This window comes from Musa acuminata, chromosome BXJ3-3 (genome assembly GCF_036884655.1).
Source record: "Musa acuminata AAA Group cultivar baxijiao chromosome BXJ3-3, Cavendish_Baxijiao_AAA, whole genome shotgun sequence".
Classification (NCBI taxonomy): domain Eukaryota; kingdom Viridiplantae; phylum Streptophyta; class Magnoliopsida; order Zingiberales; family Musaceae; genus Musa; species Musa acuminata.
This window is the reverse complement of record NC_088351.1, coordinates 26047398-26119486: the sequence shown is the minus strand read 5'-3', so window position 1 is coordinate 26119486 and position 72089 is coordinate 26047398. Positions and strand designations below refer to the sequence as shown.

Sequence of the window (72089 nt, the reverse complement as noted above, 5' to 3'; positions counted from 1 at the left end):
AAAATAATTTTGATGATGATCTTGATTTTGATAATTTGAATTTAAATGAACCCCCTCCTCAAAATAGCAACTTGGATGCACCTTCTTCCGAAATTTCCTTACCCAAGGAATGGAAGTATATAGATGCTCATCCAAAGGAGCTAATTATAGGAGATACATCAAAAGGGGTTCAAACTCGTTCCTCTTTCAAGAATTTTTGTGCTAACGCCGCCTTCATTTCTCAAATCGAACCTAAATGCATTGACGAGGCCATAAAAGATAATTTTTGGGTTATCGCAATGCAAGAGGAATTGAATCAATTTGAGAGGAATAAGGTATGGAAGCTTGTTCCTAGACCTAGTGACCATTTAGTCATTGGTACTAAATGGGTCTTTAGAAATAAGCAAGACGAAAATGGTATCGTAGTTAGAAACAAGGCTAGATTAGTAGCCAAAGGTTTCAACCAAGAAGAAGGTATCGATTACGAATAAACCTTTGCTCCCGTGGCTCAATTAGAAGCCATAAGGATGCTCCTTGCCTATGCTAGTAGTAATAATTTTAAACTATTTCAAATGGATGTCAAAAGTGCTTTCTTGAATGGTTTTATTTCCGAAGAAGTATATGTCGAACAACCTCCCGGATTTGAAAATTCTCTTCTTCCTAATCATGTATTCAAATTGACTAAGACTCTCTATGGCTTGAAACAAGCTCCTAGAGCTTGGTATGAAAGGCTTAGTTTCTTTCTTATTTTAAATAATTTTACCAAAGGCAAGGTTGATACTACATTGTTTATCAAACATTTTGAAAATAATTTTCTTATTGTGCAAATTTATGTTGACGATATTATTTTTGGCTCTTCGGATGAATCACTATGTGAATCATTTGCCAAATGTATGAGTCATGAATTTGAAATGAGTTTAATGGGTGAATTAACTTTCTTTTTAGGATTACAAATCAAACAACTTAGTAATGGTATATTTCTTAACCAATCTAAATATACATTAGAATTGTTAAAACGATGTAACATGGATAATTCAAAAGCAATAAACACCCCTATGAGTACCGCGACTAAGTTAGATATGGATGAAAATAGTAAAAATTTCGATCAAAAAACATATAGGGGAATGATAGGTAGTCTACTCTACCTCACCGTGACTAGACCGGATATTATGTTTAGTATAGGACTTTGCGCTAGGTTTCAATCAAATCCTAAATTATCTTATCTTAAAAGTGTTAAAAGAATATTTAGGTATCTTAAAGGAACTCCAAATCTAGGATTGTGGTATCCAAAATCTGAAAAATTTGATTTAATAGCTTATGCAGATGCCGATTTTGGCGGATGCAGGATAGATAAAAAAAGTACATCCGGAATATGCCAATTTTTAGGACATGCACTTGTTTCTTAGACTTCCAAGAAACAAAATTCAGTTGCACTATCTACGGCGGAAGCTGAATACATTGCTGCAAGTGCATACTGTGCACAAGTTGTTTGGATGAAAAATACATTAGAAGACTATGGAATTCACTTTAAAAACATTCCCATAAAATGTGATAATACTAGTGCCATATGTCTTACTAAAAATCTAATTCAGCACTCTAGAACTAAGCACATCGACGTTAGGCATCATTTCATACGCGATCATGTCCTTAACAATGATATTGTTCTAGAATTCATTGACACAAAGCATCAATTAGCAGATATATTTACAAAAGCTTTGAATGAAGACCAATTTGAATTCATTAGAAGGGAATTAGGTATGTTAAATTGTCCCTAAGAATAAACTTGTTTGAATGGATTTTTCCGTAAAGTTTTTCATCCTCTCTCCATTCCTCGATGAATCTGATTCTTCTCTTTCGATTCTAAATGACATGTTAAATTATCTCATCTTGAGTCAAACTCCGCTCCCATCTGATCAAGATTAATGATTTTATGATATTTTGTGAATCTCGAAATTGATTTTGATAACTTAATTATGAGTTTCAAGTTGACAAATTGAATTTGAATGGATTTGTATTCGAATTATGATCTTGACTTATTGGAGTTACTACTTGGAATTTTTATCACTATCTCTTCCTTGTACATCTACAATTTTTGTTATTTATAGAAAGAAGAGATTTGATAAAATGGATGAATGCTGAATTTTCCTTTAAGATAAACTCTGCGTAAATATTTTAGCATACTTAATTTTGGATGATAAAATTTTTGTATGATCAATGTTATAATCACAAATTATGTGCTTCAAGTCTCATTCCCTTTTTGTTGATGACAAAGGGGGAGAAAAGTGATGACTTGTACCATTTTGATAGCATGACTTATATGAATTGCAAAAGCTTGTATGAATGTCTTATATGCCTTGCAAAATGCCTTGTAAAATCCTTGAGAATATCATAAGATTGATTGATTATATTGAAAGCATGCCTTACATCTATATCAAGAAATTCATGTTGAAAATCTTTATCTCCTGTCGAAGTAAAAATTGTTTCTTATCATTCGACTTGAAAATGATTTTCATCGAAGTTTTGTATTTACTATTGCTTAATGAGAATAACGATAAGTTCTACGGTTAGAACTTATCGGTTTATGCTTGAATTCAATGGATGAAATTCAAGTATTTTCATCTTCTCATAATATGACATATAGATAGGGGGAGTTATGTTTAACTCCGTCATCAATTGATTGTCATCATAAAAAAGGGGGAGATTGTTGAATCTCGGATTTTGATGATAAAATCAATTAATGGGTTAATTGATCTAATCAATTAATGGGTTAATTGATCTAATCCATATTATTGAGTTAAGTGTGCAGGAGTAACTACGATAACTAGAAAACACAAAGCAAGAATACCGGAGTCAAGTTCGATGGACGTTTAAGAGTCTGAAGAATCGTCGGAGATGCTGCCGGAACAAACCGAGAAGAAATCGAGAACCTGTCGGAATTTTTGGAAGTTCGCCAAAGAGATCATCGGAGGTTCACGGAGATCACCGAGAAGGCTCGGCTACTCTTTAAGTCATCACAAGTTCGGGAGCTTGCTGGGAGTCCGTCGGAAGAAGTTCGTCGGAAAGCTCACCAGAACAAGACTCGATGTTTGCGGTTGAAAACTTGCTTAGGATGTGTTTTGTTATGTAGTTCACTTGTAATTAGGATTAGGATTAAGAGATAATCCTATATCCTGGTTAGGGGCCAACTGGGCCCAAAATTAGACTTGGTTTGGGCTAAATTTGAAGCCCAACAAGTGAACCGAATGGTTTGGTGATGGCACCGCCAGACTGGGTGGTTGCACCGCCCAGCACTGTCAATGTCTGACAGTGACAAGCGGTGGCACCGCCAGCATCGGGAACCCAAAGAGAATTCAAATTTTGGAGCCCAAATTTGAATCCTCTTGAGGCCTATAAATACCCCTCAAATCTCAACTGAGATCACAACTTTTTGAGAAGCAATTGATGGAGAGAAAAGTCTTAGAAAGTCTTAGCAAGTCTTGTTTTTCAATTTGCTAGAGAGTTCATCTCCTTCTTTCTTACTAAAAATTTGTAAGAGGTTGAACTGCTTGTAAAAGGTTGTAAGAGGGGTATTTGCCCTTCCATTTCAAGAGATTTGCTAGTGGAAGGTGGGAGCCTCATCGAAGAGGGGCCTTGCAAGTGGATGTAGGTCATTTGACCGAACCACTGTAAAATCTGCGTTATCTGGTTTGCATCCTACTCTTGCCATTTACATACTGCAATATTCTCTACTTAGTTACTATGCTTCCATACGTTTCTAAGTTATCAAGCTTCTAAAATCGGTTTCCATTGATATTGCTTTTCATCGTACGAAAGATTTATCAAAACCGAAGTTTTAATCCGCTGCACTAACTCACCCCCCCCCTCTTAGTGCCGCTCCGATCCTAACAGAACGAACGCAGTTTTTATCGTAAAAGGTTTTCCGCTACACTAATTCACCCCCCCTCCCCTGTTAGTGCTCTTGATCCTAACACAAAGCGAATAAGAAGCCCTCTTTTGAACTGCTCCCACGAAGGAACTCCGTGGAAAGTTTCATACCAATCGTACCACTGGAGTGCATCTCCCTCGAGCTGGATTGAGGCCACTTTTACCTTGGATTCTTCTAGGGTTCTATGAAAATGGAAAAAAATTTCTGCATTAGAGATCCAATTGGTCGGATCTCCATCTTTCCATCTCGGAAATTCTATCTTCATGTGTGAGTAATTTGTGTCACAATCTTGGAGCCCTTTTCCTGTATTTTCAGATCTGTGCAACGTAGAACTTGAGCCCCCATTTTGTTGAAATTTGCTAAGGCTCTCCAGTAGGATCTTTTTGAAATCATTAAGTGTTTCTTGCAGTCGGTTCTCAATTCTGATTTACAATGCTTCCATTTGTGCTTTCACCGAGTTATCAGTGCCATTGCGTAAGACTGCAAATCTGTAATCTCAACTTCTGTTTTTGGTGTCGGTAAGGACATCAACTGCTGGGAAATCATGGGGGCGACATCACATGCGTAGCAGAAGAACAAGAAAACAAAATCCCCGATTCCCAAAAAGATGTTTATCGTCGTGCGAAGATTGGTGCGCAAAAATCCGCGAAACATGAAACTGTGTATAGAGTAGATTGTGTTACCTAGGGAGATCGTATATCCCTGTTTCCTTGCAGATCCTTAGGAGAGGGTAAAGGAGGTCAAACGTCCTCCTCTCTAGCGATGATCCACACAGTAGGGTTGCGACGATGCTCCTCAAAACTCCAAGCCTGATCTGAGGTGGAGAGGAAGAGGAGAATAGGAAAGGCAAGCAAAGGCTCTAGCCTATGAGGCTCTGAATCCCTCCTATTTATAGAGGTCCCTTGTCAAACCCTAATGGGTCCTCCCCTAGTGAGTATTGGATCTGTATCCAATAAGACAAGGGCTCCGTCGGATATCTCATATCCGAACCTCTACTCATCGCAATACCTACCATATGTGTGTGACCCTCTAGGCCCAATATCGAGCTGGCCGTGAGTCATACCCGTCAGAACTCCTTCTAACTCAGTGAATTATTATCTTTGTAATAATTCACTTAACTCATCGACTACGGACGTACTAGGCCACTACGCCGTAGTCCCCAGATGATACAGGGGAATCCAATCCATTGGACATGTCTGTCCTCAGTTACCATGTACCTATAATCCCTCATCCATCTAATATCCCAGAGACCGTATATCGAGCATGGTGTTGTCAGACCCATACGGTTTCTACTCAAGTCTCGCTCTAATCGGATTCTCCCGGAGAACTCTTTCTCTCTCAACTCGAATGACCCTGGCCAGGGATTTTTTTGAGCAAGAACACATGGGATATTCCTCTCATGACGCCGAGAGTGGATGATCCTCTATCGACACTCAATAGCCCTCGTAAGGTCGACTACCACTTCCAATGACCAGCTGTACTAGATATGGGACAGCCAAACCTATAAGTCTGGTATCAAAGAGTGGAGCACTCATACAGGACATCCTTAGTGTCTCAAGTCTAAGGACCAGATACACCACTAGGACTACGGAATCGTTGTCTGACAATAAGGCATCATCAACCATCCAGCATTCCGTAAGCGGATCAATCAGTGAACTCATTCTCCAATGAGCACCTGTACTGTATCCCTAGTGTCCCTACACGAGCAGCTATGAGACCAGCTGCATCCATCATATGGACGGGTATACAGCACACCAGTCTATCTGGTTATCACGATGTCCCTTTCGAGTAACCTATGACCGGGATTATTTAGGATATGTGTTTAAAGGTGAATCGATCTCATTATCGTGATCTCATCATGATCCGATTCCCATTGCACAAATCCAAGGACATCACAATATATGTATGCATTTATGCAATAGTTATAAAGTGATATATGCCAAAATATAATAAGCAAAAAGATTTTGTATCAAGTCACACGTGTCATCACTCACGTGATTGGCTTGTTAGGCACCTATGACTAGCAATCTCCCACTTGACCTAAAGCCAATCACCTATGTGTCTGATCCCCATCAGACCCCTGTGACGCTCATAGACAATCTGAGACAACGACTTTGTCAGTGGATCTACAATCTTATCTTCGGATGGAACTCTTTCCATTGCTACATCTCCTCGGGTTACGATCTCTCTGATAAGTTGGAACCTTCTCAGAACACTTCTGATGAGACCCGGGTCCCCTTATTTGATAATCGTCCCATAATTGTCGCAATATAAGGAAGTCGAATCCTCGCTACCCGGCACGACTCCCAAATCTGTAATGAACTTCTTCAACCAGACTCCCTCCTTTGCTACATCTAATGCAGCAATGTACTCCGCCTCTATGGTCGAGTCAGTAGTGGTATCTTGCTTAGAACTCTTCCAACATACTACTCCTCCATTCAAGGTGTACACATACCTTGAATTCGACTTGCTATCATCGACATCAGACTGAAAACTTGAGTCTGTGTAGCCTTCAACCTTAAGGCTATTACCTCCATATATTAGTAAAAGATCCTTAGTCCTTCTCAAGTACTTAAGGATACACTTTACTGCTTTCCAGTGCTCCAAGCCTGGATCTGCTTGATACCTGCTCGTGACACTCAGAGCATGCACTATATCAGGCCTAGTACATAGCATGGCATACATGATAGACCCTATTGCTGAGGCATAAGGTATTATATTCATGTTTGCCCTTTCTTCCGGAGTCTTTGAGGACATACTCGTAGAAAGTGATATCCCATGTCTCATCGGTATGAGACCTCTCTTGGAATTTTCCATGCCAAACCTTTTGACAATGGTTTCTATGTACCTGGACTAGGACAAGCCAAGCATCCTCTTGGATCTATCTCTATAGATTCTAATCCCCAAGATATAGGATGCTTCCCCTAAGTCCTTTATGGAGAAGTGTCTAGATAACCAAGTCTTTACTGTGGATAGCATTCCTACGTCATTCCCAATGATGAGGATGTCATCCACATATAACACCAAAAAGGTGATAGCGCTCCCACTTACCTTTCTATATACACAAGGCTCATCTTCGTTCTTAACGAAGTCATAAGATCTAATTGCCTCATCGAATCTTATGTTCCAACTTCGGGAAGCTTGTTTTAGTCCATAAATGGATCTAAACAACCTACACACCTTATCTGGGCAGTTCTTGGACACGAATCCCTCAAGTTGCATCATATACACCTCCTCCTCGATGTTCCCGTTGAGGAATGCGGTTTTCACATCCATCTGCCAGATCTCATAATCATAGTGTGCTGCAATAGCCAATAGAATTCTGATGGATTTTAGCATTGCTACAGGTGAGAAGGTCTCGTCGTAGTCAACACCTTGCCTTTGACGATACCCCTTTGCCACTAGCCTTGCTTTATAGGTCTCTACCTTTCCATCTACTCCGATCTTTTTCTTAAAGATCCACTTGCAACCGTTGGGTACAATACCTTCTTGCCACTTCCCAGAGTCTATACTCATAATAGCCTCCTTGTAGGTCTGAGGATCAATATCCTCAACATCCTCTCCTCTAATATGTCCCACATATCTCTCAAGAGGATGAGATACTCTATCAGACCTGTGTAAAGTTGAAAATTGTGTATTAGGTACCTGAACAGACTCGGGCTGTAGAGTGGTGCTTGAGCTTGGTTCTCCAACCTCGCTCAACTCTATTATTCTCCCACTGTCTCCGCCAAGAATGTGTTCCTTCTCAAGGAACACTGCTCTCTTAGCTACAAAGACCTTTTGGTCCTCGAGATGATAGAAATAATACCCACAAGTTTCCTTGGGGTGTCCCACAAATTTACATCGCTCTGTCCTTGATTCTAACTTATCGAGGTTGTGTCTTTTAATGTGGGCAGGGCAGCCCCAAATCTTAACAACCTTAAGATCAGGCTTCTTCTCTTTCCATATCTCATATGGTATAGACACTATCGACTTAGTTGGAATTCTGTTCAGAAGGTAAGCTGCGGTTTCTAGGGTATATCCCCAGAATGAGATGGGTAGGTCAGCGAAACTCATCATGGACCGTACCATATCTAATAACGTATGATTTCTCCTTTCAGAGACACCATTGAGCTGAGGTGTGTAAGGAGGTGTCCATTGGGATAATATCCCATGGTCCTTGAGGAACTGAGTAAACTCTGTACTTAAGTACTCACCTCCTCGATCTGATCGAAGAGTTTTGATATTCTTTCCAGTCTGGTTCTCCACCTCATTCTTATACTCTCTGAATTTCTCAAAGGCCTCGGATTTTTACTTCATTAAGTACACATATCCATACCTTGAGAAATCATCAGTAAATGTAATGAAGTAGGAGTAACCTCCAATGGCATGAGTTGACATGGGTCCACATATATCACTATGTATGAGTTCCAACAACTCAGTGGCTCTCTCTCCAATTCCACTAAATGGAGAGTTGGTCAATTTTCCACGAATGCAAGGTTCACAAGTTGCATATGACACGTAGTCGAATGGATCTAGATATCCATCATTTAGTAACTTTTGAATCCTTCTTTCATGGATGTGACCTAGCCTACAATGCCACATGTATGCACTGTTCACTTCATCTCGTTTCCTCTTAGACACATTTACATTCATGATATGTGGAGTAGTGTCTAACATAAATAAACCATTATGCAATGTTCCTTTCGTGATGATCTTATCATCTAATAATATCGAACAACCATTGTTCTCAAAAACAAATTTATATCCACTAACTGTTAAACATGAAATGGAGATAATGTTTTTGATAATAGAAGGAACAAAATAACATGCATCTAATGCAATAAAAACTCCACTAGGTAGATGTAGGGAGACCTCGCTAACAGCTAATACAACAACTTTTACTCCATTACCCATCTTGAGGTCCATCTCGCCTCTCTCTAGTCTCCTAGGCCTTGTCAGAACCTGCAACGAATTGCATATATGATAAGCACTACCGGTATCCAATACCCATGTGTTATCATAAGAGTCTGACAAATGGAGACTAATCATGAATGTACCTGAAGCTTCTCCAAGCTTCTATTTCGCCCTTTCTGCAAGGTACTCTTTGCAGTTCCTCTTCCAGTGCCCATCTTTACCACAGTGGAAGCATTGGCCTTTGTCCTTTACTGGGTCTTTCTTAGCAACTTTTGCTTTACCTGGTCTGCACTTGCCCTTTCCCTTCTTAAGGGACCTTTCTGCTTTCCTTTTCTTTTTGGTCTCACCAATGTAAAGAACTGGCTTCTCATTCTTAATAGTACTCTCCGCCTCCCTCAACATATTGAGGAGCTCTAGGAGAGTCACCTCAAGCTTGTTCATATTAAAATTCATTATGAACTGTGAAAAGGAATCTGGTAGGGACTGAAGCACAATGTCCACACACAAGTTATCCTCTAGGACCATTCCTAGACCTGTGAGTTTCTCTATCCACTCAATCATCTTTAGGACATGGTTCTGAACCGGTGTCCCCTCAGTCATCCTAGCGCGGAAGAGGCTCTTAGATATCTCATATCGCTGAGTCCTTCCCTGTTCCTCAAACAATTTATGGACAAGTAAGAGAATGGATCTGGCATCCATCTTTTTATGTTGTCTCTGTAACTCAAGAGTCATAGAGCCCAACATATAGCACCGAGCAAGAGTGGAGTCATCAATGTACTTCACGTAGTGAGCGATCTCATCCTCGCTTGTCCCTTCTTCGGGCGTAGGCATCACTGTATCAAGGACGTACACGATTTTCTCCGTTGTGAGAACAATTCTCAAGTTACGGAGCCAATCCGTATAATTTGGACCAATGAGGCAGTTGACATCAAGTATGTCACGTAAGGGATTTGAAAGCGACATTTTCTGAAAATAAAGATGCAGCAGAAATGAATAACATGCAGATTTTGCAAGAAATAAACTATCAAGATATGGACTTCTATCTTAATATGCCCCAACTATTTTACTAACGAGTCACGCGACACCCTCAGCACGTGAAACGGAAGTCTCCGGCAGACTTCTAGTGGGGATCAGGATCCAATCAGCGTCTTAGTGTAACCTCGAGGGACTCGACCAATCACACTAAGCCTAAAAGGTAGGCAACTCTTGCCGATCACAACTCCTTGTGATTCCCGTCTTGTTCGGCCTACGAATCACCATGGCCTCGAGGGACTCGACCAACCATGATGCTCGGTTAAGTCAACACCTTCGTTACAAGATGAGTCTGATTTGATGATATACCCTCGAGGGACTCGACCAAGTATACCATGCCCTCAGGTCACCGGTGACATCTCTATGTCGTAAGCAAGATAGCGAATCGCGATATAGGTGAGTCTCGAGGGACTTGACCAACTCAACTTACACCGGGAATCGGTTCCTACTTATAACGATGGAAGGCCACGTGGGTCAATCTAATTGCCTCACTTTTACCGACTTAATATTATCGAGAGATGTTTCTAAGATTTGGTCTCCTAATATGACATGTCACATATATACATATTTAATATATATATATACATCGCATGCAAATATATATACTTATCTAGTATGTGTATAATCAATTACAATAGATGATCATGGACCACAACCTAATGTGATTAGGCCCGAGCCAGTAGGCCTAATCACTCACATCAAGATCTATGTGTGCAACGATGCATCTCCATGCCCTGTGATCGTCCATCTCGTCCTCATCGGTTCCGTCGACATCTTGATGCATCTTCATGCATCGCGATCGTCCGTCTCGTGGGTCTCGTTATCGCATCCACGCTCCCGCTGCGCCTCCTCATGTGATTACAACTTAATCATAGGCACGCAGGCCCGACAATAAATGAGAAATATAATGGAGGCTCGTAGACCTCAATAATAATAATCACAAGTACACACATCACACGGTCCATGATCCTCCGTCCACATATCATACATCATATGTATAAATAATCATCATCATGTAGGACTACTAGATAATAATAAAAATAATAATCAACTAAACCTTTTAATTAATTAATATTTTCTGAAATCAGGGACATGTAGGGAATTTTTGAATTTATAGGGATATTTTCGGAATTTGGACAAAAGATAGAAACTGGAATTTCTCAAATTCGAAGGGGCAAAACTGTCTTTTTCCCAGAAAACCCTAATGCCCTTTCCCCCTTTCGCTGGTGCCGCCGCCGCCACCCTGCCGGCGGTGGCCTGTGCGGCGAATGAGGGCACTGCCCTCGCCTGCAGGCGGCACGCCCGCTGGCGGCGCTACCGCTGCGGGTGGGCGCCCCCTTCGGGCGCCGCTGCCTCCGCAGGGGGTGTTGTCCCGCCGGGCGGCCGCCCCTGTGGGGGGATGGGTTTCGCCCGAGGGAGCAGCGGCGACAAGCGCCGCTGCCTTGCGGCGCCTCAGCCCGCGGGCTGCCAGCCCCGCCGGACGCAAGCCCGCTGCAAGCAAGCCGCCGGCCGGCTGCTGCAGGCACAGCACTTGTGCATGCGCCGGCGCTGTGCTGCCTGCCTTCGGCTGCGCTGCACACACGCAGATCGAGGGCAGCAACTGTTGCTGCCCTTCCTTGTTTTTGCGTCAACGATTTTGACGTCAAAATTCTTCCTAAACACAACACACGCAGTTCAAAACCAATCAATCGCACAAACAACCTGGCTCTGATACCATTGTTGGGAAATCATGGGGGCGACATCACATGCGCAGCAGAAGAACAAGAAAAAAAAATCCCCGATTCCCAAAAAGATGTTCGTCGTCATGCGAAGATTGGTGCGCAAAAATCCGCGAAACATGAAACTGCGTATAGAGTAGATTGTGTTACCTAGGGAGATCGTATATCCCTATTTCCTTGCAGATCCTTAGGAGAGGGTAAAGGAGATCAAACGTCTTCCTCTCTAGCGGTGATCCACACAGCAGGGTTGCGACGACGCTTCTCAAAACTCCAGGCCTGATCTGAGGTGGAGAGGAAGAGGAGAATAGGAAAGGCAAGCAAAGGCTCTAGCCTATGAGGCTCTGAATCCCTCCTATTTATAGAGGTCCCCTATCAAACCCTAATGGGTCCTCCCCTAGTGGGGATTGGATCTGCATCCAATAAGATAAGGGCTCCGTCGGATATCTCATATCTGAACCTCTACTCATTGCAATACCTACCATATGTGTGTGACCCTCTAGGCCCAATATCGAGCTGGCCGTGAGTCATACCCGTCAGAACTCCTTCTAACTCAGTGAATTATTATCTCTGTAATAATTCACTTGACTCATCGACTACGGATGTACTAGGCCACTACGCCGTAGTCCCCAGACGATACAGGGTAATCCAATCCATTGGACCTGTCTGTCCTTGGTTACTGTGTACCTATAATCCCTCATCCATCTAATATCCCAGAGACCGTATATCGAGCATGGTGTTGTCAGACCCATACGGTTTCTACTCGAGTCTCGCTCTAATCGAATTCTCCTGGAGAACTCTTTCTCTCTCAACTCGAATGACCCTAGCCAGGGATTTGTCTGAGCAAGAACACATGGGATATTCCTCTCATGACGCCGAGAGTGGATGATCCTCTATCGACACTCAATAGCCCTCGTAAGGTCGACTACCACTCCCAATGACTAGTTGTACTAGATATGGGACAGCCAAACCTATAAGTCTGGTATCAAAGAGTGGAGCACTCATATAGGACATCCTTGGTGTCTCAAGTCTAAGGACCAAATACACCACTAGGACTACGGAATCGTTGTCTGACAATAAGGCATCATCAACCATCCAACATTCCGTAAGCAGATCAATCAGTGAACTCATTCTCCACTGAGCACCTGTACTGTATCCCTAGTGTCCCTACACGAGCAGCTATGAGACCAGCTGCATCCATCATATGGACGGGTATACAGCACACCAGTCTATCCGGTTATCATGATGTCCCTCTCGAGTAACCTATGACCGGGATTATTTAGGATATGTGTTTAAAGGTGAATCGATCTCATTATCGTGATCTCATCACGATCCGATTCCCATTGCACAAATCCAAGGACATCACAATATATGTATGCATTTATGCAATAGTTATAAAGTGATATATGCCAAAATATAATAAGCAAAAAGATTCTGTATCAAGTCACACGTGCCATCACTCACGTGATTGGCTTGCTGGGCACCTATGACTAGCATCAACACTATCGATGCGAAGTTGCCGAGGAGGTGGATGCCAAGGGCAGTGCTGCGGTCACTGCATTGGAGGAAGAGTAGCTGCCCTATTTTTATCGTTGTGTGGGGTGAGAGCGCCGGGGTTGGAAGGCGATTGCATTGATGTGGTTGCAACTGGGGGCAGCGTCGCCAAGGGCCTATCACTGTGGTGGTTACAACGATGAGGATGGAAGGCAGCGTTGCTCTGTCTCTACTGCACTACGGAAGGAGGTATTGGTGACGCCGAGGGATCGCGTGCGGTTGAGGACACGACGGTGTCGTTGAAGCGGCCGAGGTTGAGAAGAGGAGTCGGTGCGTGCGTTGCCGAGGTTGAAGCGGCTGCACAAGAGCTTGCTGCGTGTGCTGTTGGAGGGTGGCTGCGGTGGCGTTGCCGAGGTTGAGGCTACAGTGGAAAATAGGAATCGATGGTGGCAGGCTGGGCAGCGAGCGGCATCGTCGCTGGCTGGGCAGCAGCGGCGACGGTGGTGGCAACCAATGTTCACAGCAGTAAGAGGATTGCCCTGTTTCGGTAACAAGGAGGCAGAGCAAGGGGGAGTGGCGGTGGTCGTTCTCGCCCGAGCCAGGGGGAGCAGCGGTTGGGAGGCGAGCAGCGGTCGCCGCACGGTGGCTGACAGTGGTGGTGGGTCGGCTAGAAGGCGACGGCGCTCGAGGCGTGGCTGCGATCAATGAGGGGCTGTGGCAACAGAGGAAGCTCTGTTTTTGCAACCGCTGCAAGGAGGGGCTGCGGCAACCGGCGGCTGCGGCTGATGTGCCGGCGGTCCTTCTCGCTCGAGCGAGATGGGGACACGAGGAGAACAGGTCGTTGGCCGAGGAAACAACGACAACAGTAAGGCTACAACGGGTTACGCCAAGGATCGTTGCTCTGATACCAAATGATAAGACCCTAAAGTCTTATCGTAAAATAAATGAAAGAAATGATAAGGCTCTGATACTAAATGATAAGACTATAAAGTCTTATCGTTGCTCTGATACCAAATGATAAGACCCTAAAGTCTTATTGTAAAAAAGAAAAAGAGAAAGGGGATTATCACTTCGAGGGGATCGACCTCCTTGATCGTTTCGAGGGGATCGGCCCTCCTTGATCACTTCGAGGAGATCGGCCCTCCTTGATCGCTTCAAGGGGATCGGCCTCCTAGGGTTTGTCCAAAGATAGAATAGTATTTTTCATAGATAACTGAAAAGAAGCAATTACATCCCTATTTATAGAGTTCCACCTAGAGTCCATCAGGACTTGAACTCTAATAATAAATAAATATTAAATAAACTTTTACTTGACTGTAACTGAACCAAACCGACTCAATAAACAATTGGACTAAATAGACTCAATAAACATTATTCAAAAGCTCAGAAAAAGGGTCCTAACAAAATGTTTCTCAGATTTTGAACTCGTTAATAAAGTTTTAAGATCCCTTCTAAAGAGTTGGGACCCTAAAGTCACGGTCATTCAAGATGCCAAAGATTTAAATAATTTTCCTCTTGAAGAATTAAATGGGTCACTAATGACCTATGAAATGACATGTAAAGCTCATGACGAGCTTGAAGACACCCTTCCAAAGAATATGAAGGATATGGCACTAAGAACACAAGAAGACCACTTGAAAGAAAACTCAAGTAATGAGGACTTTGATGATGATGTGGCATTCATAACAAATAAGTTCAAAAGATTTATAAAAAGAAATAAATTTAAAAATGATACTAAAAATAAATTTGAACCTAAGAAAGAATAAGTGATATATTATGAATGCAAGAAGCTGGGACACTTCAAGAGTGAATGTCCCTAAGCAAAGAGGAGGCAACCAAAGAAGAAGGCTCTCAAAGTAACATGGGACGTTCAAACTCGTTCTTCTGTTAAGAATTTTTGTGCCAATGTCACTTTTCTCTCCCAAATTGAACCAAAATGCATTAACGAAGCCTTGAAAGATGATTCATGGGTTATCGCAATGCAAGAAGAGTTGAATCAATTTGAGAGAAATGAGGTGTAGAAGCTTGTTCCTAGACCAAATGACCATTAGTTATTGGTAGTAAATGGGTCTTTAGAAACAAGCAAGATAAACTTGATATCATGGTTAGAAACAAGGCTAGATTAGTGGCCAAAGGTTTCAACTAAGAAGAAGATATCGATTATGAAGAGACCTTCGCTCCTATGGCACGATTAGAAGTCATAGGGATGCTCCTTGCCTATGCTAGTAGTAATAATTTTAAGTTGTTTCAAATAATGTTAAAAGTGCTTTTCTTAATGGCTTTATTTTCGAAGAAGTTTACGTTGAACAACCTCCCAGATTTAAGAATTATAATCTCTCTAATTATGTGTTTAAATTAACTAAAGCTCTCTATGGTTTAAAACAAGCCCCAAGGGCTTGGGATGAGAGACTTAGCTCTTTTCTTATTCTAAATAATATCTCTAAAGGCAAGGTTGATACTACATTATTTATCAAAAAATTTAAAAATAATTTTCTTATTATTCAAATTTATGTTGATAATATTATTTTCGGTTCCATGAATGAATCTCTATATGAGTCATTTGCTAAAAGTATGAGTCTTGAATTTAAAGTGAGTTTGATGGGGGAATTAACTTTCTTTATAGGCTTACAAATCAAACAACTAAGTAATGGTATTTTTCTTAGTCAAACAAAGTATGCTTTAGATTTGCTAAAAATGTTTAAAATTGATAGCTCAAAGGCTATCAACACTCCTATGAGCACCTCCACTAAGTTAGACATTGATGAAAGTGGAGAAAGCTTTGATCAAAAAGCTTATAGGGTATGATAGGAAGTTTACTATACCTCACCGTAACTAGACCGGATATCATATTTAGTATAGGACTTTGTGCTAGGTTTCAATCTAATCCTAAGATATCTCATCTTAAAGCAGTTAAGAGAATATTTAGATATCTTAAAGGAACCACAAATCTAGGATTATGGTATCCAAAATCCGAGAACTTTGAACTAATTGCTTATGCTGATTCGAATTTTGCTGGATGTAGATTGGATAGAAAAAGTACATATGGAACATGTCAATTTTTAGGACACGCACTTGTTTCTTGGTCTTCCAAGAAACAAAACTCGGTTGTACTATCTACAACCGAAGCTGAGTACATTGCAGCTAGTGCATGTTGTACACAAGTTGTGTGGATGAAAAACACTTTAGAGGATTATAAGATCCATCTTAAAAACATTCCCATAAAATGTGATAACACAAGTGTAATATGTTTAACAAAAAATCACATTCAACACTCTAGAACTAAACATATTGATATTAGGCATCACTTTATACGAGATCATATCAATAATCATGATGTAATCTTAGAGTTTATTGATACGAAAAATCAATTACCTGACACTTTTACAAAACCTTTAAGCGAAGAATAATTTGATTTCATTAGAAGAGAAATAGGCATGTTAAAATGTCCGAATGCATGAGTTGTTATATTTTTTTTTCAGACTATCTTTATGTACTTCATGTATGGAGCTTTCATGGATTTATGATGTTTATTCGATACCCTTGCTCCATCATGTAATGATGTTTGATACACTTAGTCCGTTCACCCATTGAACATATTGACAAATGCATCTCTCATGGGTTTATCTCTTATGAATTTTTAATGAGAAATGGATTTGACTAATGAATTTCTTTTTCATATGACACTCCTCTCCTTATTCTTCTCATGCAAAATGAATTTTATAAATTCATATCTTGATCTCATTGGAGCAACATTTCTCTTCGTTTCGGAGACCACCATCCCCTTGGACTACTCCGATCTGCTGAACAAACTGTGCATTGTTCTGCCTCCTGCAAACGCACTTGCTATATTACAACTCCACGTCAATACAGCCCCCGCTGCACCACTCAAGGCCTAGCAACATGTTGAACTCATTACACACTTCAGCCTCCTACGGACGTATCCTTCACATGCCGAAGAGAAAGTTTCAATGCTCTATGGCGCCGAGTTTCGGTCCCCTTGGGATGACCGCGAACATTCCATCGTCCGCATACAAGCCCATGCATGAGTACCGAATTCTTTGAGTTAGCAATTCCCCTCACCTCTGTGAGCTTTGCACAACTCTTTCGATCGCTGAGCAACTCATTCCACCTTGCATTGTCTCATCCTGTACCAAGTGCCTTGCTTGTCTTGAGCACCATCAAGTATAGTTTTCAACGTTGAGCCGTAGCTCAAACTCAGCCATCCCAACCTTTGTGCGCTCTGCATTCTTCCAAGCTCGCTTGTTCTCGTGGTGCCTTTTGCGCGAAGGGTTGGCCATTCCTCTGAATGCCAATGTCAGATGCCCGCTCCTCCAAGCGACTCCTTTTCCCTACATCTCCATGCCTGTTTTTCCCCCAAACGATCGTGCGTGTGCCGACTGCCCTCAACGCAGCCCCGCTAGGTCCCCCACGTTTGTTTTAGTATATGATAATCACTTGCAAAAATGGGGATTTGATTGTGTATGATCCTTTTCATGAATACCTTCTCTTTGATTAAAGCATATTTTAACGAAAAATTTTTCAAGTCATTTCACAAATATGGTTCTTGATGGATTCCTTCCTTACTTTCCTTCTTCATGCAAAGTTTTGATAACAAAAGGGAAAAGTCGATGGAATCTCGCTTTAATGTTGATAACATTTAACGATGAGAACTTTTTATTATGAAACTAGTTTGAATTATTTTACCACACTTGCATTGTAAAATTATTCTACCTTTTGTTGATGACAAAGGGGGAGAAATAATACCAAAATATAGTAAATTGATGACAAATGAATGTAATATATTTCATCATATATACTTGAAATGTTTGCTTGATAAATTTCTTTCTTTATAATAAGATATATAAAACTTAACTTACTATTTTGAAATTGATATCTTGCTATAGAATGATGAATAGCTAGCTATCTTTGTCATACTTCATATTTGAAATATCAAAACTTGAAAATGGATGTCATGTTTTGACATCATTTTGAGATTATTAGATCATGATAGGAATCATGATGTGCATGTTGATAAGTTTAATTAACTTATCGGGTTGATACTTGAATTCAAAGGCCTTGAATTCAAAAATATCTTTTCTCAAGTATGACATATAGATAGGGAGAGTTAATGTTAACTCCGTCATCAATTGATTGTCATCTTAAAAAAGGGAGAGATTGTTGAATCTCGAATTTTGATAATGAAGTCAATTGTGTATCATTTGATCTAATCTATATGTTGATAAAAGTGTGTAGGATTAACTACGATAGTAGTAAGACATAAAGTAAGTATTATGCCAGAGTCATGATCGAGATCTCGTTGGAGTTCAAGAGTTCGTTGGAAGTCCGGATGTTCGTCAAAAGTTCTGTCGGAACCAACCGAGAAGTCCAGAAGCTTGCCAAAGAAGCTCGCCAGAACTCGCCAAGAAGAACGCCATTGTTGAATCTCGGATTTTGATGATGAAATCAATCAATATATGTTTATATTTTAATCTGCATTTTGAGTGATGCAGGATGCTTCGATTAGGATGAGATAATTAAAGCAGGAAAAATTATGTTGTGCTAGAGGAAAACATGTCAAAAGATTGAACATCGGGTCGGAGGAACGGTCGACGTATCGACAAAAGGCTTCGGGCCGATGATTCGGGCATCAGGCCAAGAAGAGTGGATATTGTGCTAAGGATATCAGAGTTGAAGAGTCAACTGGCTGATTGGGCAATAGGCCGCAAGAGAGGACGATGCGCTGAAGAATCGGACGAAGCGTCGAGGGACCAATGACATGCTAGATAACTTGATAAATGCTTAGTATTAATTATCTAGATTGAAGTATATTTTACATATGCAGGATTAACTATGATAGCAAGGCATGAGGAAAAATGAAGTCCCGGAGTCAAGGACGTGATTACGTTGGGAGTTCAAGAGTTCAACAGAAGTTCGGACATTCGTCGGAAGTTCTAGAGGAACCAACCGAGAAGTTTCAAAGCTTGCCAGAGAAGCTCATCGGAACTCGCCAAGAAGATCATCATAAAGTCTAGGAGTTTGTCGGGAGTCCGTCGCAACATTGTCGAGAGATCGTCGGAAGATCATCAGAAGCTCACCGAAAGAATAGACATAAGGAATTATTTAGCTTAGCAAATGTCTTTGGATTTCGTAGTTAGCACGTAATTAGGCTTAGATTTGGGCCAACCCAATTAGGGGCCAGCTAGTCCCATGTAAGAACTGTGTTGGGCCTAATAAGAGGCCCAAACAGTGCCACAAGAAGTCTCACCGTCGTGGCACAGTCTTCGAGATTGTGTCAAGCGGTGGTACCGCCAGTCTGGGCGGTTGTACCGCCCCTAGCAGGGTGCCAGGCAATGGTACCGCTAGTCTAGGCGATGGTACTGCCCACCACTACCCCCCGGCGGTGGTACCGCCAAACCTGGGCAGTGGTACTGCCAAGGGCAGTGTCAGCCAGACTAACACTGGACGGTAGTACCGCCCAACGCAAGCGGTGGTACTGCCCATGCCCGAGGAACCTGGGATAGGAAAGTTTTAGGCTCCAAGTTTGAATCAATTTGAAGCCTATAAATACCCCTCATCCTTAGTTAAAACATATAAGCACAGAGTATTCAAAAGTGAGAAAACGCTATTGCAATCTCTCTAGAAATTCCCTCCTCCACTCTAAGTTTAAAATTCTGTAAGAGGAGTGTGAGTGCTTGTAAAGGTTGTCTCCTAAACCCGTGAAAAGGAGAAGAGGGGTGTAAAAAGTGGTTGGTCTTCGCCTATTGAAGGAAGACCTCTAGTGGGCGTCAGTGACCTCGTTGGAGGAGGAAGCCGAAAGTGGATGTAGGTCACGTTGACTGAACCACTCTAAAATCTGGTTTGTATTTTACTTTAAGCAATTTATCTTTACTGCAAACCTCTTTAATAGCTTACTACCTTCAATTTATTTACGAACGTGTTTCAAGTTAAGATATTTCCGAGATCGATTTTTAACGTAAATGATTTTATCAAAACGAAACGTTTTTTAAGACGTAATTTTACCACTGCACTAATTCACCCCCCCTCTTAGTGCCGACCTCTTGATCCTAACAATTAGTATCAGAGTCTCGTTTTCTAATTTAGTTTAACACCCAAATAGAAATGGCTCTTTTCGGCTTTCAAGAGGGTCACTCTTTTATTCGTCCTCCCTTTTTCAATTGGACGGACTACACTTATTGGAAAACTCGAATGCGAGTTTTCTTGGTTTTATTGAATCTCGATTTATGACATAGTCGAATTTGGTTTTAAAAGGTCTTCTCTTCTAATGAAAGATTGGAATGATTTGGAGAAGAAGACTTTTTCTTTAAATGCTAGAGCTATAAATGCTCTATTTTGCGCCTTAGATAAAACGGAGTTTAATCGGGTTTATGTGAAACGACCTTCGATATTTGGCATATTCTCGAAATCACACACAAAGGCACAAGTAGTGTAAAAGATTCTAAAGTAAATTTTTTGATGCACGATTTTGAGATATTTTGTATGGAACCAAGAGAGACTATTGGAGACATGTACACCCGTTTTATGGATGTCTTCAATAGTTTAAAAGCACTTGGTAAAAGCTTTTGGAATGTTGTGTTGAATCTCGTATTTTGATGATACAACTACTTGATATATGTTTATGATTTAATCTGCGTTTTGAGTGACGCAGGATGCTTCGATCAGGATGAGACAATTAAAGCAAGAAAATCATGTTATGCCGGAGGAACATGTTAGAAGATTGGACGTCGGGCCGGTAGATCGGTCGACATATCGATAGAAGGCTTCGGGCCGTGGACTCGGGCATCGGGCCAAGAAGAGTGGGTATTATGCCAAGGATATTGGAGTTGCTGAGTCAACTGGCCGATTGGGCAATAGGCTGCAGGAGAGGACGATGCGCCGAAGAATCGGACGAAGCGTCGAGGGACCAATGACATGCCGGACAACTTGGTTAATTACTTAGGATTAATTGTCTCGATCGAAGTTTTATTTTACATGTGCAGGATTAACTATGATGGAAGTAAGATATGCAACAAGAGTTGCACCGGAGTCAAGACTTTGATCACGTTGGTAGTTCGAGAGTTCGACGGAATTCTGGACGGTCATCGGAGGTTTTGCAGGAACAAATCCGAGAAGTCCATGAGCTTGCCAAAGAAGCTCATCGGAACTCGCCAAGTGGATCGTCGCAAGTCCAGGAGTTTGCCGGAAGTCCGTAGGAGCATCACCGAGGGTTCATTGGATGATTGACGGAAGTTCGCCGGAAGCTCACCGGAAGAAGCGATTGACGCACCGGAGCAAGTTGCAGTAAATGTCTTAGGAAATATCGTAGTTAGTACAATGATTAAGTTGAAAATAGGAGGTGATCCCATTAACTTAATCTTGGGGCAATTGGGCCCCTGAAAAAACCCAAATTGGGCCGAATGGATCAACTCATTCGGACCCTGATTTCTGCCTGGTGGTTGAATCGCCCAAGGCAGGAGGTTGCACCACTTGGGCTCAATCTCCGAGCGAGACTGGGCGGTGCAACCTCCCTTGATAGGAGGTGGCACCGCTTGAGCTCGGTCTTCGAGCTCTGGCAGGAGGTGCAACCGCCTCAGTCAGGCGGTGGCATCGCTTGAGCTCGTTCTTCGAGCTTTAGCAGGAGGTGCAACCGCCCCTGATAGGAGGTGGCGCCGCCTAGAGGTGTTAGGATCGGAACGGCACTAAGAGGGGGGGGTGAATTAGTGCAGCGGTGAAGTGCGATAAACTTTTCACGATTTAAACACTTTTCAGAAACTTCGTTCGATAAAAGCAACGTTTTCGTTTAAAACCGTTTCGATTGCGTTTTAACTTGAAGAGATACGTAAGACGGAGACAAAGCAATATAGCATTAAAGTGCAAATGGTTTGCAGTAATATAAATGACAATAAGTAAATGCAAACAAGAGATTACGCCGATTTTACAGTGGTTCGGTCAAATGACCTACATCCACTTGCGAGGCCCCTCTTAGTTGAGGCTCCCACCTTCCACTAGCAAATCTCTTGAAATGGAAGGGTAAATACCCCTCTTACAACCTTTTACAAGCAGTTCAATCTCTTACAAAATTTCAATAAGAAAGGAGGAGAACTCTCTAGCAAATTGAAAACAAGACTTGCTAGGACTTTCTAAGACTTTTCTCTCAATCAAATGCTTCTCAAAAGTTGTAATCTCAGCTGAGATTTGAGGGGTATTTATAGGCCTCAAGAGGATTCAAATTTGGGCTCCAAATTTTAATTCTCGTGGAGTTCCCGATGTTGGCGGTGCCACCGCCTGTCAGTGGCGGTGCCACCGCCTGTAACTGTCAAATGTTGACAGTGTTGGGCGGTGCCACCGCCCAGCCCAAGTGGTGCTACCGCCCAGCTCTCGGGCACTAGGCGGTGCCACCGCCCTGCCTAGGCGGTGCTACCGCCCATCTCTCGGGCACTGGGCGGTGCCACCGCCCAGCTCAGGCGGTGCTACCGCCTACAGTGTTTTCAGCCTAACTACAGTGTTTTCAGCCCACTAGTTGGGCTTCAATCTTGGCCCAAACTAGTCCGAACTCGAGCCCAATTGGCCCCTGCTTGGGTTATAGGATTAATACCTAATCCTAACCCTAATTAACATGCTAACTACGAATTTAAAAATATTTTATAAGCTATTACAAAATCCAAAAGTCAAGACTTCTTCCGGCGAGCTTCCGACGAACTTTCGGCGGTCTTCCAATAAACTCTCGGAAACCATTCTACGGACTCCCGGCAAGCTCATAAACTTCACGATTTGATCTTGGCGAGTTCCAACGAGCTTCTTCGGCAAGCTCCGATCTCTCTCGGCGAGTTCCAGCAGCGTTCCCGACGAACCTTCGGACTTCCGTCAAACTCTTGAACTCCCAACGAATCCTTCGCGCTTGACTCCGCGCTTTGTTTCGCTTTATGTCTTCATTGTTATCGTAGTTAATCCTACACACACAATCCAAAACTCTACTCCGATCTAGACAATTGTTACAACGCGAATCGACATTTCGTTGCCCGACACGTCATTGGTTGGCACTTCATATGATTCTTCAGTGCATCATCCTCTCTTGCGGCTTGTTGCCCGATCGGTGGTTGACCTCCGCAACCTCGATATCCTTGGCATAGTTCCGCTCTCCTTGGCCCGATGCCCGACGTCCGAAGCCTTCTGCCGTCCAATATCCTGACGTGATCTCCTCCGGCGCAACGTCAATTCCTCCTACGTCAACTGTCTAATCCTGATCGAGTAGACCTGCATCACTCAAAATGCAGTTAAACATCTAAACACAATCAATTAGTTTCATCATCAAAATCCGAGATTCAACAATCTCCCCCTTTTTGATAATGACAACTAATTGATGACTAACGGAGTTAACCTAAACTCCCCGGAGTTTAACCAAACTCTCCCTATCAATATGCCATATTGATAGAATCTTGAATTCAAACTGAATTCAAGTCATTGCAATATTCATCATGAATACTTGCAACACATCATCATGAACATATGCATAAACTTATGCATATCATGTCATCAACATACTTCTCCCCCTTTGTCATCAACAAAAAGGAGAAGTACCACAATCAAGTGTTTGTTATATGGGTTCAACTCATTGCATGAAAAACATAATATCAAGTTTTATCATCATGCAGTTTTGAAGCTAGAAAACTTTAGCAATTATTATATCGAACATTCAAGCTATCAAGTTTTAGATATGCAAGTTTTACAGCATACAAGATAGCACTTTTGGTCATGTTCAAGATAGCAAGTTCTAGCAATATTATAACATTTTAGAACATGCAAGCTAGTAGTTTTGAGATGTTCAAGAAAGCAACTCTTGCTTCTTGAAATATGCAAATTTGTCAAGTTTTGCTAGATGTGCAAGTTAGCATTTTTGCCTCTTAAGATAGGCAAGATAGCACATTTGCTCTTTTTGAGATAGCAACTTTTTGCTCTCCTTAGACTACAAGCTAGCAATTTTTACGATATGTAAGTTTCACAATATACAAGCTAGCAAAAATACCAAACTAACAAGAGATAATATTTTACATGAGGCAAGCAAACAATTTGGCAAATGTTACATTTGCATCTTCTCTTTTGAGAAGTGCAATTTTTGCTTTCATCTTGAATTGTGCAAGCTAGTTAGTTTGCCTCTTTTCATGATGTCCACGTAGAAATTCTTGCTCCCCCTTTGTTATTGTCAAAAAGATGGGAAGACCCTTATATTAATTTTCATATTATGACAAAGGTAAGTATCATTCTTATTTGTGCATCATTATATATTCAAATTAAAACATACACAATTTCAAAAACCTTATTTTTTATGCACGATACCGAAAAACAAATCAATCATCATTAATAGGCATATCATACATGATACTCAAACATTAAAATTTTTAAGCATTTATCAACACGTTGATCATGATACCAATCATTCATCATTTAAAGCATTTATGATACACATCATATGCAATAAATACATCATGTACATCATTATCATAAGTATTACATACATCATTTTAACTTTATGAATATTTCATCATTGCATGCATCATGCCAAAAACATTTCAAGCCAAGCAAGCCATAAATACAAAGAAATCATATCTTAAAGGAATTCAATATGAAAATTCAGCAAGAATCACATGATACAATCGCAAAGCATGATATCATTGTGTGATATATGATGAAATGATAATTTATCATATCAATGAAAGATATCAATCATGAAACATGAAATGATAATAGTCTCAAAATTTTCAATTTGCGATACATGTGATACATTGCAATACTAAAAAACTTTAATGCGATGCTTTTAAGGATATCAACCTATTTTTGATACAAAGCATAGCAAGAGCAATTACATTGCAAGTTTCAAGCAAGCAAATTTTTGCTTCCTTTGCAATGTTTGAGCTAGCAATTTTGCTTCCATTGCAAAGTGCAAGTTAGCATGTTTTGCATCTTGAGATAGACAAGATTGCATTTTTGGTATGCAAATTTATAGTATACAAGCTATCAACTTTTGCACATAAAAAGTTAGCAAAATTTTACATTTTTTGAGATGTGCAAGATGGACTATTTTGCCTCTTTTTGAAATGTGTAACTTGGCAACCATTGCTTCTCTTGAGATTTGCAAGATAGGACTTCCCGCTTCCTTTTTGAGATTAGCAAGCTAGCAAGTTTGCCTCTTTTCGAATTGTGCAAGCTAGCAAATTTACTATCTAGCAAATTTTGCTCCCCCTTTTTTATTGTCAAATAGAAGGGAATAACAATACAATCATGTAATTCATTTCTCTTTACTATAATCTTCAAATCATGATAAGGGTAAATAATAAGGATGAAAAATGAATGTCAAAAGACATATATCATTTTTGACAAATTTCTTCTTTTGTAGATAGAAAGCATGATAGGAAACAATCTTAATTAACAAAGAAAACTCATGTTATAAATTATCAAGATGTCATGTGGCATATCATGGTTTACAAAAAATAAGTTTCTTGCTAGTTAATAGCAAAAAGAATCGTAGGAGAACAAAATCTTAATTCATGCATATAAAATCTTATGATTCACATAGAATATCTCATCTTTTATAAAACGAGAGAATCATGATGAAGAATCTTGATTTACAAAAAGTTTCAAAATATAATTATCAATATCATGAATACTAAAAGACCATGAAATATTTTGACAAATCTCCTTTTAAATAGAAAACAATCTTGATTCATTCAATAGAAAATTACGAGAAATCAAGATCATGATTTCAATAAAACCCATTAAATTCAAATCGTCTAAATCATCAAAATCTCAACATTTCTTTTAAGAGATTCAAAATGGCATAAATAATTTTATTGGTCTCTTAGGTATAAATCAATAAGATAGAGAAAAAGAAATTTTTCAATAAAAAATCTTTCCTCCTTTTGTTCCAACTTATTGATTGATTCCATGCATGCATGTCCTTTTCTTTCAAATCCATGCATCATCGTTTTAAAACAAAAAAATCAAAAATCATCAAGATAAAAAAGTGCAACACATAATTCCAAAAAAAATATTGATTTCAACTCATTACTTCAAGTTAAACATGATTTCATTTAATTAGAATTGAATAACTTCAAGACCAATAAATCATCATGTATAATAATTATCAAGTATGATACCATGATAACATCCTTTTAATATCTTGATATTCATAAAAAAAAAATATGTTTAAGAGAAATCATGATACACTCATTTATTTTTAAAATATTCATCATGTTTATTTTCATCAGATTCACAAGATTGGTAAACTAAATTTATTAATCTCAATAGGATATAAAATTTATTTCTATTTCATATAATTGATTTCATGTGAGGGTGTTCAAATCTATTTGTGAAAACATGTATCATCATTTGAAATCAAAACAAAAGTTTCGTCATAAAACCGTCAAGACCAAACACATCAAAAATAAAACATCATGATATCACATCTATCATCAAAATACACATGCATGAATTAATCCTAAGCATTATATATAACTATCATCCATAATGTTACATACATCATTCAACATTTCAAAACATAACATGTATGAAAACTTTAGCAATATACTTTTCATTGATCAAATTTTTAATTTTTTTTAAAGATGCTAAAAAGAAAAACATGATATAATTTTTGAAAAACCAATTTTTTATTTCCTATTCTAAATTAAGCACTCATGAAACACTTCAAGTAATTTCAAAATAATTCAAGAGAGTTGAGTTACTAACCTTGTTGTCGAAGCCCGTCAAAGCTCAATTCGCCGTTTCATTTTTGGAAGTTCTTGATTCATCCTTGGGTGCCTTCCTTTTCTTTGGCCTCTTCCTCCATTCAAGTTCATTGTGTATTTTAGATTTTTGTTTAATGACCTTATTAAGAGTTAGTGTTCGAAGTTCAAGTTCATCATTGTCCTCATCACTTGAGTCATCACTCAAGTGGTATTCATTTGTCCGGCGTTCCAAATCCTTCCTATTCTTTGGAAGGTGGTTCAAGTGTTCATTGTGTTCATCATATGCATTGCGCACCATTTCATATGTCATCAATGAGCCGATAAGTTCTTCAATTGGAAAAATATTTAAATCTTTTGTTTCTTGTATTACCGTTACTTTTGATTCCCAAGCTTTAGAAAGTGATCGTAAAACTTTACTAACAAGTTCAAAATTCAAGAAACATTTGCCAAGAGCTTGTAAACCATTGATGACATCCGTGAAACGGGTGTACAGGTCAACAATGGTTTCGCTCGGCTTCATTTAAAAAAGCTCGAAATCATGCATTAAAATGTTGATTTTCGAATCTTGAATTCTAGAAGTGCCTTCGTGTGTGATTTCAAGAGTGTGCCATATGTCGAAAGTCGTTTCGCATAAAGAAATCCGATTGAACTCATTTTTGTCCAAAGCGTAAAATAAGGCATTCATAGCCTTTGCGTTTAAAGAAAACATCTTCTTCTCCAAATCATTCCATTGGTTCATTGGAAGAGAAGACATTTCAAATCCATTTTCGATTATGTGCCATAAATTCAAATCCAAAGAAAGTAAGAAAACTCTCATTCGAGTTTTCCAATAAGTGTAGTCCGTCCCAATGAAAAAGGGAGGACAAATGAGAGAGTGGCCCTCTTGAAAGCCGTAAAGAGCCATTTCTATTTGGGTGTTAAACCAAGGTAGAAAAACGTGGCTCTGATACCAATTGTTAGGATCGGAGTGGCACTAAGAGGGGGGGGTGAATTAGTGCAGCGGTGAAGTGCGATAAACTTTTCACGATTTAAACACTTTTCGGAAACTTCGTTCGATAAAAGCAACGTTTTCGTTTAAAACCGTTTCGATTGCGTTTTAACTTGAAGAGATACGTAAGACGGAGACAAAGCAGTATAGCATTAAAGTGCAAATGGTTTGCAGTAATATAAATGACAATAAGTAAATGCAAACAAGAGATTACGCCGATTTTACAGTGGTTCGGTCAAATGACCTACATCCACTTGCGAGGCCCCTCTTAGTTGAGGCTCCCACCTTCCACTAGCAAATCTCTTGAAATGGAAGGGTAAATACCCCTCTTATAACCTTTTACAAGCAGTTCAACCTCTTACAAAATTTCAATAAGAAAGGAGGAGAACTCTCTAGCAAATTGAAAACAAGACTTGCTAAGACTTTCTAAGACTTTTCTCTCAATCAAATGCTTCTCAAAAGTTGTAATCTCAGCTAATATTTGAGGGGTATTTATAGGCCTCAAGAGGATTCAAATTTGGGCTCCAAATTTGAATTCTCGTGGAGTTCCTGATGCTGGCGGTGCCACCGCCTGTAATTGTCAAATGTTGACAGTGTTGGGCGGTGCCACCGCCCAGCCCAAGCGGTGCTACCGCCCAGCTCTCAGGCACTGGGCGGTGCCACCGCCCTGCCCAGGCGGTGCTACCACCCAGCTCAGGCGGTGCTACCCCCTACAGTGTTTTCAACCTAACTACAGTGTTTTCAGCCCACTAGTTGGGCTTCAATCTTGGCCCAAACTAGTCCGAACTCGAGCCCAATTGGCCCCTACTTGGGTTATAGGATTAATACCTAATCCTAACCCTAATTAACATGCTAACTACGAATTTAAAAACATTTTATAAGCTATTACAAAATCCAAAAGTCAAGACTTCTTCCGGCGAGCTTCCGACGAACTTTCGGCGGTCTTCCGATAAACTCTCGGAAACCATTCTACGGACTCCCAGCAAGCTCTTAAACTTCATGATTTGAACTTGGCGAGTTCCAACGAGCTTCTTCGGCAAGCTCCGATCTCTCTCGGCGAGTTTCGGCAGCGTTCCCGACGAACCTTCGGACTTCCGTCAAACTCGTGAACTCCCAACGAATCCTTCGCGCTTGACTCCGCACTTTGTTTCGCTTTATGTCTTCATCGTTATCGTAGTTAATCCTACACACACAATCCAAAACTCTACTCCGATCTAGACAATTGTTACAACACGAATCGGCATTCCGTTGCCCGGCACGTCATTGGTTGGCACTTCGTCCGATTCTTCAGCGCATCATCCTCTCTTGCGGCTTGTTGCCCAATCGGTGGTTGACCTCCGCAACCCCGATATCCTTGGCACAGTTCCGCTCTCCTTGGCCCGATGAAAAGGTGAATCACAATAACTAACTCAACGCAAGGAGTGCAAACACTTCAAGTGCTTCCGAAGTGTGAGCAAAGAGCAGGCGAAGGCTAGTAACCAGCTCGATGTATGGAGTATAATCTCGAGGAGGTGGGCGAAGTTAAGTAACCTTTTCCTTCTCAACCCTTAAGAGAATGGGTGAAACTGAGTACCCCAATTCTTTTATCTATCCAGCAGAGGAGCTCTGCATAAGTTCAAAGACCCTTCGAAGATAATGAAAGATAATAGTTGTCAAATCCTCACCAACGGTGATCAGTGCTACTAAGAGTAGATTGTCCGCTTTATTTCCTAACGAAATGCCAATCGAAAGCGGAAGTGATGCGAACCTACTTGGATGTGACAACTAAGTAAAAGAAGAGTCAATGAGCAAATTTTATGGAGGAAGGGCCCAAAACTTCAAAAGTTTGCGAGATGATACTCGTTAAAGCTCCAACAAGCATCCACCCAGTTCAAACAGCATGAGGCATTTGAGAGATTGGCACAATAAGGATGGTCTTTTCCTTTATCTGGAGGATCCGCAAGAACCAACAGGGATCAACACAACTCAGCCAACCCCACACTAGAGTCAGAGTCATTGGCGAGTTGAAGCAGCATGGCGGATTAAAGGTTCGACTACTCAAAAACAGTAGCAGAGAGCAGTTGGGAGCCAAGAGGCACATTATAACTGGAGTAGAAGATTGAAGACTCAGCAAAGGCGAGGAGTTACAGTGTCGACAAAGGCTTTGATGAGGACGTCGAAGGAATAAGTGGGGGAGAATGTCACGGACAAACTTCTAAACAGGATGTTTGATGTAATACTTATGTATGTCCGTGTCTTTTGGTATGTTCATGCTTTGTACAGCATGTAGAGGGATGGTCGAAGGCTTAATAGTCACATTTTAGTTCGGTTGGTGGCCGCTTTAGACTTGTAAATAATGTTAGGATCGAGAGCACTAAGAGGGGGGGGGTGAATTAGTGCAGCGGAAATCTTACAGCGATTAAAAACCAAAGGCTGCGTTCGTTCAAAAACTGTTATGATGCAAAAGCAAATTCTCAGTTTGTATCTAAGTGCAGTTTGCGTCTAAGCGCAGATTGCGTCTAAGCGCAGTTTACGTCTAAACTCAGATTTACGTCTAAACGCTGTTTTACGTCTAAACGCAGATTTACGTCTAAACGCAGATTTACGTCTAAACACAGTTTTACGTCTAAACGCAAATTTGCGTCTAAACTCAGATTTACGTCTTAAACTCAGATTTACGTCTAAACGCAGATTTACGTCTAAACGCAGTTTTACGTCTAGACGCAGATTTACGTCTAAACTTTGAAACTTGTTTGTATACTCGCAGAAGGCAGTATGCAGTTGAAATCAAGACGTAAACGTGAACTGAGATCTGATGATTGAGCGAGGAAAGCCGATTTACGTCTGAATGCAGTTTTACGTCTAAATGCTGAAACTCGTTCGTAAAATCGTAGAGGAAAGTTTGCAGTTATCAATAGGATCAAAATGTAAGTGTAAACTGCAAAGAAGCTCGTTCGTAAAAGCACGGAAGACAGTTCTGCAGAATCAAACGTAAACGTAAACAGTAATGTATGAAAATACGAATTTACGTCTGAATGCAGATTCGGAAGAACAGCACTTAAAACTTGTTCGTGGAAGCGCAGAGAGCAGTAGTGATGAGGGAGGTTTGCAGTAATGATAAAGTGCTCGAAAATAAACGCAAACCAGAGATTTAGAGTGGTTCGGTCAGCCTTGACCTACTCCACTTTTGGCTTCCTCCACCGATGAGGTTGCCGACGTCAACTAGGTGCCTTCCTTCAATGGGCGAAGGCCAAACTTCCCTCTTACAGTTTCTCTCCTTTTGACAGGCTTAGGAGACAACCTTTACAGACCTTTCTCTCCTTACTTTACAATTGAAAACTTGAAGAACAGAAGGAGGAGACTTAAAGGCTTTACAACACTTTTGAGCTCTTAGAATCACAGAAAAGATCAAGATTTCGGTGTAGGTCTGTATCTTTTCAGTGCTGAATGGGTGGGGTATTTATAGGCCCCAACCCAATTCAAAATTCGAGCTCAAAACGATCAAATCGATCAAATCCCAGAATTCTGGGATCAGGCGGTTGCACCTCTCGACTGGAGAGGTGGCACCGCCTGGCAGAGCTCGAAGACTGAGCTCTGCCGATTGCTTCTCTCTGCCAGAGCTCGAAGACTGAGCTCGATGGTTGCATCACCTGGCAGAGCTCGAAGACTGAGCTTGGTGATTGCATCACCTGGCAGAGCTCGAAACTGAGCTCGGTGGTTGCATCACCTGGCAGAGCTCCAAGCTGAGCTCAGGCTGATCCACCTCTCTGCCAGAGCTCGAAGACTGAGCTCGGTGATTGCATCACCTGGCAGAGCTCGAGAATGAGCTCAGGCTGATGCACCTCTCTGCCAGAGCTCGAAGACTGAGCTCGGTGGTTGCATCGCCTGGCAGAGCTCGAAACTTGAGCTCTGGCGGTGCTACCTCTTGGCAGAGGAGGTTGCACCGCCCAGTCTAGCTCGAAGACTGAGCTCTGGGCGGTTGCACCTCTCGGCTGGGGCGGTTGCACCTCCCAGCCTCGCAGCCCTGGCGGTTGCACCTCCTGGCTGGGGCGGTTGCACCTCCCAACCCCACAGCCCAGGCGGTTGCACCTCCTGGCTGGGGCGGTTGCACCTCCTGGTGCAATCAGGGTCCGAATGGTTCACTCCATTTGGCCCACTTTGAATCTTTTCAGGGGCCAAATTGCCCCAAGATTAAGCTAATGGGATCACCTCCCATTTTCATGCTTAATCATCATGCTAACTACGATTAACTCTAAGACAACTTCTGTAGCTATGCTCCGATGCGTCAATCGCTTCTTCCGGCGAGTTTCCGGCCAACTTCTGTCGATCAACCGATAACCCTCGGTGATCCTTCTGCGGACATCCGGCATACTCCTGGACTTTGCGACGATCCACTTGGTGAGTTCCGACGAGCTTCGCTTGGCAAGCTTCTGGACTTCTCGGATCTGTTCTTTGCTGAACCTCCGACGACCGTCCGAACTTCCGTTGAACTCTCGAACTCCCAACGTGATCATGATCTTGACTCCGGCGCAACACCTGCTGCTTGTCTTACTCTCATCGTAGTTAATCCTGCACAACAAATCAAAACTTCGATCGAGACAAATAATCCTAAGCAATTAACCAAGTTGTCCGACATGTCATTGGTCCCTCGACGCTTCGTCCGATTCTTCGGCGCATCGTCCTCTCCTGCAGCCTATTGCCCAATCGGCCAGTTGACTCCGCAACTCCGATATCCTTGGCACAATACCCGCTCTTCTTGGCCCGATGCCCGAGTTCACGGCCCGAAGCCTTCTGTCGATACGTCGACCGATCCACCGGCCCGACGTCCAATCTTCTGACATGATCCTTCGGCACAACATGATTTTCCTGCTTTAATTGTCTCATCCTGATCGAAGCATCCTGCGTCACTCAAAACGCAGATTAAATCATAAACATATATCAAGTAGTTTCATCATCAAAATACGAGATTCAACAATCTCCCCCTTTTTTATGATGACAATCACTTGATGACGGAGTTAAACTTAACTCCCGGAGTTTAAACAAACTCCCCCTATCAATATGCCATATTGATAGAACCTTGAATTCAAACTGAATTCAAGTCATTGCAATATTCATCATGAATACTTGCAACACGTCAACATGAACTTATGCATAAACTTATGCATCACATGTCATGTCATCAACATACTTCTCCCCCTTTGTCATCAACAAAAAGGAGAAGTACTACAATCAAGTGTGTGTGATATTGGTTCAACTCATTGCATGAAAATCATAATATCAAGTTTTATCATCATGCAAGTTTGCTAATATCAAATACCAACATGAAAAATTGCGATGTAGGCTTTTGATATCATAATGCAAACATTTCAAGTGTTTATCAATTATAGCATTTCATCACATGGTAGGATATCAACGCGTAAAATTACGATACAAGTTCTTGATATCTTAACGCATGATGAAAACATGGCATAATACAAGTTTGGCAATCATAGCATCAATTCATATATCTCTTAATGATGCAAGTATTGCAAATATGGCAATCATATCAATTCATATATCTCTTGATGATGCAAGCCTAGCATCAGTGTTCATAGCATCAATTCATATATTTCTCCCCCTTTGTCATCAACAAAACGGAGAACGATATAAGCAAATTTTAAGCATAAGTGCTTGTTGTTATGTATGTGAAATAAATCCTTGCAAGTAAAAACACTTTCATCCATATTCATCAAATCCATTTCTCAAAAAATATTTTTCACATGATGTGTGTATGAGAAATGTATTTGCTAGTTAATTACATATGTCAAAAATCAATGATATGAACTAAACTTGATATGACATATGCTTGTTAAGTTTGGAAGAGAGTGAACTTGATATGTTAGATTCAAGAGAATCCGAAAATGAAATTTGACTCTTTCTTCCATTCGGACAAGGTTTTGCTATAGATATTCAATTACAATCATGAAGGTAAAGCATGCTTGTTATCATGAAAGTTTTGTATTCAAGCACATAATTTTCAACATGTAATTGTGTAAAATCATTATGCCAATCAAGTGATTCGATCATTCAATCAAGAAGGTTCGAAAAATAATTTTAACACGTTCAATCATTAGGACGTATTTTTGCCATAGTTTTTCAAATACAATCATAAAGATAAGACATACTCATCATCATGATAGTATGATAGCAGGTTTACCATATACAAGCTAGCAAAAAATTTCTACATTTTAAGGCCCGCAAGCTAGCAATTTTGAGATGTTCAAGAAAGCAACTCTTGCTTCTTGATATATGCAAATTTGTCAAGTTTTGCTAGATGTGCAAGTTAGCATTTTTGCCTCTTGAGATAGGCAAGCTAGCAATCAAGTTTTTTCATCTTCTTGACTTGTACAAGCTAGCTATCTCCCCCTTTGTCATTGTCAACAAGGGAAAAACCCTTTACATCAATTTCTAAATCATGACAAAGGTAAGTAATCATTCTTATTTGTGCATCATTATAGTTTCAATGCACAAATTCATTAACATTACATTTCAAAAAATTTATGCATGATACCGAAAAATCAATCATCATGAGCATATCAAACATGATATTCAAGCATTCGTGATATATCATTTTGGCAGCATGATCATAGATATTCAAATGATGGTATCTAGAATTCATTACATCCTATTATGCATGATCATTAACTCCTCATTTGTATTTCATGCATTATTTCATTTCATCTCATAAGGAATATCAAGAAGAGTTATTGGATGATGAGATAAATATTTTATGAATACACAGAATATCATAAGTGTTTCATGTATTCATATTATCACATGAAGCATATTATCATTTTTAAGATTCATAACATGAATAACGTTATTACTATTTCATCAAAATTAGTTTCGAGATTCACATAATATCATGAAATCATTAATCTCGATAAAATGGGAAAAACATTTTCTTTTTAAGTGATTCTTTTAACACATCATGAAAAAGAAAAACTCATTCATAATTCAAGTGATTTACAAGATATCATAAATGAATTTATCACTTGTATTTCACTAAAATCGAGAACTCTAGAGTTAGAAAATGATTGAAGCATTTAATCTGATTGAAGAATGATTCATATTTAAAGTGTAGCATTTGTCAAATCTGAAATCATCAAGTATAACTTTAATATTTTCATTGCAACATTAAGCAAGGTTTCATTGAAGATAATTTTGAATGATTCTTATAAATGCCTAAAACTTCTTTAATTTATGATTGACTTTATAATAGCATGCTCAAATCTTTATTCTTATGTCAAAACCATACATTATATTTAATAAACAAAGACAATGAAAAATATCAAGCCTTCCAGACAAAAGCCATGTATCGTCATTAAAAAGCAATATGAAAATCATCAAAATATACATTCTTGCTTCTCAAGCACATAAGATTAATCTCACTAGGTGTAAAATCATTAGATTTCTATCTTGCATTAACATAAGACATGCAATTTTCATTATCATTTTCAAGATTACAAGCATGATCATATTTTTGCATTTTCATGGTTAAATTATTAAAAATATAATTTTCAACAAAATTTAAAGAAAAAGAAAAGTGCATCATGAAAAGCATCATGTAATTTCGAAGTAATTTAGGGGGATTTCGATTACCTCATCATTGTAGGCTGTTAAGGCGTAGTTTGCCGCCTTGCTTTTGTTGACTTTCTCTTCTTCGGAGGAGCTCGATTCATCCCAATTTTTGTTCTTCTTCTTGCGTTTAAAGCAAGTAGTTCCATTCTTTTTGCTTTTTAATTTTCATTTCATTTTAAGTTCACCATCACTTGAGCTTATGCTCGAGTGGTCTTCAAATGTTCTATGTCCCAAATCCTTCCTGTTCTTTGGAAGGTTGGTTTGTTCATCATTGTCCTCATCACTTGAGTCATCGCTCAAGTGGCATTCATTTGTCCAGAGTTCCAAATCCTTCCTGTTCTTTGGAAGGTGGTTCTCAAGTTCTTCACGTGCATTGCACGTCATTTCATATGTGATCAATGAACCAATTAGTTCTTCAAGTGGAAAATGGTTCAAGTTTTTCGATTCTTGAATAGCAGTTACTTTTGAATCCCAAGTTTTAGAAAGTGAGCGCAAAACTTTGTTAACGAGTTCAAAATCCGAAAAGCTTTTACCAAGTGATTTTAAACCATTGACGACATCCGTAAAACGGGTGTACATGTCAACAACGGTTTCGCTTGGTTTCATATGAAAAAGCTCGAAATCAAGCAGTAGAATATTAACTTTCGAGTCTTTGACTCTACTAGTTCCCTCGTGCGAGATTTCAAGAGTGCGCCAAATATCGAAAGCCGTTTCACACGTAGAAATTGTTGAATCTCGTATTTTGATGATGAAACTACTTGATATATGTTTATGATTTAATCCGCGTTTTGAGTGACGCAGGATGCTTCGATCAGGATGAGACAATTAAAGCAGGAAAATCATATTGTGCCGAAGGAACATGTCAGAAGATTGGACGTCGGGCCAGTGGATCGGTCGACGTATCGACAGAAGGCTTCGGGCCGTGGACTCGGGCATCGGGCCAAGAAGAGCGGGTATTGTGCCAAGGATATCGGAGTTGCGGAGTCAACTGGCCGATTGGGCAATAGGCTGCACGAGAGGACGATGCGCCGAAGAATCGGACGAAGCGTCGAGGGACCAATGACATGTCGGACAACTTGGTTAATTGCTTAGGATTAATTGTCTCGATTGAAGTTTTGTTTTTGTTGTGCAGGATTAACTATGATAACGATGAAGACATAAAGCGAAACAAAGTGTCGGAGTCAAGCGCGAAGGATTTGTTGCGAGTTCGAGAGTTCGACGGAAGTCCGAAGATTCGTTGGGAGTTCGCGGAGCTCGCCGAAAAAGATCGGAGCTTGCCGAAGAAGCTCGTTGGAACTCGCTAAGAACAAATCGTGAAGTCTAGGAGCTTGCCGGGAGTCCGCAGAATGGTTTCCGAGAGTTCATCGGAAGACCGCCGGAAGTTTGCCGGAAGCTCGCTAGAAGAAGTCTTGACTTGCGGACTTTGTAATAGCTTAGAAAATGTCTTTAAATTCATAGTTAGCACGTTAATTAGGGTTAGGATTAGGTGTTAATCCTATAACCCAAGTAGGGGCCAATTAGGCCCAAGTTCGGACTGGTTTGGACCAAGTTTGGAGCCAAACCAAGTGAGCTGGAATAGTGAAGAGGTGCCACCTCTCCAGCTTGGAGGTGCCACCGCCAGGGCTGCGAGGTTGGGAGGTGCAACCGCCCCAGCCAGGAGGTGCAACCGCCTGGGCTGTGGGGTTGGGAGGTGCAACCGCCCCAGCCAGGAGGTGCAACCGCCAGGGCTGCGAGGCTGGGAGGTGCAACCGCCCCAGCCAAGAGGTTGCACCGCCAGAGCTCAAGTTCCGAGCTCTGCCAGGCGATGCAACCACCGAGCTCAGTCTTCGAGCTCTGGCAGAGAGGTGCATCAGCCTGAGCTCAGTCTCGAGCTCTGCCAGGTGATGGAATCACCGAGCTCAGTCTTCGAGCTCTGGCAGAGAGGTGGATCAGCCTGAGCTCAGCTTGGAGCTCTGCCAGGTGATGCAACCACCGAGCTCAGTTTCGAGCTCTGCCAGGTGATGCAATCACCAAGCTCAGTCTTCGAGCTCTGCCAGGTGATGCAACCAACGAGCTCAGTCTTCGAGCTCTGGCAGAGAGAAGCAATCGGCAGAGCTCAGTCTTCGAGCTCTGCCAGGCGGTGCCACCTCTCCAGTCGAGAGGTGCAACCGCCTGATCCCAGAATTCTGGGATTTGATCGTTTTGAGCTCGAATTTTGAATTGGGTTGGGGCCTATAAATACCCCACCCATTCAGCACTGAAAAGAGCAAGAACTGACCCGAAATCTTGATCTTTTCAGTGGTTCTTAGAGCTCAAAACTGCTAGTTTTCCTCCTCCTTCTGTTCTTCAAGTTTGAGTTGTAAAGAGAGGAGAGAAAACATCTGTAAAGGTTGTCTCCTAAGCCTGCCAAAAGGAGAGAAATTGTAAGAGGGAAGTTTGGCCTTCGCCCATTGAAGGAAGGCACCTAGTTGACGTCGGCAACCTCATCGGTGGAGGAAGCCAAAAGTGGAGTAGGTCAAGGCTGACCGAACCACTCTAAATCTCTGGTTTGCGTTTACTTTCGAGCACTTTATCATTACTGCAAACCTCCCTCATCACTACTGCTCTCTGCGCTTTCACGAACAAGTTCTAAGTGCTGTTCTTCCAAATCTGCATTCAGACGTAAACTCGTATTTTCATACATTACAGTTTACGTTTACGTTTGATTCTGCAGAACTGTTTTCCGTGCTTTTACGAACGAGCTTCCTTGCAGTTTACGCTTACATTTTAATCCTATTAATAACTGCAATCTGTCCTCTACGATTTTACGAACGAGTTTCAACATTTAGACGTAAAACTGCATTCAGACGTAAATCGGCTTTCTTCGCTCAATCATCAGATTTCAGTTCACGTTTACGTCTTGGTTTCAACTGCATACTACCTTCTGCGAGTATACAAACGAGTTTCAAAGTTTAGACGTAAATCTGCGTAAAACTGCGTTTAGACGTAAATCTGCGTTTAGACGTAAATCTGCGTTTAGACGTAAAACTACGTTTAGACGTAAAACTGCGTTTAGACGTAAATCTGCGTTTAGACGTAAATCTGCATTTAGACGTAAATCTGAGTTTAGACGCAAAACTGCGCTTAGACGCAAAACTGCGCTTAGACGCAATCTGCGCTTAAACGCAAAACTGCGCTTAGACGCAAACTGCACTTAGATACAAACTGAGAATTTGCTTTTGCATCATAATAGTTTTTGAACAAACGCAGCTTTTGGTTTTTAATCGCTCTAAGATTTCCGCTGCACTAATTCACCCCCCCCCCCTCTTAGTGCTCTCGATCCTAACAGAAATCCGATTGAACTCATTTTTGTCCAATGCGCAAAATAAGGCATTCATAGCCTTTGCGTTTAAAGAAAAATTCTTCTTCTCCAAAACCGACCATTCGTTCATCGGTTTGGAGGGAAGTTGAAAACCGTTTTCAATGATATTCCATAAATCCAGATTTAGAGAAATTAAGAAAACTCTCATTCGAGTTTTCCAATAAGTGTAGTCCAATCCGTTAAAGAACGGTGGACGAAAGACCGAACAGCCCTCTTGAAAAGTCATTTCTCTCGGGTGTAAATCCGAAATGAGAAAAACCCCGCTCTGATACCAATTGTTAGGATCGAGAGCACTAAGAGGGGGGGGGTGAATTAGTGCAGCGGAAATCTTACAGCGATTAAAAACCAAAGGTTGCGTTCGTTCAAAAACTGTTATGATGCAAAAGCAAATTCTCAGTTTGTATCTAAGTGCAGTTTGCGTCTAAGCGCAGATTGCGTCTAAGCGCAGTTTTGCGTCTAAGCGCAGTTTACGTCTAAACTCAGATTTATGTCTAAACGCTGTTTTACGTCTAAACGCAGATTTACGTCTAAACGCAGATTTACGTCTAAACGCAGATTTGCGTCTAAACTCAGATTTACGTCTTAAACTCAGATTTACGTCTAAACGCAGATTTACGTCTAAACGCAGTTTTACGTCTAGACGCAGATTTACGTCTAAACTTTGAAACTTGTTTGTATACTCGCAGAAGGCAGTATGCAGTTGAAATCAAGACGTAAACGTGAACTGAGATCTGATGATTGAGCGAGGAAAGCCGATTTACGTCTGAATGCAGTTTTACGTCTAAATGCTGAAACTCGTTCGTAAAATCGTAGAGGAAAGTTTGCAGTTATCAATAGGATCAAAATGTAAGTGTAAACTGCAAAGAAGCTCGTTCGTAAAAGCACGGAAGACAGTTCTGCAGAATCAAACGTAAACGTAAACAGTAATGTATGAAAATACGAATTTACGTCTGAATGCAGATTCGGAAGAACAGCACTTAGAACTTGTTCGTGGAAGCGCAGAGAGCAGTAGTGATGAGGGAGGTTTGCAGTAATGATAAAGTGCTCGAAAATAAACGCAAACCAGAGATTTAGAGTGGTTCGGTCAGCCTTGACCTACTCCACTTTTGGCTTCCTCCACCGATGAGGTTGCCGACGTCAACTAGGTGCCTTCCTTCAATGGGCAAAGGCCAAACTTCCCTCTTACAGTTTCTCTCCTTTTGACAGGCTTAGGAGACAACCTTTACAGACCTTTCTCTCCTTACTTTACAATTGAAAACTTGAAGAACAGAAGGAGACTTAAAGGCTTTACAACACTTTTGAGCTCTTAGAATCACAGAAAAGATCAAGATTTCGGTGTAGGTCTGTATCTTTTCAGTGCTGAATGGGTGGGGTATTTATAGGCCCCAACCCAATTCAAAATTCGAGCTCAAAACGATCAAATCGATCAAATCCCAGAATTCTGGGATCAGGCGATTGCACCTCTCGACTGGAGAGGTGGCACCGCCTGGCAGAGCTCGAAGACTGAGCTCTGCCGATTGCTTCTCTCTGCCAGAGCTCGAAGACTGAGCTCGATGGTTGCATCACCTGGCAGAGCTTGAAGACTGAGCTTGGTGATTGCATCACCTGGCAGAGCTCGAAACTGAGCTCGGTGGTTGCATCACCTGGCAGAGCTCCAAGCTGAGCTCAGGCTGATCCACCTCTCTGCCAGAGCTCGAAGACTGAGCTCGGTGATTGCATCACCTGGCAGAGCTCGAGACTGAGCTCAGGCTGATGCACCTCTCTGCCAGAGCTCGAAGACTGAGCTCGGTGGTTGCATCGCCTGGCAGAGCTCGAAACTTGAGCTCTGGCGGTGCTACCTCTTGGCAGAGGAGGTTGCACCGCCCAGTCTAGCTCGAAGACTGAGCTCTGGGCGGTTGCACCTCTCGGCTGGAGCGGTTGCACCTCCCAGCCTCGCAGCCCTGGCGGTTGCACCTCCTGGCTGGGGCGGTTGCACCTCCCAACCCCACAGCCCAGGCGGTTGCACCTCCTGGCTGGGGCGGTTGCACCTCCTGGTGCAATCATGGTCCGAATGGTTCACTCCATTCGGCCCACTTTGAATCTTTTCAGGGGCCAAATTGCCCCAAGATTAAGCTAATGGGATCACCTCCCATTTTCATGCTTAATCATCATGCTAACTACGATTAACTCTAAGACAACTTCTGCAGCTATGCTCCGATGCGTCAATCGCTTCTTCCGGCGAGTTTCCGGCCAACTTCCGTCGATCAACCGATAACCCTCGGTGATCCTTCTGCGGACATCCGGCATACTCCTGGACTTTGCGACGATCCACTTGGCGAGTTCCGACGAGCTTCGCTTGGCAAGCTTCTGGACTTCTCGGATCTGTTCTTTGCTGAACCTCCGACGACCGTCCGAACTTCCGTTGAACTCTCGAACTCCCAACGTGATCATGATCTTGACTCCGGCGCAACACCTGCTGCTTGTCTTACTCTCATCGTAGTTAATCCTGCACAACAAATCAAAACTTCGATCGAGACAAATAATCCTAAGCAATTAACCAAGTTGTCCGACATGTCATTGGTCCCTCGACGCTTCGTCCGATTCTTCGGCGCATCGTCCTCTCCTGCAGCCTATTGCCCAATCGGCCAGTTGACTCCGCAACTCCGATATCCTTGGCACAATACCCGCTCTTCTTGGCCCGATGCCCGAGTTCACGGCCCGAAGCCTTCTGTCGATACGTCGACCGATCCACCGGCCCGACGTCCAATCTTCTGACATGATCCTTCGGCACAACATGATTTTCCTGCTTTAATTGTCTCATCCTGATCGAAGCATCCTGCGTCACTCAAAACGCAGATTAAATCATAAACATATATCAAGTAGTTTCATCATCAAAATACAAGATTCAACAAATAAAGGTTGTATCGTATGAACACGTGTGAGAGATTTTTGGTCTATAATGGACCATTTTAACCCTTTGTTGTAGTTGTTCAGAGCTTGTAAAGTCTGTTTATAATTTGCATTGTCTATGAAGTGTTTTCGGAGATGTTTGCTTATGGATCCCGAGTGAGGCGTTTTCTTTATCCCCTTCTCTCTTTTGTGGGTCCTAAGAGACCATGAGAGGCTTCGGGGAGGCTGACCTTTGTAGACGGACACGCAAGGGTGCCACACGACTTAGGCAAAACCAGCTAAGTTTGTGACAGTGTGGCACCCTTACATGTTCGTCCTCAAAGGTCAACCTTCTCAAAACATCTTATGGTTCATTAAGACCTACAAAAGAGAAAATGGGTTAGAAAAAACGCCTCACTCGGGATCGACAAGCAATCATTTTAGTAAACTGTTAGGACTCTAGCTTGGAGAGTCCTAATTGAGAGGGATATTCATGTAAAACTGTTAGGACTCTAGCTAGGAGAGTCCTAATTGAGAGGGACATTCTGTTAGGACTCTAGCTAAGAGAGTCCTAATTGAGAGGGGCATTCAAGTAGGAGGTGTTTTCTTAGAGAAGAATTAGGAGTTGTAAGGGAATAGGAGTCTTGACTATGAGTCCTACTAGGAGTTGGTTAAAAGTAAGAGTCTTAAGTAGGAGTCATATTAGGAGTTAGGGTTTAGAAGTCCTATAAATAGCCATGTATTCCTTCTCTTTTCATAAGCAATAGATGAATCTTTTCTGCAGCCTTTGAGCAGCAACTTGGAGGGAGGAACCCCTATAGAGTTCCAAGGAGGCCGATCTCCTAAAGAGATCAACCCCAAGTTTAGAATCTGTAAGGGTTCTAACACCTGGTATCAGAGCAGCATTCTTGGCATCTCTCTACCCTTCCACAGCCATCAATCAACCCTCCACAACCATCCAAAGCAATTCCCACAATTGCTTAAAAGATCATCGCCGAATTCCGCCATCATCTCCACCACCACGGATCATCCCTTGATCTCCCCGTGAATTGCAACAGGTTCTGGTTTTCTACCTTACTGCTGCTGCAATTTAGTTATCCTTATTTGAAAATCCCAAAAAAATTATTCCTATATTGCTACATAAACTTTTCGTCATAAAGTTTTCATCTCTACGACGAAAGATACATTGCAGAATTCCAACCGTATATCACTGTCTGTTTGATCTTGCTACTATGTTTTTTCTATCCAAATCTCCACGAAATTTTATGACATCTTTGACACTTCCTAACAGCAGATTTCCCTTTGGTTTCGTCAAAAAATTCTCAATATAAACCATTGATATTTTACATCTAATCTGCTATACTTGAAAATCTGCACCATAAAATTTCAACCGCATAGCATTGATTGTTTGATCTTGATACTACGTTGTTTCTATCCAAATCTCTACAAATTTTTTATGATAGCTTTGATACTTCCTAATAGTAGATTTTCCTTTGGTTTCATCAAAAAATTCTCAATATAAACTTCTGATCTTTTACGTCCAATCTGTCATACTTAAAAATCTGTGCTGCAGAAAATTTCAACCGCATATTGTTGCCTTAACCCATCTATTTGCAATCTTTTTTGAATGAAATTTCTTATACACTTTATAGATCATCTTGGCTTCCATCTAAGATTAATCTATTGAGGAATTCATCTCTAAAACCAATTTTTGTGTTGCTATAAATTTTCATCGTAAACTGTTGAAATTTTTCGACGAGAATTCTGCTATCGCAACTTGCACCAATTTCCTTACTATTATACTGCCGAAATTTTCTTGATTAAATTAGTCATCCTTGCTGTCATATAAACTGTGATTTTGCTATCAATTCCCTCCTCAATTCTCTCAAGTTTTTGGTGGAAATTACGTCGAGAAACCGCTGTTTCTTCGACGACAATTCTGCTCTTACAAGACAGCACATACTTGCTGCAACTTCCACTGATTTCTCTCAAACCTTTGCTGCCATCTACCATAGATCCAAAACTTTCATCCACAGCCCTAAAACTCCACCAAACCACACCCTCAAACTACACCCAAAATAGCCACAAAACAAGCCTAAATCGTAGCCTACATCCACCGATCCACCAACCCTTTCGACCATCACTTCTCTCAACCTATACATGCCTTTAACCTGACAACAAAAGAGAGATCTTAACATCATAGATTTGGAGGCATATACTATGGCATTTAAGGAGGCAATCGATGCTAAATTCAAAGCCTTGGAGGCGCGAATGGAGGATAAGATTCGGACGCTCTTTACTGAACTCAGATTGGGCCGACTACTAAGCCCGAAAAAATCATATCACGGAGAGAGCTTTGCCCAATCGCACCAGGCCTGAAGAGATGAGTTCCAAGAGAGGGGAGGCTCTATGATCGATCCCAACTATCCATGCATAAGGGTGGACTTCCCTAGATGGGAAGAAGGAGACCCGATTGGTTGGATCTTGCACGCGAAGCGATATTTTCGGTACCACAAAACCGCGGATACATCTATGGTGAAAATTGCAGCTATACATCTTGAAGGGGATGCTATACAGTGGTTTGACTGGTTTGTACATACTTATGGAGTCCTTTCATGGTAACAATTCAAAGAAGGACTGTTGATCCGCTTCAAACCAACCGATTACGAGAATATTGACGGACAACTAGCAAAGATCCGACAAACCTCCACCATTCAGGAGTACCAAACCAGGTTTGAAAGGTTATCTAATCAAACTCTTAATTGGTCTCAAAAACAGCTATTGAGGACATTTATTGAGGGCTTGAAGTCGGAGATCCGAGGAGAAGTTAAAGCACGACAACCGTACACGCTTATGGCAGCCATCTCTTTCGCACGACATCAAGAGGAGCAATTGAACCATGAAGCTCGAAGGACTAGGGTCACTCCTCAACTAGTAATATTGAAGCCCTTAGCCCCCCCTACTGTTGACTGAGTCCCTGCACCAAAAAGGTTGACAAGAGAAGAGCTTCAGGAGCGATCTGCGAAGGGGTTATGTTGGCATTGCGATGAGCCGTGGAGCCATGAGCATCGCTGTAGTAAAGGGAGACTTTTTATCATTGAACCAGTAGAAGAAGAGGTCATTGAACATCCAGAAGAGAGCATTGAACATAGAGAAGAAGATGCAGAAGAAGAGCCACAACCGACCGAAGTTACGGTACATGCACTAGCCGGCTACTCAAACCCGCAAATGATGAAAGTTGGAGGCCTTCTCAAACAACAACTGATCACTGTTTTTATCGACACGGGCAGCACTAATAATATCCTAAACAGTAAGGTTGCTATCCAAATGGCATTACCTATCGAGAATCGTTGCAGGTTTGATGTTAAGGTCACCGACAGACGGATTTTGAAGTGTGATCGTAGGCGCCCGCAGGAGAAACTATTGCTGCAGGACCAAGAGATAATTGCAGATTTATTCCTTCTCCCTCTTGATGATGATGAGGCCATGCTCAGAATTAAATGGTTGACAACATTAGGTGATTTTTCTTGGAATTTTATGAAACTAATTATGAAATTTTACAGTAAGGAGAAACAGGTGATACTGCATGGGAAACGTGGGGGCGACGTAACGATGATTTGCACACAACAAATGAAGAAGGTTTTGCATAAAGCATGCAATGGCTTTTTGGTACAACTTGAGCAGTAAACTAAGGGAGAGCCAACAAAATTGGAAGATCCAAATCTACTTCCTTTGCTTGCTGAATTTTCAGATATATTTGATGAACTACACAACCTACCTCTTACCCGTCAGCATGATCATTATATAACGATTCTTCCAGGCCAATCTCCAGCAAATGCTCAGCTATATCAGTATCTACATCTCCAGAAGGATGAAATAGAAAGGATTGTAAAAGAGATGCTCAAAACAGGAGTTATTCGGCCATGTTGTAGCCCCTACTCTTCACTAGTGCTCCTCATACGAAAGAAGGATGGAATATGGCGATTATGTGTTGATTACCGAACTCTCAATGGCATAACCATCAAGGATAAATACCCTATTCCAGTAGTAGATGAGTTGCAAGATGAAAGGGAGCACAAATCTTCACAAAGCTGCACCTTCGATCCGGGTATCATCAAATACGAGTATGCGAAGAAGACATACCGAAAACCACCTTTTGAACACACAATAACCACTATAAATTTTTGCTTTCTTCAAAAGAAGGTGGAATATCTTGGGCATATCATATCAGAGGAAGGTGTGGCAGTAGACCCCTTCAAAATTGGAGCAATGGAAAATTGGCTGACCCCGAGGAACATAAAATTGCTACATGGCTTTCTGGGTTTAACAGGCTACTACTGCAAGTTCGTGAAAAAGTATGGAGAGATCAGTGCACCACTTACTTCCTTTCTGAAAAAAGATGTCTTCCAATGGTCGGACAGAGCCTCCGTTGCCTTTGACAAACTTAAGGCAGCCATGACGACGACGCCGGTGCTAACACTACCAGATTTCAACCGACCCTTCATTATTGAGGCCGACGCATCTGGAGTCGGAATTGGAGCAATTCTCATGCAAGATGGTCGACCACTCGCATACACTAGCAAGGCATTATCTCCCTCCCATCAAAATAAGTCAACATATGATAAGGAGATGCTCGCCATTGTGCGTGCAGCAACGAGGTGGAGACCCTACTTGATTGGTCGACGATTTCAAAATAAAACCGACCATAAAAGCCTCAAGTACTTTTTGGAGCGAAAGATACCATCCCTTGAGCAGCAAAAATGGGTAACAAAACTTCTTAGATTTGATTTTGAAATAACTTACAAAAAGGGGAAAGAGAATGTTCTTGCAGATGCGCTTTCGCAGCTACTCGAGCAAGTTGAAGTTTCGACCGTTTCACTTCCGACCAGCAACTTCCTTAAGGATATTAAGATGGAATGGCAGGAAGATTCAGATACTAGTAAGATTATAAAAAAATTGGAGGAAGCACTAAGCCCCATGGCTCATTACAATCGGGACTCAAAAGAATTATGCTATAAGGGACGCATTGTGCTTGTGACAAATTATACTTGCATCTTCAAGAGCAGATTTTGGACAAAGTTATTCCATATACAGGGTACTAAATTGAAAAGGAGTACGACATATCACCCACAAACTAACAGCCAGACGAAATTTTTAAATAGGTGCTTGGAGACAGCCCAAAGGCACCCACCAAATATGACTACCCAAAGAGAACTCCAGACCCAGCCAAGTGCCATTATTGATCGACGGATCGTGACTCGACGACGACGACCCATTAAAGGAGTGCTAATAAAGTGGGCGAATCTACCAATAGAAGATGTCACTTGGGAGAACTATGATGACTTGAAGATCAAATTCCCAGAATTCACGAATCATCAGCCTCGAGGACAAGGCTGATTTGAAGAGGGTCTGTTAGGACTCTAGCTTGGAGAGTCCTAATTGAGAGGGACATTCATGTAAAACTGTTAGGACTCTAGCTAGGAGAGTCCTAATTGAGAGGGACATTCTGTTAGGACTCTAGCTAGGAGAGTCCTAATTGAGAGGGGCATTCAAGTATGAGGTGTTTTCTTAGAGAAGAATTAGGAGTTGTAAGGGAATAGGAGTCTTGACTATGAGTCCTACTAGGAGTTGGTTAGAAGTAAGAGTCTTAAGTAGGAGTCCTATTAGGAGTTAGGGTTTAGAAGCCCTATAAATAGCCATGTATTCCTTCTCTTTTCATAAGCAATAGATGAATCTTTTCTACAGCCTTTGAGCAGCAACTTGGAGGGAGGAACCCCTATAGAGTTCTAAGGAGGCCGATCCCCTAAAGAGATCAACCCCAAGTTTAGAATCTGTAAGGGTTCTAACATAAACACTTCATAACTAATGTAAATTACAAACAGACTTCATAAGCTCTGAACAATCGCATATCCAATTATCCAACCAAAATCCCACAAGTGCCCATATGACATAACTTTTGTTTGAAAGCCTAAGACGACCATTAAAACTAAAGAAAATGGGGTTATTAAGTCTACTGTCAGTCATTTACATGCTGTGTATTACATGAGCATTAAGCAGCATTCTTCTATTTATAGTTTTATCCATGAGTATACATTAGCATTACATTAAACATTTTATTTACAATTTTGTCCATGACGAACAGCAAAAACTTAAGCAACATTTCCCTTTGGAGAAATGAGCTGTGAATGTCTCGTAGAACTTGCTCGGCAATTCAGCAAACAAGTCGACGGCATTCATCACAAAGCAAATGTATCTGATCAACGTGGTCGGGGAGAGAGATCAGACTCCGTTGGTCTACCTGAAGAACCTTTCGAGGAGAAAGGGGGCTTAGGAGCCGTAGCGGTCCCATTGGCCAACGGTGTTGCCGAAGACCTCTATCGAGATCTGAGTCAGATCAGGTCCAAGGAGCTCGACGGGCGCGTACGAAAGGATTCGACCTGAGGGTTGCGGGCGCACTTGTCGCCGATGAAGGAGCTTCGAACGATGCCCCACACGGCCACAGGTTGCACGGCTACCACGGGGAGGGACGTGCGCGTCGGTCGATAAAGCGCAGTCATGGCGGGTAATGTCGGATGTCGAAAATTCCACTGTGGAGACAACATGCTATCGGTCCACATGGGCTTTATCCTGGTCATCCAACCAGGATCCGAATCCGAATTGAATCGACCCGAAATGAGGATCCGAAATTTCAGGATCTTGTTGGAGAAGGCAGAATAAGCTTTCGGATTGGTTTAGAGCCCTATTGGATCCCACGTGGGTCGAGCAATCCCTATTCGTTTGCACTCGGCGCTTCGTGAGCATGGCGTGGAGGACGAGGTCGAGCTATCTTGTCGATGGCGACGAGGTGAAAGACGCTGGAGGTCGTTGGCATTCAAGCCTTCGCTGAATCCTAATCCAACGGACGGCGGTGTCGCGGTGGACGACGGGGTGGCGCACGTTTTCACGACCGCAGCATTGGTAGAGGGCGGTGAATAGGGTGTAAGCTCGCCTGGAATTGCAGCGGACAGAGCGTCTCTTGGGCCATACGTTGAGTTTTCAACGGGAATTTTGGGCCTTGAACCTTCCTCCTGCCTTTCTCTTTGGCGTCAGGTAAATCTCCATCTAACCGCTGTAAGAAGAGAGTGCTTTTCGTTCCACTTCACCCTTGAGTTGAAATTTGCTACGCCTTTTCCTTTGGACAACTTGAATGATGCTTTACTTTCTGAGATCGTTCATCACAGCGAGACGATGTAGATCCATGTGGCCAATATATTGTACGAAAGGATCCTTTAAAGATAGCAAATCTCTTCTTAAATTAGTTCTGCCTTAATTTGCGAGAGTAACCATGATGTACAAACTCGACTATGATTCAGTGCCCATAATTGAATCTTACGGACGATGATGCCTACCAGGTATTTGGTCTTGGCAAGGCTTTCAGTCGGATCAGGTGCCTGTTTTATCAGTCTTCCTTTCTACCTTTGTAAAGGAACTACTTTTAGTTGCCTGTTCTTGGTCTCTTCCACCTCCCTTTCAGAGGATTGATTGATGGGAGGGAGAAAAGCCAACTTTAGTGCCATCCTTACCATCAGCGAAGCCTCAAACTCTTGCGGTTAAATACATCTCATTAGGTTATGAGTTCAATAATTGTAGAACTCATTAGCTTATATCAATATCATGTGACACGGTCCCCTCCAAAAGGCCAAAAGAAATGCTTTGTGAAGACTCACTGGCATTGGAAGAACTTGGTACATGTTACATTCTTTTATACCTTCTGCACAGGCCCGCTTTTCAACCTAGATCATCTGATCTGAATTCTTCCAGTGCAAGCTTTCTGACTATGTTGTTAATTCTTACCGATCTATATTGATTTCTATATTTTACTTACTCTTCCCGTGTTTGTGCATGTCTGATTCCTCCAATTAGTGATTTGAATCTGTTTCCATCATCTTCACAAATTTGCTTAGGCCACATGAGTTACCCATCTTCACAGCCCAGTGCTTTCTTGATATTCTGCAGTGTGCATGAAACAAGTGTGTTCACAGTTTCCACTGATTCCATTGTTAGCTTCGCCATGGGTGAGGAATTGGCAAGAATTTGGAATGCTATTGTAAGCAAAGATCCTCCTTCCAGTGTCCTCTCCTCTGGCCTAGATGTGATCACGAGAGGCCTGGTCTCAAGCCCATCAGGAAGTATAGAAAATCCTGATGGCAATATAGCCAAGCTACTAGAATCGCACCCAGTCATCACTGATCGCATGCCATCAATGTCCACAGGAGCAAAAACCACCATTGACTCATAAGCGTTAGTGCTGCTATCTTGAAGAACCCAAATGTTAGTCCTCTCTGATGAAGTTGTTGTCTGTGTATGCACATCAAATATTAAACATCTCAACTTTTACATCTTTAAAAAGAAATGTTGTATGTCAATTTGATCACTGGCCTAGTATGTTTTGAATTTTATTTTGTATTTCTATTTTTGTTAATTTAGTATTCTACTGGAAACTTAGGGATTAAAGTTCTTTGGTTTTTCGACTGCTAATTATGAATCATATCAACAGATTGTTGAATACTTATACTTACATGCATCGTAACAGAGTTTCCACGATCTTGGCCCTTTGCTAAATTCACCGTTGTTTGAGTAGGGCCTGGTGTAAGCATGATGTCCCACTGAACAACAAAAAGGAGGTTTGTTTACTATCTAGCAGAGCAAATATGACAAAAAAGGAGTGATGAAGAATATCTTACTTCAGCTCTTCTTGATTCATCTCTCAAGAAATCAAATAGAGTCATTGTAGGAACAGGCAGCCATGTCGACAGAACTGCACAGATGATCAGTCCTGGAGGCTCACCAGGATCATTCATATTCTTCCTTGATGTGAATCGAATTTCATCTCCACTCTTTGTCGATACCTTGGTCCATGTGCGGTGTCCTGATGCACCGATGTTCTGGCAAAAGATTGAAGTCATTCTTTGTCCAAGCTTCAGGATGCTCTTTCTTCCAGCCAGTGTGGAGACTCCTGAGAATCTCATGCGAGGTAAGTAATAAGTTCATTTTCCTAACAGGTAAAAGAATTGCTACGTACCATTACAGTCTCTTGTGGGAACATTAGTGGCCATGAAGAAAACTGATCTTTCACATTGCAGTCGTAGTGTTGCCATCCAGTGTCTAGCCCCAAAAGCCAGGCCATTGGTAACAATCGAGCGAAATAGTGTTGGAATTACACTTTTTTGGCATTCCATGTGTTCTACCCAAATCACCTAGATTCAGAGAATGAAATATGATGACTTGCAGATGATGCAGTTGTGTATAGCCAAATGATCTCACAATTTCATCTTAAGATAATGAGCATCTCAATCTTGAGAGGAAGGTTGCAGAACTGCTGCATATAAGAGGGAAACAACTATAAGATTTTGAAATACCTTGCAGTGACCATTGTCTTGGTCCTCTATTATACAGCCTGATGGGCGCTTCCTACACTTCATGAGTGATGCATCTATGTTTTCTTCAAGTTTGTCAATGGATATGTCTAAAATTGCCCACCTACTAGGGCTTAGTTTCTTGCAGTACCTCACAAAGTAGATTTCTCTTGTTGGCACCAAAGGTGTAAGCATCTGAATTTCTGCAAACATCTGAGAAAATTTAATGAGTTACTATGAGAACTACTACCTGTATTATGTACATTGAATAGTCACAGATACTCTAGTCAGCAAGAACTTAGTTGAATAGGACATCTATGGGATACTGATGACCCCTGTGATTAGATAAACTTGATTGGTCAGAGTTCATGATGAAAACAATGTCGAAGTGAAGAGGTCTTCCTTACTGATTCAGTCATGCTGGTTAAGGGAGCTTACCAGTTGTAAGGTACCATCTTTACTGTCAGCCTGTCCATTGAAAATGACATCAACTATGGCAGCCTTGGAGATCATACAAGGAAATAAGTCCTTCCATTGGTTCTACAACAAGAAAGAAACAAACAGAGATTACAAGGTTATGTACCCGTATCTAAATAGTCATCATTAAGATTTATTGTTAATTTGGTCAGAAGTAAAAGGCTAAATATGCCAATGTCAAGGAACCCATGCAAATGCCAATTTAGGAGTGCAATTCTGTTCTAATTTGCTAATTAGCTTCTGTTTGATGTTTGATATTTTCATGGGTGACTGGCAGCGAGAAAGTGCTATAAGAATGGACAATAAAAATTCAAAGTTTATAATGACTTAGTTATGTTTGATATCCAGCTATCTGTAAATATATGCAAACAAGAAAGTTACAGGAATTTCAATAGGATAGAAACTGATATGCATGTAGACATATGAACTTTACCACATCCATGAAGGCTTGTACGAGCCTTGTCATGTCAAAGAAGACAACACCAGTCTCTCGGGAAGCCTCAATATTCCTGAGACATCCATTCCTTGAATTATCGGGTGAGAATTCTTTAACATACTCATCATAGTTAAGTATCTCCCTTCCGGTCTCAACACTTCGAACCCACAAGGGTCCCTGGGCAGTAGCCATCTTGATCAGCTCATCCAGGGCAACGTTGACGATCTCTAAAATTTTAGATTTCTCAAGACCCAAGAATCCACTATAGCAATCTAATGAGCTCTTGTTTTGATCGGCGCCTGCAGAGCATGATGAACTTGGTGAAGTGTTTCCATCTGGGATGCTTCCTTGCATTCGACGTAGTTTTTCTATCTAGGAGTTGGATTGAAGATCAAAGTTATTGCAGTAGAAATAGCAATAGTTGAAATGTTCAATAGGTATAAAAGTACGGGGAAATCTGTAGCAAAAGTCAAAATGTTATTTCTAGCAAGAGTCCAGATTAGCTAGTCAGATAATGAGCCATTGGGTCATAAGCCATACCTCTGCTTTTAGCCTGGCATTTTCGATACGAAGTTGTTGTTCCTCTGTGGTCATGGTGGTGTCCTTGCTTAAGGTTGCAATACCACAATTGGGACAGCACGCTTTCTTTATCGTCTCTCTCATGGCACGGTTTTCCTCCTGCAGTTTCTCTATCTCAGATTTCAGTAGAGAGTTCTCGTGCCGCTCCTGCACCGCCTGTGGGGAACTTACGGTTTCATGATAGTTGAATGTTCAAAAGATGCGAGAGCAAATGAAACTGGTATGTGATTGCAAAACTAGTCTTGTTAAAATTATTTGTGCTCTAATCTCATTTCTTTAAGCAACTGATCCATTTGGCATATAATTTTCGAGACAGGCTAGTTCTTTGAATGGGTACCTTGATCTGGGTTCGTCGATTTTGAAACCAGAACTTGACCTGCCTGGCAGAAAGGCCTAGCTGCTTGCTCAACTGCTGCCTCTGCTTCTCGTCTGGATGGGGTGACTCCTTGAACAACCTGTGTTGCCCATTCCTTATATTAGATTTGATTGGTTAACTACACTTAATGGTAGTTGGTACATGTTCCTGTTTACCCAGTATGATTTATCACAGAAAGGAACAGATCAGTTCCTAGATAATGGTTTTTCTTGAACTGCACAAAGCTCCTGCTACCTGGTATCCTTTTGATGATCGACTACACTCTATGGTTATGTGCTTTATTCTGATTTAGAGTTTAAGGAACATAGAGTGGGTCGTGGTCTGGGCAATTCTTTTTCTGAAATCAAATGACCGGTTTTACACTACTTAGAATAATATCTTTAAAATTCACAATATGAAGCCTTTAGACATGGCAAAAAGCAATATACCATTATGACCTGGCAGAAACCGAGACATGCATGAGTATGTAGAAACTCCTAGTATGTCACAAAGACAGGAGGGAGGATCAAGTCGAGCAAACCAACTCACGCCTCCATTTCTCTGATCTGTTCAGCTGTGTGCCTATGATACTTCTTCCTCTTCCTCTTGTTTCCGACCTCTCTGTTGTCATCCTGTGATTCATTGGACTCTCTGTCTTCCTCGGATCGACCCGCTGCCCCAGAGTTCTCGCCGCTGATCCCTGCCTGCTCCCCTTGACCCCCTCCACCACTCCCCTCGTCCCCTTCCTCCACCTCGGCTGCTGCCGCCGCTGCATTGTTCCTGAATACACCTGCCTATCATATTTTCAGGAAGGAAAAATGTTAAATTCATGATCGAACAGAGGGAGAGCGGTAAGGATGCAAAGAAATAACTAGTTACTAGAGAGAGGGAGAGCGCTGGGGATGCAAAGAAGTCTTTGACAGGAGGAATGTTGTTGTTGTTCATGCTGCTTAGGTGTTTTCTCACTCATGCATGCAAAGCCCCCAGATTAAGTTGGAGGGGAATGGAGATATGGAATGGTGTTAAGAGGGAAAGTTGAGGAGGGAGGTAGCTGAAATATGGAATGAGGAATAAATGATACAAAACAAAGGGAGAGACTCTGCAATGGAAAGATGTAATGGAGGACTGTTAGGATTGAATGACAGTTATGTATGCAATGTGTGTCGTAGGAAACACCACTATCTTTACATGGCTGGCAACTGTGCCTTTAAAGAGAGTCATCCATGCAGGCCTTCGGTAGCCATGCTACCATATGATCCATCCTTCACTTTTACCAATCTGGAATGTAAATTTGCAGAAACTATTGTCCCTTACCTGTGAAGTGAAGACTCCCATTTCCCTATGATTCTATCCGTCCATGCTGCGTCTTCAAAGCAAACAATTGTTATTATCTATTTGATACTTCTCCGTGTGCTCTTTTTTCTTGATGAGTAAACTTTCCTGTTAAATAGTTAGATGGGTGAATCCTCGATGTTCCAAATCGGTCTCGAATCGAGTCAAAGCGAGCATGGAGATAAAGAATGTTTGGTGGCCGAACTTTAGACGTAAAGAAGGCCTTGGAGAAACATGAATCCCTGGAGACTAGTACATCTGGAATTTTGAGGAAGATGGTGGATGCAGGCATCGTTTCGAAGGATTAAGGGTGTCATGAGCTTGAATGGTGGTTGTCTAGGGGTGAGAATATGAATTCATCTGAGTCACAATGGTGTTTCTGCGCATGTCTGTTCCACCTGCATAAGAACAGGAAGCTTTTTCTTGAAACAGGGACATGTTTCTGTCCGGTCCAGGTGGTCAAGTGCAGGGTTGATTCAAATGCATCGCCCTCATCAACAACCAGTAATCAGTCTCCGCGGCCACTTCCATGGCAGCACTCGTGCTTAAACCAAATCACTTGTGCATTGTTTTGAAAGAGAAGAAAATTTAATAGCAAAAGCTTTTTACTAGGACTCGTTCCTTTTCCATGTCTTTCTCATCATTGTTAGTGTTGGAATAGTGAACATCTGAGTTTAATGATATATTTCTTTTATATATCAAAGAATTTGGAATTACTTGGACCAAAATAATGCATCCATGATCTCCATATCTCCTTTTTTTTGTGCCTCTGTGGCTTTGTTTCTTAATAACGATGGCTCTAATGACTCAGCCACCAAGAAACCCTTATTTTTTGCTAGTCAGAATTTAGAAACCCATGGAACTTTTATTAAAGAAATTAAGAATATGCGTGCATGTGCATCTTTTAATTGGATTATTTACATAATGTTCTCATGCTCCTGCTTTCTCAGGATATTTTGCTGGTGATCACAATTCCTCACAATAATGTTTTTTTTTTTTCTTTTTTTTTTGTGGAGATAACATCTGCAATGTTTTGCCTTCAGGTGTCTCTTTCTTTTCCTGCAACAACTGGTAGGATGTTGTATTTGAATCTGAATCAAAATGGGATAACACGAAGTAAAAGCTCTCATAATATATCCCAACATTTACTACTGCTGTCTGTCAAATCTTGGTTGATGAATGAGAGCATTTTGAATGAACCACATGATGGTTTTGAGTAGTTGTGGAATGGTAGATAGGGCAAATGATCTGTAGCCATGTACTTTTATTTTCTTTAGATCATGGAACCAACCCCACACGTCTACTGTTGTCCTCTTTCTCTTTTTTCCTGTGGTCTCATCAAGGAAGACCAAGGGTTGGTTTAGAACTCATATAAGAGATTCGTTCTTGTTCTAGGCTATGTATATTTCACCCCAAATTCTCATTCAAAAATAGTGAAAAGGCAGAGAAAGAAAATGAGAGATTTGAATTGAACAAGCACTCAAGGATGTGTTTTTTTAGTGACAATCTTAAGTTAGCTTAACTAATAAAGGCTATCAAATCATCTCAAGACATCAAAATTTAGATAATTTTTAAAAATCAAAGTATTTTTAAAATCTAACGTCGTTTTCACGACGAAGAAAGTAGGGATTTTAAGATAATTTGACATTGGAAAAAAGAAAAAGGAATTTGTATGAAGTAATACTAAAAACTTGAATTTGCAAAGTTAATTGAGTGGGTTGATCACTTGAGCATTTTCTAACACCTACTACTGTTGTTAGTTCTTTCTTACAGAAAAGCTCTATTTTCCAACATCTCTTCTCTGTATGTCTTTGTTAAGATGAACATATCAAAGGCTGCTGGTGTGGGAATTTGTCTTCTTCTTTTAGGAGAAAAGCTGGTGGATGGAGCAGTTTGATACAGCAAGGCTTTCTTATCTTCTTGCATGAGATCGGTAGCTCTGCATGGTAGTTGTGGAGAAACTTGTTTTTGTAGCCATCATCATGAGTTCCTTGCTGTCCTTATTGTTCCCGTAATAAACCTTAGAAACATGTGCATAACCTGAACCTAAATTGGATATTAATTTTCATGCACCTCAATCCATTTGATGGTTACTCTCTCATAAATTGGAGTGAATAATTTTATCATGTGTGAGAGCGACCCATCCATCTTACATTAGAGTGAGCAGCAGCTTTGGGCAATAAAATAGTGCATTCCCTGACCAACCTACTACTCATAATTAATCTATGGGTCTTATTGGATGTCATGTTTATATAATCTATGTTTTTTTTATTATACCTATATATATATATATATACAAATAAAAATTTTATAGTTAGAAAAAACAAAATACATGAATAAGAGGGGAAAAAAAAAACAATCAAATTCTGATGATTTATAAGACAGAAACATACATAGGAAATAACATGGGGATGTAAAAGGGGAGGATGGAAAATAATGATGAAAGAAGAAGAGAAGGAGATAGTAAAAGAGATTGATGGAAATTAGCTGAGAAAATGATGATGATAATAAGATAATGATAAACCTTAACATTAGATTGCCTTGGTGCTTATTCTCATCTTTGTTAGTCCCCACTAATAAGATATGTTAGTCCCCACTAACTTAACTTCAATCTATATTACATGTTAAAATTTTCTCCTTCTGATCTTTGATTTAAGAGAGTGAGTTTTTGTCCCCACTAATAAGAGAGTGAGTTTTTGTCAGAACCCTTGCATATTCTAAACTTGGGATTGATCTCTTTAGGGGATCGGTCTCCTTGGAACTCAATAGGAGTTCCTCTCTCCAAGTTGTTGCTCAAAATAAAAGATTCATCTATTGCTTATGAAAAGAGGAGGAATACATGGCTATTTATAAGGCTTCTAAACCCTAACTCCTAATATGACTCCTAATATGACTCCTACTCAAGACTTCTACTTCTAACCAACTCCTAATATGACTCCTACTCAAGACTCCTATTCCTTTACAATTCCTAATTCTTCTCTAAGAAACAACCTTCTAACCCTAGCTGACCTCTTCACCTCTTTAATATGGGTCGGCTTAGGTAGGTTTTACATGAATGTCCCTCTCAATTAGGACTCTCCTAGTTAGAGTCCTAATTGACCCGCCCTCTTCAAATCAGCCTTGTCCTCGAGGCTGACGATTCATGAATTCTGAGAATTTGATCTTCAAGTCATCATAATTCTCCTAAGTGACATCTTCTGTTGGTAGGTTCGTTCACTATATTAGCACTTTAGTAGTGGGTCGTCGTCGTCGAGTCACGATCCGTCGATCAATAATGGCACTTGGCTGGGTCTGGAGTTCTCTTTGAGTAGTCATATTTGGTGGGTGTCTTTGGGCTGTCTCCAAGCACCTATTTACAACTTCCATCTGGCCGTCGGTTTGTGGGTGATATGTCATACTCCTTTTCAATTTAGTACCATGTATATGGAATAACTTTGTTCAAAATCTGCTTGTGAAGATGCAAGTAAAATTTGTCATAAGCACAGTACGTCCCTTATAGTATAATTCTTTTGAGTCCCAATTGTAATGAGTCACGGAGCTTGGTGCTTCCTCCAATTTTTTTATGATCTTACTGGTCTTCGAATCTTCCTGCCATTCTATCTTAATATCCTCAAGGAAGTCGTTGGTCGAAAGTGAAACGGCCGAAAATTCAGCTTGCTCGGGTAGTTGCAAAAGCGCATCTGCAACAACATTCTCTTTCTCCTTTTTTAAGTTATTTCATAATCAAATCTAAGAAGTTTTGTTATTTTTTCTGCTAGGGGATGATATCTTTTGCTCCAAAAAGTACTTGAGGCTTTTATAGTCGGTTTTAATTTGAAATCGTCAACTGATCTAAGGTCCCCGTCTCGTTGCTGCGTGCACAATAGCGAGCATCTCCTTATTATATATTGACATATTTTGATGGGAGGGAGACAATGCCTTGCTAGTGTATGTGAGTGGTCGATTATCTTGCATGAGAATGGCTCCAATTCCGACTCCAGATGTGTCGACCTCAATAAAAAAATGTTGGTTGAAATCTGGTAGTGCTAGCATCGGCGTTGTCGTCATGACTGCCTTAAGTTTGTCGAAGGCAGTGGAGGCTTTGTCCAACCATTGGAAGACATCTTTTTTCAGTAAGAAAGTAAGTGGTGCACTAATCTTTCCATAGTTTTTCACGAACTTGTGGTAGTAGCCTATTAAACCCAGAAAGCCATGTAGTAATTTTATGTTCCTCGGGGTCGGCTAGTTCTGCATTGCTTCTATATTGGAGGGGTCCCTATCACACCTTCCTCTGATATGATATGCCCAAGATATTTCACCTTTTGTTGAAGAAAGCAAAAATTCATAGTGGTCGTTGTGTGTTCGAAAGGCGGTTTTCGGTATGTCTTTTTCGCACACTCGTATTTGATGATACTCGCATCGAAGGTCCAACTTTGTGAAGATTTGTGTTCCCTTTCATCTAGCAATTCATCTACTACTAGAATAGGGTATTTATCCTTGATGGTTATGCCATTGAGAGTTCGATAATCAACGTATATTCGCCATGTTTCGTCCTTCTTGCGTACAAGTAGCACTGGTGAAGAGTAGAGACTATAACTTGGCTGAATAACTCCTGTTTCGAGCATCTCTTTTACAATCCTTTCTATTTCATCCTTCTGGAGATGTATATACTGATATGGCTGAGTATTTACTGGAGGTTTGCTTAGAAGAATCGTTATATAATGAGCATGCCGACGGGTAAGAAGTAGGTTATACGGTTCATCAAATATATCTGAAAATTCAGCAAGCAAAGGAAGTAAGTTTGGATCTTCAAATTCTATTGGCTCTTCCTTAGTTTGCTGCTCAAGTTGTACTAAAAAGTCGCTGTATGCTTTATGCAAAACCTTCTCCATTTGTTGTATGCAAATTGTCGTTACGTCGCCCCCACGTTTCCCGTGCAGTATCACTTGTTTCTCCTTACTATAAAATTTCATAATTAGTTGCATAAAATTTCAAGAAATATCTGCTAGTCATAAGTGCCCAGCAAGCCAATCACGTGAGTGATGGCACGTGTGACTTGATACAGAATCTTTTTGCTTATTATATTTTGGCGTATATCACTTTATAACTATTGCATAAATGCATATATATTGTGATGTCCTTGGATTTGTGCAATGGGAATCGGATCGTGATGAGATCACGATAATGAGATCGATTCACCTTTAAACACATATCCTAAATAATCCCGGTCATAGGTTACTCGAGAGGGACATCGTGATAACCGGATAGACTGGTGTGCTGTATACCCGTCCATATGATGGATGCAGCTGGTCTCATAGCTGCTCGTGTAGGGACACTAGGGATACAGTACAGGTGCTCATTGGAGAATGAGTTCACTGATTGATCCGCTTACGGAATGCTGGATGGTTGATGATGCCTTATTGTCAGACAACGATTCCGTAGTCCTAGTGGTGTATCTGGTTCTTAGACTTGAGACACCAAGGATGTCCTGTATGAGTGCTCCACTCTTTGATACCAGACTTATAGGTTTGGCTGTTCCCAGATCTAGTACAGCTGGTCATTGGGAGTGGTAGTCGACCTTACGAGGGCTATTGAGTGTCGATAGAGGATCATCCACTCTCGGTATCATGAGAGGAATATCCCATGTGTTCTTGCTCAGACAAATCCCTGGCCAGGGTCATTCGGGTTGAGAGAGAAAGAGTTTTCTGGGAGAATCCGATTAGAGCGAGACTCGAGTAGAAACCGTATGGGTCTGACAGCACCATGCTCGATATACGGTCTCTGGGATATTAGATGGATGAGGGACTATAGGTACATGGTAACTGAGGACAGACAGGTCCAATGGATTGGATTCCCCTGTATCGTCTGGGGACTACGGCGTAGTGGCCTAGTACTTCCGTAGTCGATGAGTCGAGTGAATTATTACAGAGATAATAATTCACTGAGTTAGAAGGAGTTCTGACAGGTATGACTCACGACCAGCTCGATATTGGGCCTAGAGGGTCACACACATATGGTAGGCATTGCGATGAGTAGAGGTTCGGATATGAGATATCCGACGGAGCCCTTGTCTTATTGGATGCAGATCCAATACCCACTAGGGAAAGGACCCATTAGGGTTTTGACACGGGATCTCTATAAATAGGAGGGATTCACAGCCTCATAGGCTAGAGTCTTTGCTTGCCCTTCCTATTCTCCTCTCCCTCTCCCCCTCAGAGAAGGCCTGGAGTTTTGAGGAGCGTCGTCGCAACCCTGCTGTGTGGATCACCGCTAGAGAGGAGGACGCTTGACCTCCTTCACCCTCTCCTAAGGATCTGCAAGGAAACAGGGATATACGATCTCCCTAGGTAACACAATCTCTATACGCAGTTTTGTGTTTTTGCAGATTTTGCGCACCAATCTTCGCACGACGATGAACATCTTTTTGGGAATCGGGGATTTTTGTTTTCTTGTTCTTCCGCTGCGCATATGATGTCGCCCCCCCCTATGATTTCCCAACAGTGGTATTAGAGCCAGGTTGTTCGTGCGAATGATTGGTTTTTTGAACTGCGTGTGTTGTGTTTAGGAAGAATATTGACGTCAAAATCGTTGACGCAAAAGCAAGGAAGGGCAGCAACAGTTGCTGCCCTCGATCTGCATGCCTGCAGCCAGCCGCAGCCGCAGCCAGGCAGCACAGCGCCGGCGCATGCGCAAGCGCTGTGCCTGCAGCAGCCGGCCGGCGGTCTGCTTGCAGCAGGCTTGCGGCCGGCGGGGCTGGCAGCCCGCTCGGTAGAAGCGCCTGCGGCCACTGAGCCCGCGGGCAGAGGCGCCGCGAGGCAGCAGCGCGGGCTGAGACACCGCAGGGCAGCGGCGCCTGTGGCCGCTGCTCCCACGGGCAAAAACCCCGCAGGGGCGGCCGCAAGCGAGACAGCACCACCTGCGGGCGCTGACTCGCGGGCAGAACCGCCCGCGGAGGCGGCGGCGCCCGCGGGGGCGCCCACCTGCAGCGGCAGCGACCCCAGCGGGCGTGCCACCTGCAGGCGAGGGCAGTGCCCTCGCCCTCGCCGCACAGGTCGCCGCCAGCAGGGTGGCGGCGGCGGCGGCGCAGCAGCAAGGGGGAGAAGGGCATTAGGGTTTTCTGGGCAAAAAGACAGTTTTGCCCCCTCGGAATTTGAGAAATTCCAGTTTCTGTCTTTTGTCCAAATTACGAAAATACCCTTAGGAATTGAGAAATTCCCTATATATCCCTGATTTCAGAAAATATTAATTAATTAAAAGGTTTAGTTGATTATTATTTTTATTATTATCTAGTAGTCCTACATGATGATGATTATTTATACATGTGATGTATGATGAGTGGACGGATGATCATGGACCGTGTGATGTGTGTACTTGTGATTATTATTATTGAGGTCTGCGAACCTCCATTATATTTCTCGTTTATTATCGGGCCTGCGTGCCTATGATTAAGTTGTAATCACATGAGGAGGCGCAGCGGGAGCGTGGATGCCATAGCGGGACCCACGAGACGGACGATCGTGATGCATGGAGATGCATCAAGATGTCGACGGAACCGACGAGGACGAGATGGACGATCACAAGGCATGGAGATGCACCGTTGCACACATAGATCTTGATGTGAGTGATTAGGCCTACTGGCTCGGGCCTAATCATATTAGGTTGTGGTCCATGATCATCTGGTGTGATTGCTTATACATATACTAGATATGTATATATATTTGCATGCGATGTAGATATATATTAAATATGCATATGTGTGACATGTCATATTAGGAGACCAAATCATAGAAACATCTCTCGATAATATTAAGTCGGTAAACGTGAGGCAATTAGATTGACCCACGTGGCCTTCCATCGTTATGAGTAGGAACCGAATCCCGGTGTAGGTTGAGTTGGTCGAGTCCCTCGAGACTCACCTATATCGCGATTCGCTATCTTGCTTATGACATAGAGATGTCACCGGTGACCTGAGGGCATGATATGCTTGGTCGAGTCCCTCGAGGGTATATCATCAAATCAGACTCATCTTGTAACGAAGGTGTTGACTTAACCGAGCATCATGGTTGGTCGAGTCCCTCGAGGCCATGGTGATTCGGAGGCCGAATAGGACGGGAATCACAAGGAGTTGTGATCGGCAAGAGTTGTCTACCTTTTAGGCTTAGTGTGATTGGTCGAGTCCCTCGAGGTTACACTAAGACGCTGATTGGATCCTGATCCCCACTAGAAGTCTGCCGGAGACTTCCGTTTCACGTGCTGAGGGTGTCGCGTGACTCGTTAGTAAAATAGTGGGAGCATATTAAGATAGAAGTCCATATCTTGATAGTTTATTTCTTGCAAAATCTGCATGTTATTCATTTTTGCTACATCTTTATTTTCAGAAAATGTCGCTTTCAAATCCCTTACGTGGCATACTTGATGTCAACCGCCTCACTGGTCCAAATTATACGGATTGGCTTCGTAACTTGAGAATTGTTCTCACAGCGGAGAAAATCGTGTACGTCCTTGATACAGTGATGCCTACGCCCGAAGAAGGGGCAAGCGAGGATGAGATCGCTCGCTACGTGAAGTACATTGATGACTCCACTCTTGCTCAGTGCTATATGTTGGGCTCTATGACTCCAGAGTTACAGAGACAACATGAAAAGATGGATGCCAGATCCATTCTCCTACATGTCCGTAAATTGTTTGAGGAACAGGGAAGGACTCAACGATATGAGATATCCAAGAGCCTTTTCCGCACTAGGATGACTGAGGGGACACCGGTTCAGAACCATGTCCTAAAGATGATTGAGTGGATAGAGAAACTCACAGGTCTAGGAATGGTCCTAGAGGATAACTTGTGTGTGGACATTGTGCTTCAGTCCCTACCAGATTCCTTTTCACAGTTCATAATGAACTTTAATATGAACAAGCTTGAGGTGACTCTCCCAGAGCTCCTCAATATGTTGAGGGAGGCAGAGAGTACTATTAAGAAAGAGAAGCCAGTTCTCTACACTGGTGAGACCAGAAAGAAAAGGAAAGTAGAAAGGTCCCTTAAGAAGGGAAAGGGCAAGGGCAAACAAGGTAAAGCAAAGGTTGCTAAGAAAGACCCAACAAAGGACAAAGGCCAGTGCTTCCACTGTGGTAAAGATGGGCACTGGAAGAGAAACTGCAAAGAGTACCTTGCAGAAAGGGCGAAACAAAAGCTTGATGAAGCTTCAGGTACATTCATGATCAGTCTCCATTTGTCAGACTCTTATGATAACACATGGGTATTAGATACCGGTAGTGCTTATCATATATGTAATTCGTTGCAGGTTCTGGCAAAGCCTAGGAGACTAGAGAGAGGCGAGATGGACCTCAAGATGGGTAATGGAGCAAAAGTTGCTGTATTAGCTGTTGGCGAGGTCGCCCTACATCTGCCTAGTGGAGCTTTTATTGCATTAGATGCATGTTATTTTGTTCCTTCTATTATCAAAAACATTATCTCCATTTCATGTTTAACAGTTAGTGGATATAAATTTGTTTTTGAGAACAATGGTTGTTCGATATTATTAGATGATAAGATCATCACGAAAGGAACATTGCATAATGGTTTATTTATGTTAGACACCACTCCACATATCATGAATATAAATGTGTCCAAAAGGAAACGAGATGAGTTGAACAGTGCATACCTGTGGCATTGTAGGCTAGGTCACATCCATGAAAGAAGGATTCAAAAGTTGCTAAATGATGGATATCTAGATCCATTCGACTATGTGTCATATGCAACTTGTGAGCCTTGCATTCGTGGAAAACTGACCAACTCTCCATTTAGTGGAACTGGAGAGAGAGCCACTGAGTTGTTGGAACTCATACATAGTGATGTATGTGGACCCATGTCAACTCATGCCATTGGAGGTTACTCCTACTTCATTACATTTACTGATGATTTCTCAAGGTATGGATATGTGTACTTAATGAAGTACAAGTCCGAGGCCTTTGAGAAATTCAGAGAGTATAAGAATGAGGTGGAGAACCAGACTGGAAAGAGTATCAAAACTCTTCGATCAGATCGAGGAGGTGAGTACTTAAGTACAGAGTTTACTCACTTCCTCAAGGACCATGGGATATTATCCCAATGGACACCTCCTTATACACCTCAGCTCAATGGTGTCTCTGAAAGGAGAAATCGTACATTATTAGATATGGTACGGTCCATGATGAGTTTCGCTGACCTACCCATCTCATTCTGGGGATATGCCCTAGAAACCGCAGCTTACCTTCTGAACAGAGTTCCAACTAAGTCGGTAGTGTCTACTGTTGGGAAATCATAGGGGGCGACATCATATGCGCAGCGGAAGAACAAGAAAAACAAAAATCCCCGATTCCCAAAAGGATGTTCATCGTCGTGCGAAGATTGGTGCGCAAAATCCGCAAAAACACAAAACTGCGTATAAAGATTGTGTTACCTAGGGAGATCGTATATCCCTGTTTCCTTGCAGATCCTTAGGAGAGGGTGAAGGAGGTCAAGCGTCCTCCTCTCTAGCGGTGATCCACACAGCAGGGTTGCGACGACGCTCCTCAAAACTCCAGGCCTACTCTGAGGGGGAGAGGGAGAGGAGAATAGGAAGGGCAAGCAAAGACTCTAGCCTATGAGGCTGTGAATCCCTCCTATTTATAGAGATCCCGTGTCAAAACCCTAATGGGTCCTTTCCCTAGTGGGTATTGGATCTGCATCCAATAAGACAAGGGCTCCGTCGGATATCTCATATCCGAACCTCTACTCATCGCAATGCCTACCATATGTGTGTGACCCTCTAGGCCCAATATCGAGCTGGCCGTGAGTCATACCTGTCAGAACTCCTTCTAACTCAATGAATTATTATCTCTGTAATAATTCACTCGACTCATCGACTACGGAAGTACTAGGCCACTACGCCGTAGTCCCCAGACGATACAGGGGAATCCAATCCATTGGACCTGTCTGTCCTCAGTTACCATGTACCTATAGTCCCTCATCCATCTAATATCCCAGAGACCGTATATCGAGCATGGTGCTGTCAGACCCATACGATTTCTACTCGAGTCTCGCTCTAATCGGATTCTCCCGGAGAACTCTTTCTCTCTCAACCCGAATGACCCTGGCCAGGGATTTGTCTGAGCAAGAACACATGGGATATTCCTCTCATGATATCGAGAGTGGATGATCCTCTATCGACACTCAATAGCCCTCGTAAGGTCGACTACCACTCCCAATGACCAGTTGTACTAGATCTGGGAACAGCCAAACCTATAAGTCTGGTATCAAAGAGTGGAGCACTCATACAGGACATCCTTGGTGTCTTAAGTCTAAGAACCAGATACACCACTAGGACTACGGAATCGTTGTCTGACAATAAGGCATCATCAACCATCCAGCATTCCGTAAGCGGATCAATCAGTGAACTCATTCTCCAATGAGCACCTGTACTGTATCCCTAGTGTCCCTACACGAGCAGCTATGAGACCAGCTGCATCCATCATATGGACGGGTATACAGCACACCAGTCTATCCGATTATCACGATGTCCCTCTCGAGTAACCTATGACCGGGATTATTTAGGATATGTGTTTAAAGGTGAATCGATCTCATTATCGTGATCTCATCACGATCCGATTCCCATTGCACAAATCCAAGGACATCACAATATATATGCATTTATGCAATAGTTATAAAGTGATATACGCCAAAATATAATAAGCAAAAAGATTCTGTATCAAGTCACACGTGCCATCACTCACGTGATTGGCTTGCTGGGCACTTATGACTAGCAATCTCCCACTTGACCTAAAGCCAATCACCTATGTGTCTGATCCCCATCAGACCCCTGTGACGTTCAAAGACAAAATGAGACAACGGCTTTGTCAGTGAATCTGCAATGTTATCTTCGGATGGAACTCTTTCCACTGCTACATCTCCTCGGGTTACGATCTCTCTTATAAGCTGGAACCTCCTCAGAACACTTCTGATAAGACCCGGGTTCCCTTATTTGAGTAATCACCCCATAGTTGTCGCAATATAAGGAAGTCGACTTGTCGCTATCTGTATCGACTCCCAAACTCCCTCCTTTGCTGCATCTAATGCGGCAATGTACTCCGCCTTTGTGGTCGAGTCAGCAGTGGTATCTTGCTTGGAACTCTTCCAGCACACTGCTCCTCCATTCAAGGTGTACACATACCCTGAATTCAACTTGCTATCATCGACATCAGACTGAAAACTTGAGTCAGTGTAGCCTTCAACCTTAAGGCTATTACCTCCATATACTAGTAAAAGATCCTTAGTCCTTCTTAAGTACTTAAGGATACACTTTACTGCTTTCCAGTGCTCCAAGCCTGGATCCGCCTGATACCTGCTCGTGACACTCAGAGCATGCGCTATATCAGGCCTAGTACATAGCATGGCATACATGATATACCATATTGCTGAGGCATAAGGTATCATATCCATGTTCGCCCTTTCTTAGAATTTTCAATGCCAAACATTTTGACAATGGTTTCTATGTACCTGGACTGGGACAAGCCAAGCATCCTCTTGGATTTATCTCTATAGATTCTAATCCCCAAGATATAGGATGCTTCCCCTAAGTCCTTTATGGAGAAGTGTCTAGATAACCAAGTCTTTATAGTGGATAGCATTCCTACGTCATTCCCAATGATGAGGATGTCATCCACATATAACACAAAAAAGCTAATAGCGCTCCCACTTACCTTTCTGTATACACAAGGCTCATCTTCGTTCTTAACGAAGTCATAAGATCTGATTGCCTCATCAAATCTTATGTTCCAACTTCGGGAAGCTTGCTTTAGTCCATAAATGGATCTAAGCAACCTACACACCTTATCTGGGCAGTTCTTGGACACGAATCCCTCAGGTTGCATCATATACACCTCCTCCTCCAGGTTCCCGTTGAGGAATGCGGTTTTCACATCCATCTGCCAGATCTCATAATCATAGTGTGCTGCAATAGCCAATAGAATTCTGATGGATTTTAGCATTGCTACGGGTGAGAAAGTTTCGTCGTAGTCAACACCTTGCCTTTGACGATACCCCTTAGCCATTAGCCTTGCTTTATAGGTCTCTACCTTTCCATCTACTCCGATCTTTTTCTTAAAGATCCACTTGCAACCGATGGGTACAATACCTTCGGGTGCATTAACTAGGTTCCAAACCTTATTGGAGTACATAGAATCCATCTCAGAATTCATGGCTTCTTTCCACTTCCCGGAGTCTATACTCATAATAGCCTCCTCGTAGGTCTGAGGATCAATATCCTCTACATCCTCTGCTCTAATATGTCCCACATATCTCTCAGGAGGATGGGATACTCTATCAGACCTGCGTAAAGTTGAAACTTGTGTATTAGATACCTGAACAGACTCGGGCTGTAGAGTGGTGCTTGAGCTTGGTTCTCCAACCTCGCTCAATTCTATCATTCTCCCACTGTCTCCGTCAAGAATGTGTTCCTTCTCAAGGAACACTGCTCTCTTAGCTACAAAGACCTTTTGGTCCTCGAGATGATAGAAGTAATACCCACAAGTTTCCTTGGGGTATCCCACAAATATGCATCGCTCTGTCCTTGATTCTAACTTATCGGGGTTGTGTCTTTTAACGTGGGCTGGGCAGCCCCAAATCTTAACAACCTTAAGATCAGGCTTCTTCCCTTTCCATATCTCATATTGTGTAGACACTACCGACTTAGTTGGAACTCTGTTCAGAAGGTAAGTTGCGGTTTCTAGGGCATATCCCCAGAATGAGATGGGTAGGTCAGCGAAACTCATCATGGACCGTACCATATCTAATAAAGTACGATTTCTCCTTTCAGAGACACCATTGAGCTGAGGTGTGTAAGGAGGTGTCCATTGGGATAATATCCCATGGTCCTTGAGGAACTGAGTAAACTCTGTACTTAAGTACTCACCTCCTCGATCTGATCGAAGAGTTTTGATACTCTTTCCAGTCTGGTTCTCCACCTCATTCTTATACTCTCTGAATTTCTCAAAGGCCTCGGACTTGTACTTCATTAAGTACACATATCCATACCTTGAGAAATCATCAGTAAATGTAATGAAGTAGGAGTAACCTCCAATGGCATGAGTTGACATGGGTCCACATACATCACTATGTATGAGTTCCAATAACTCAGTGGCTCTCTCTCCAGTTCCACTAAATGGAGAGTTGGTCAGTTTTCCACGAATACAAGGCTCACAAGTTGCATATGACACATAGTCGAATGGATCTAGATATCCATCATTTAGCAACTTTTGAATCCTTCTTTCATGGATGTGACCTAGCCTACAATGCCACAGGTATGCACTGTTCAACTCATCTCGTTTCCTTTTTGACCCATTTATATTCATGATATGTGGAGTGGTGTCTAACATAAATAAACCATTATGCAATGTTCCTTTCGTGATGATCTTATCATCTAATAATATCGAACAACCATTGTTCTCAAAAACAAATTTATATCCACTAACTGTTAAACATGAGATGGAGATAATGTTTTTGATAATAGAAGGAACAACATAACATGCATCTAATGCAATAAAGGCTCCACTAGGCAGATGTAGGGCGACCTCGCCAACAGCTAATACAGCAACTTTTGCTCCATTACCCATCTTGAGGTCCATCTCGCCTCTCTCTAGTCTCCTAGGCCTTGCCAGAACCTGCAACGAATTGCATATATGATAAGCACTACCGGTATCTAATACCCATGTGTTATCATAAGAGTCTGACAAATGGAGACTGATCATGAATGTACCTGAAGCTTCATCAAGCTTTTGTTTCGCCCTTTCTGCAAGGTACTCTTTGCAGTTTCTCTTCCAGTGCCCATCTTTACCACAGTGGAAGCACTGGTCTTTGTCCTTTGTTGGGTCTTTCTTAGCAACCTTTGCTTTACCTTGTTTGCCCTTGCCCTTTCCCTTCTTAAGGGACCTTTCTGCTTTCCTTTTCTTTCTGGTCTCACCAGTGTAGAGAACTGGCTTCTCTTTCTTAATAGTACTCTCTGCCTCCCTCAACATATTGAGGAGCTCTGGGAGAGTCACCTCAAGCTTGTTCATATTAAAGTTCATTATGAACTGTGAAAAGGAATCTGGTAGGGACTGAAGCACAATGTCCACACACAAGTTATCTTCTAGGACCATTCCTAGACCTGTGAGTTTCTCTATCCACTCAATCATCTTTAGGACATGATTCTGAACCGGTGTCCCCTCAGTCATCCTAGCGCGGAAAAGGCTCTTGGATATCTCATATCGTTGAGTCCTTCCCTGTTCCTCAAACAATTTACGGACATGTAGGAGAATGGATCTGGCATCCATCTTTTCATGTTGTCTCTGTAACTCTGGAGTCATAGAGCCCAACATATAGCACTGAGCAAGAGTGGAGTCATCAATGTACTTCACGTAGCGAGCGATCTCATCCTCGCTTGCCCCTTCTTCGGGCGTAGGCATCACTGTATCAAGGACGTACACGATTTTCTCCGCTGTGAGAACAATTCTCAAGTTACGGAGCCAATCCGTATAATTTGGACCAGTGAGGCGGTTGACATCAAGTATGCCACGTAAGGGATTTGAAAGCGACATTTTCTGAAAATAAAGATGTAGCAAAAATGAATAACATGCAGATTTTGCAAGAAATAAACTATCAAGATATGGACTTCTATCTTAATATGCTCCCACTATTTTACTAACGAGTCACGCGACACCCTCAGCACGTGAAACGAAAGTCTCCGGCAGACTTCTAGTGGGGATCAGGATCCAATCAGCGTCTTAGTGTAACCTCGAGGGACTCGACCAATCACACTAAGCCTAAAAGGTAGACAACTCTTGCCGATCACAACTCCTTGTGATTCCCGTCCTGTTCGGCCTCCGAATCACCATGGCCTCGAGGGACTCGACCAACCATGATGCTCGGTTAAGTCAACACCTTCGTTACAAGATGAGTCTGATTTGATGATATACCCTCGAGGGACTCGACCAAGCATATCATGCCCTCAGGTCACCGGTGACATCTCTATGTCGTAAGCAAGATAGCGAATCGCGATATAGGTGAGTCTCGAGGGACTCGACCAACTCAACCTACACCGGGATTCGGTTCCTACTCATAACGATGGAAGGCCACGTGGGTCAATCTAATTGCCTCACGTTTACCGACTTAATATTATCGAGAGATGTTTCTATGATTTGGTCTCCTAATATGACATGTCACACATATACATATTTAATATATATCTATATCGCATGCAAATATATATACATATCTAGTATGTGTATAAGCAATCACACCAGATGATCATGGACCACAACCTAATATGATTAGGCCCGAGCCAGTAGGCCTAATCACTCACATCAAGATCTATGTGTGCAACGGTGCATCTCCATGCCTTGTGATCGTCCATCTCGTCCTCGTCGGTTCCGTCGACATCTTGATGCATCTCCATGCATCACGATCGTCCGTCTCGTGGGTCCCGCTATGGCATCCACGCTCCCGCTGCGCCTCCTCATGTGATTACAACTTAATCATAGGCACGCAAGCCCGACAATAAACGAGAAATATAATAGAGGTTCGCAGACCTCAATAATAATAATCACAAGTACACACATCACACGGTCCATGATCATCCGTCCACACATCATACATCACATGTATAAATAATCATCATCATGTAGGACTACTAGATAATAATAAAAATAATAATCAACTAAACCTTTTAATTAATTAATATTTTCTGAAATCAGGGATATATAGGGAATTTCTCAATTCCTAAGGGTATTTTCGTAATTTGGACAAAAGATAGAAACTGGAATTTCTCAAATTCCGAGGGGCAAAACTGTCTTTTTCCCAGAAAACCCTAATGCCCTTTCCCCTTTTCGCTGCTGCCGCCGCCGCCACCCTGCCGGCGGCGGCCTGTGCGGCGAGGGGCGGGGCGCTGCCCTCGCCTGCGGGCGTCGCCGCCTCCGCGGGCAGTCCTGCCGGCGAGGCAGCGCCCGCAGGCGGTGCTGCCTCGCTGGCGGCCGCCCCTGCGGGGTTTTTGCCCGTGGGAGCAGCGGCCACAGGCGCCGCTGCCCTGCGGTGCCTCAGCCCGCGCTGCTGCCCCGCGGCGCCTCTACCCGCGGACTCAGCGGCCGCAGGCGCCTCTACCCGCGGGCTGCCAGCCCCGCCGGCAGCAAGCCTGCTGCAAGCAGGCCGCCGGCCGGCTGCTGCAGACACTGCGCTTGCGCATGCGCCGGCGCTGTGCTGCCTGGCTGCGACTGCGGCTGCCGCTGCAGGTGGCTGCAGGCATGCAGATCGAGGGCAGCAACTGTTGCTGCCCTTCCTCTTTTTTGCGTCAACGATTTTGACGTCAAAATTCTTCCTAAACACAATACACGCAGTTCAAAACCAATCATTCGCACGAACAACCTGGCTCTGATACCACTGTTGGGAAATCATAGGGGGCGACATCATATGCGCAGCGGAAGAACAAGAAAAACAAAAATCCCCGATTCCCAAAAGGATGTTCATCGTCGTGCGAAGATTGGTGCGCAAAATCCGCAAAAACACAAAACTGCGTATAAAGATTGTGTTACCTAGGGAGATCGTATATCCCTGTTTCCTTGCAAATCCTTAGGAGAGGGTGAAGGAGGTCAAGCGTCCTCCTCTCTAGCGGTGATCCACACAGCAGGGTTGCGACGACGCTCCTCAAAACTCCAGGCCTACTCTGAGGGGGAGAGGGAGAGGAGAATAGGAAGGGCAAGCAAAGACTCTAGCCTATGAGGCTGTGAATCCCTCCTATTTATAGAGATCCCGTGTCAAAACCCTAATGGGTCCTTTCCCTAGTGGGTATTGGATCTGCATCCAATAAGACAAGGGCTCCGTCGGATATCTCATATCCGAACCTCTACTCATCGCAATGCCTACCATATGTGTGTGACCCTCTAGGCCCAATATCGAGCTGGCCGTGAGTCATACCTGTCAGAACT

General features: G+C 42.1%; 1 protein-coding gene and 1 long non-coding RNA gene across 2 annotated transcripts; one reads left to right on the top strand and one right to left on the bottom strand.

Moving 5' to 3' along the window:
- Positions 1 to 48245: 48245 nt before the first annotated feature.
- LOC135633188 (homeobox-leucine zipper protein GLABRA 2-like) lies at positions 48246 to 53869 on the bottom strand. Its single transcript, XM_065142364.1, has 11 exons — positions 53694 to 53869; positions 53364 to 53608; positions 52797 to 52914; positions 52421 to 52615; positions 51878 to 52252; positions 51406 to 51507; positions 50971 to 51180; positions 50634 to 50808; positions 50296 to 50567; positions 50131 to 50217; positions 48246 to 49909 (listed from the first exon to the last, which is right to left on the bottom strand). The coding sequence occupies exons 1-11, from the start codon at positions 53757 to 53759 to the stop codon at positions 49526 to 49528; spliced, it is 2229 nt and encodes a 742-aa protein (XP_064998436.1). The 5' UTR covers positions 53760 to 53869; the 3' UTR covers positions 48246 to 49525.
- LOC108952305 (uncharacterized) lies at positions 50456 to 52909 on the top strand. Its single transcript, XR_001977086.2, has 3 exons — positions 50456 to 50585; positions 52565 to 52679; positions 52776 to 52909. It is a non-coding gene; the product is annotated as an uncharacterized LOC108952305 (long non-coding RNA).
- Positions 53870 to 72089: the final 18220 nt, after the last annotated feature.

Excerpts from the sequence above, each read along its gene's own strand:
- LOC135633188 (XM_065142364.1), bottom strand. The coding sequence starts at position 53,759 with ATGAACAACAACAACATTCCTCCTGTCAAAGACTTCTTTGCATCCCCA. Across the intron at positions 52,915-53,363 it reads CAGATCAGAGAAATGGAGGC|GTTGTTCAAGGAGTCACCCC; the intron begins GTGAGTTGGTTT and ends TGGGCAACACAG. Across the intron at positions 50,568-50,633 it reads TCCCACAAGAGACTGTAATG|GAGTCTCCACACTGGCTGGA; the intron begins GTACGTAGCAAT and ends TGAGATTCTCAG.